The sequence below is a fragment of the Vanessa tameamea genome, chromosome 17 (assembly GCF_037043105.1).
Source record: "Vanessa tameamea isolate UH-Manoa-2023 chromosome 17, ilVanTame1 primary haplotype, whole genome shotgun sequence".
NCBI lineage: Eukaryota > Metazoa > Arthropoda > Insecta > Lepidoptera > Nymphalidae > Vanessa > Vanessa tameamea.
Genome location: NC_087325.1, coordinates 4,294,206 through 4,366,294, shown reverse-complemented (window position 1 = coordinate 4,366,294; position 72,089 = coordinate 4,294,206). Strand labels below are relative to the sequence as shown.

Below are 72,089 nucleotides of genomic sequence, written 5' to 3'. Positions count from 1 at the left end.
AACTACCACAAACTTTCAACATTGTACTCGTATCTACCTATTTATAGCATATAAGTACTTAGTAGTACCTTTTCCTACCCACATGGCCGGATTAACCATGTCGGGCCCCTAGGCATTGCACGTTTCGGGAACCCTTTGCCTTTTCTAGGATTCTAAAGCAGATGGTCCTACCACAACTCTATTTGTAATTGCTAGATATGTATGTTTTTTAATAAAAAAGCAAAGATATGCCATCACTCTTTGATTAATAGGAGCAAAATTTGGCTTCGACAGTTTCATTAACACTGATTTTTTTAAAGCCTTATTTCAGAATGTTTGATCTATCTAGGAGCCCTGTATCGGCTAGTGGTTTATTTCCAAATTTTTGGTCTATCTAAGGGACCCTAACAGATTCGAAGCCCCTAGGCAGTTGCCTACACAGTAAAATGCATCCATTTCGCCTCCGGCGTAAGCACATTTTACTCGGAAATAGCAGCCATCGTAGTTATTAGAAATAACAATATTCTCATTTTAAAACTTGACTATAAAATATTTGAAACGTACTATACCTATTCATTATGTTATATTCATATGAATTCCATCTCAATTAACTAGAATTGTTTGATTTATCTATATTTATTATTTATACTGAGGACTTAATCAATTATATGAATGATAAAAAAATACTCTTATAACTGTATAAAACTAAATCACTAAAAAAAAATAAAGGACTATGATTGTCTAAAAGAAATTCTTAATTAGCAATGAGGCTACTACACGATTCAATTATTAGTTACTAAGCACAATTCTGTTCTGTATTTCGATTTTTAGACTACAATTACCAGAAATAGAAATAGACTGGAGACTATACTTATTATTACTATAAGTATTGAAAACGGGATATTTACCATGTTTTATATTTTAACTTGGAGGAGCTAGATGTTTCGACATTATCTACGAATGTCTAGTTCACGAGACAATAATTTATATATAATCATAATCAGTCTCGTTATTAAACTAAACTGATTCGTATCTAATTTTAGAAACTTACTCGTTTTTTTTCCATAACTAATCGATGTGTTTAGATATGTATCTAAGATTATATTTACCGTAGCCAAAAAACTGGTTTTCTCACGAGTGTAGTGTTTCAAAGAAATCAATACCAATTTGTTTTCTACGTGTTTATGTGATTAGCCTTTTCATCGAAATAAGTTATTGGATACGTTAACTTAGACAAAACATTAATATTACGGTTTTAGGTCAACAATATTGCTTGCGTAATTTTATATTCATTGTACTTATAATTAATTGTTGTGAAAATTCTGAAAGTTGTACCTAACGTCACCTCGTGTACAGGAACATACCCGAGGAACTTTTTTTTTTAGTGTCTTAGTTCCATCGATCCACTGCGGTTAGAACCGCGCCACTTAATGAAATAGAAATTGGCGACCTCTCGAAGACAAACTCCTAACCCTCACCCGTCCCTCTCCCTCGAGGGGGAATGGTCCGCTCAAGAGCCGAGGGAAAGGGACAAAATATATTTATACAAAGTCAAAGACGACCGACGAGTGGGACAGCTGTATTCATTATGAATATAATGCGGTCGCGCCTGTGTCCGTGCGTCTGTACACCGCGGGTCTGTGTGCGTCGCCTTCTCAACGACGCCGTGAATCAATATTTCATCTTTGTGATGAAGGACGATGGCCAGTTTAGGGTCGACTTAGTATCTCTTATCCGCAACTTAAACCTCTACTGAATCCAAGCTACAAATACTCGCCACGAAATATTTATTAATGATAATAAATTTCAAACCTCGACTGCATTCTAGGATTGTACACTAGGGGACATCAACATACCATAAATGATGTAAATAGCCAACCGCGAGTCCTTATTTGAAAAATGAGCATCGGTGATGTATTAATCGATAACGAGAAGTGAACGTCTCGCGTTGTGGTTGGTTTGCGGTTAAATGGGCGTGGCTTGTGGTTATATTTACGATCCCCATTGGCCGATCACCTGACCTTTGCGGTTAGTCCTGTGGTTTCTAAGATTTTCACCCCGCGGAAAAATATATACCGGAAAATATACGCGGGGTGTGACGTGATTGGTCGGCGGTGATAATTTGCGGTTAACCGCGAAAGGCTATTCGTTAAGATGATAATGGGTGGTACAACACAATTGGAAGGATTTGTCATCGGTTTGTTTGGCACGCGTCGTACTTGCGCCGCTCGTTGCGGTCGGAGGTGTCGATTCTGATTCGTCCCGAGTGGCTCAGTGCCTGCTCTATAATTACCTAAACTGTATTACACCGTATTTACAAGAATGTTCTAAAATCAAGAAAATTTCAGTCTTATTATATTAGTATCTAGTAGTAGTAGTTTGTCAGATTAGAAACTACATAGATTTTATTAAAGTATTTCTTAATGTTGATCCAATATTTAAGTATAATAAAATATAATAATTTAGTTGCTTATTACTACGTACATTTTTTTTTTTAAATTAGAACCGCGCCCTCTTGCGAAAACGGACGGAACTTTGTAGTAACTATTTTTAACAAAACTCCTTCAAGTGCGAACCTTTTAGCTTTCTTCGCCTTCTTAAGAAAGCAAACGCCTTAAGAAAGTTCACGAATAAAACCCCTCATCACGCACACAACGGCATTACCCTCCACACAAAGCGAGAGGGTGCAAAAGCTGCGCAAAACAGAAAGGTTATAACGCCTTTTCCAAGCTGTATTTGTAGTACGCCTTTATTTCATTAAAATACATTCGTTATGAATTTTACTTTGGCATAGAACTTACGCCCTTTTGGGTTTTATTTTAAAATTTTACTTTTCATCAACATTATATTAAAATGTCTTATGTACTACACGTGCAGATTTTAAAATGTAAGCATTATTTTGTTTGATTAAGACTTACATTTGAGTGCACCTAGACTCCGAGTTTCGATAAAATTGTAGCGTTGTATTTTTGGCATCTTTTCTTGAGTTTGTCTGTGTGTGTCTTTATGAATAGGACCTAGAAAAGTGTGTGTACCGTGGCGCTAATGTGCTCAAAATGTAGAGAAGGTCCGTAAGATGGCAGTACTTGCAATCTTTGCGCTTAGATAAGGTAAAGTAGGAAGTTTACTTGTTTCGAATAAACATACTTATGTATAGTATAAAGTGTATTGTCATATCAGGCAGTGTTTATATGAACGAAGTAGTTGTGGAACATAATATTTTTATTAGTAATTTTAAAATTTATTAAATGTAGGAACCTAATATTTTTTAAATTTTAAACCTACTTAATATTTTATTTAAATCGTGTAACGTTATCGGCACATATAGGTAATAACATTTTTACATTACATTAGCAGCCTGTAAATTTCCCACTGCTGGACTAAGGCCTCCTCTCCCTTTGAGGAGAAGGTTTGGAGCATAGAACTTATCTATCTTTAACTTGGTTTTCACAATCAAGGATAAGTGCAATCTATCTTTAACCAATGACAGATTATTTTTTTCCTCTCACCTATCTGAACTTCTTCGAACGTTTCGTTTTACTATAACTACAAACCCAATTTTATGCTCAAAACATGTTTTACTTTTATTTCTTAACACGCTTTTAATTTAATTTATCATTATATACCTATAATACAGTAATGAATTGTTTTAAATTAAAATAAAGTATCAATACATACCTAAATAGGTTTCTTTCGTTTGATTTTCTTTCCTTTTTAAGGAAGTCAATAATGAAACAAAACGTTTTGACAGTTTGAACTTTGTTTTTCGGCAGCTTGTTTTGCCAAAGTATCTGATGAAGGGGATATACCATGACTTCTGAAAAAAGTTGAAATATTATTGAATTCTGATACTTATAAGTTACCTACACAAATGTAACGAAATTAGTATGACAAAACTTTTTAATTTGTTACACTCAAATAGGGTTGTATTAAATTTAAATTCGTTTAGCACTTTCTTTCAGTCTAGATCAATATGCAAATTCGGAATGATTTAATTTAGTCATAAAATTCGCAAGAGGCTTATACACTTTCTGTGACCGTACCATATCGGTATCCATATCACTGTCTGCATCATAATCTAATATTCGAAATAATCCTACATCACTGTTGTAATATTTCATAATTAATAGAAATTACACAGACTTTATTTTAGAAAAACTTATCGGAAAGTTATCGGCCAATTTTGACAGAAAAGCGAATGACGTTACTAGAGACAGCTTCGTCTATCCGAGAGTAACTTGAAAATGTTTTTGATTACTAGGAAGCACGATTCCTATCTCTGGTAAGCTATCCGTCCTCCCGATGACAGATGGCTAGTTTCGATGGGAAATGCTAACCGTCGAAAGGTTATTATTGAATAGAAAATACGTGCACAATTGCACAGTGCACAGATTTGGCTATCTTTAGTCACTGAAGTTAGGGATAGATAAGTTATTGAAAACGGCCGTTAATGACGTTTAATTTTTTTATTGAAACACTATTAGGTACCTGTCATCTACTAGGTAAACGTTATTGGTCGTATTTTGTTCCGTTTGTAGGAATACTGGTATAAGTAACGTCTAATCGACGGATAGACGTAGACGAACGATGGTCTCTTAAAAATAACAAAGCATAAAAAAAACGGAATTAAAGTTTTTTGTGTTCATATGTTTACTAAATATAAATATACCTATACGTTGTGAGTTTATCATCAAATAATTTAGCTAAGTTAATTTAAATAATTATATTTGAAAGATAAGCATCAAAACTGAGATTATAAAACCAAAGGCAAATGGAGCGTGCCGAAAATTATAGTGAAGCAACGAAAATGAATACAAAATCAAAAACGAAAGCGGAAATTCCCGGTACGAGAAGGCCTTAACAGGCAGAGGCCATTCCATATTAAGACACGGAACTTATTCCTTCACGCTGCTCGAGTAGCGGATATACCCACCTACCAGTGCTATAACTTAATCCGGACAGTTTTCGTCACGACATAATTATTACTTTTCTATCATTGACGAAAATAAGTAACTACTGACGTTTTTATCGGTTCTTTTAATAGAATCTACATTCCGACATCTTGGTAGTTTGATATGTAAAAAATCTTGTAAAATGATGATCAAAAATTGCTTGTAAGAGTTTAAATCAAATAATTATAATATTGACGATATGTGATAGGTACATGGCCAGATTCGACTTCGTGATCTTTGGTTACCTACTATAAACGTGTTCCATACGCCACTAGGCCACCTTATATAACCTAAATGAGGATCAAATTTATGCTCAATAGAAAAAAATATGAATGTTTAAAATAAAACTCTTAATAAAAATACATGTTCATCTAAGTGTCTATGGAGCTGATACCCATATATAAAGCTTGGCCATACAGAGACAAGCGTCTTGGTCTATAAATATTTCGAAGCAACCGAACTGATTAAAGTTGTTTAATTAAGCAATGTGAGCGCAGCGTTGCACCATGAATGGAAATATTTAATTATCGCCCTGCGCGTAAATTTCCCACGACTGCGATAAAGAATAAACATCGGCATTGTCTTGAACCCTCGTAAGAATTACAGCTTTTAGGGCTGCGACAAAGCAATCGTTAAACAAAATTATAATCCGATAAATACTTACTTTTTATTTTTATGTAATTTGTAATCTAAAACTCAATCATTTTACTTATCTACGAGTAAAACAATTGTAATACTCGTTTTTTTTTTAGGAATTATTATGGATATTTTATAAACGACTTTACTATTATTATAATCTACGCTATAATACGTGCATATATATATATATATTATATATATATATATATATATATAAAATATATATATGCATGAAAAAAAAATATTTTTTCTTTTTGTTTGTTCTTTAATCTAATAGTTCTATATAGGTCCTTGTTGTAGATACCTACCTACCTATGTTAAAATGAGACGAGATGCTAGTCTTCTATACATATAATAAAATTGGAGCGTCTGTTTGTAATATTAAAATAACCGCTTCTTACTAAATGCACGGTACATATACCAAAAAACATTTTTTCAATTTTTGTCTGTCTGTCTGTTTGTTCCGGCTAATCTCTGGAACGGCTGGACCGACTTTGACGGGACTTTCACTGGCAGATAGCTGATGTAATAAGGAGTAACTTAGTATAATAACAAAAATAACTTTTTTGTTAAATTCAAACGCGCACGAAGTCGCGGGCACAGCTAGTATATAATAAAAGGTATATGTAAGGCTAAGTGCTTATAGATTAGATTCCTATAAGTTTCAGTAGTATAATATTTAACTATAGTTTCCTCCTAACAACGTCGGTCAAGTTGGCATCAATTATACAACAACATATTACTCCAATGTTATCTGATGAGATGTAAATATTTTATATAAGGAACATGTGTAGTTTCTATAAACTAAGCGAACAAAATATGTGTCCAACACACAAACAGCGACATTTTTTTATACTATTTTAAGATAACCATATATTGATAGAGTGGGGTATGTTGATTTCTAATCATCTCTTTTTCTTCTTACGGAGTAATCTTATTTAGAATAGTTTTTATTTCCTACCAAATAGTGTACATTTATTATTATTGATTAAAAATATGCAAGATTTTTATTAGTGTTTTCCAATCGTTATGAGTTATCTCCGGCATTTCCATAAGTCACCATAACCTTTACTCACTGGAACTAAGGCAAGGCAATTAAATTAAAAACACTGTGCTTAACTAGAATCGATACGAATCTGTATCACAGACTAGGCATAGATAATTAAATTAATATGTGTAAAAGGAACAGTGTAGTTGCTGTAGCAAGACAGGTTGAAATATCAAATCTTTTTCTTTTATTTCGTCAATGAACTGGCAAAAGAGCCACCTGACAGTTAGAGGTCATCATTGTCCATGGAGATTGGTACTGTACGGAATATTAATCATTCCTCACATCACCAATGCACCACCAACCTTGGGAACTGTTTTTTTTTAAAGTAATAGCTAGGCGGACCGGCAAATGGGCCACCTGATTTTAAGTAGTCACCACCGCCTATAGACATTGGCGCTGTTAGATATATTTCATACCATCCCTTACTTCGCCAAAGCGCTACCAACCTTGGAAATTAAGATGGTATGTCTCTTGTGCCTGAAGTTACACTATCTCACTCGCCCTTTAAAACACAACCGGAAAACAGCAAGACTTTGCTGCTTGGCGGCTGAATATCTGATGAGCGGGTGGTAAATACCATCTAGTTGTTAGATTTTGAGAGCCGAGATGGCCCAGTGGTTAGAACGCGTGCATCTTAACCGATGATTTCGGGTTCAAGCCCAGGCAGGCACCACTGAATTTACATGTGCTTAATTTGTTTATAATTCATCTCGTGCTCGGCGGTGAAGGAAAACATCGTGAGGAAACCTGCATGTGTCTAATTTCAACGAAATTCTGCCACATGTGTATTCCACCAACCCGCATTGGAGCAGCGTGGTGGAATATGCTACATACCTTCTCAACGGGAGTGGAGGCCTTAGCCCAGCAGTGGGAAATTTACAGGCTGATTATGTTATATATGTTATTATGTTAGATTTAAAATTATCTTTGATCTTCGACCAAAAGATGAATGTATTTGATTTTTATTCGTAAAAAAAATTCGTAATAATTTCGATGAGGAAGTAGCAACCCTTGTAAGCAATGTCTCAAGTCGTCGCGGCCGTCCCAAAGGGGCCATTACGCGGTCACCGGCTGATTACCGCCCGCCTTGATTTCAACCCTTCGTGTACCACCACCGTACGCTTTTACGTTAACACTTTAATAACTACATAAGCATTAACGATATGTCATATTATTTTACTCTGAATTAACAAATTATGAAATATAGTTAGCATATCTGAATTATGCAAGTTTTATAATATTGATTTGTGTATCAGAATGGTACTGTTTAGTTTTTTCTTAGTTACTTGAAAGACTCTGGTTGTAGCTTCTTATTTAATATTATCTAGTAAAATGATGAAACAAGAGTGCTACTAAGAAGTTAATTTTGGATAATAATTACTTTTTTATGATGAATTTACTGTGTAATATTCGAATAACAAAAAAAATTACTACGCAATAAGTGAGTTACAAAATCAAGGAGTAGTACTTATTTTGTTCTGATATCTAAGCAAAGATTTAACTAAATAAAAGTCCTTTTCATAAACTTAACATAATATATTTTTTAAGCTATATCTAATAATAAACAGTGATTTTTAATAAAAATAATACTTTTTTTTTGTTTTAGTGATCAGCTTGTCCCATAGGATTTTTCCGGCTGTTTCCATTCATTTCTTTTCTTTGCGTGTTTTGACCAAATTCTCGCTCCAATCTTCTTAAAATCGTTTGTCCATCTTTTTACCTGTCTATATGTCTTTTTTTCTTATCACATGGTTGGTGTTAAACGCTCAGGATCTATAATATTCTTCCATAAAAGTCTTTGAATATACTCAACCACATAATATTATTTACTTCTTAAATAAAACCTTCAACATCAAATATTTAAAATTGGAACGTGTGTAGACATTTATGCTTGATTATTATAAATATGTTGAAAGCTGAATAATTATGTTCATTAAACAAAATTCGTTCCCTACAAAGTGGCGTCAGACGAGACAAACGAAGCGTACACGGTTATTGTAATAATTGGCGTTTTCATATAAACAAAAGTACAAAGACGGCTGTAATTAAGGGGTCCGTATGAAAGGTCTCGTAATTATGGATACACTTGTCTACAATTGTCAATACAAGAATTCGTAGACTTCGAATTATAATGGATTTAGATGCGAGTGTCTTGTCTCTGGAACTTAATTTTATTTTGAACGCTTGTTTAAAACAAATATGCACTGTTACGTAGTCAGAGTAAATGTTATATATAAAAAATAGTGTTGGTTGGTTGGTCATTTGACCGATTAACATGAGAGTTGGTGCATTATTATATATATTTAATAGGTAGTAAAGGTTTTTGTACGATCAGCTTTGCTGTTTCTCGTCACAAGATGGCATTGAAGTGTATAACTTATATATCGCTAAACGTATCTCCATGACAGTTGGTAAATGATTACATTTGACCACGGAGACTATTTTTGCGTATGTCGTGTAAGACAATAGTTTACAATGATCTTTAAAGGTAGATTGCATTTTTGGTGCCGAGCATTAGGTAGCTTTATGTAATTTCGTAACTCAGAACTAAGCCCAACATCTTATCTAGGTTAAGCTGTTAATGAACATGTAGGGTACTGTTATATCTTTAGGGTACAGGTTCTTTAGAAACATCTTAGTTCCTTTGATTGGTCATGCATTGATCTTGCATCGCTTATCAAATTTCTTTTTTTTAGGAGTTTTTTTTTTTGTAGATTGCGTTCTTTGTTTATTTCAAATTTTTTTGTCAGGATGTTTTTTTATAATTGTGCCATGTCCTAAATAAACTTTTATGTAATGGTCGTTTTGCGAATTGATCAATTTTTATTACAGAACCGATCTGGGTGGTGATTGCTGTTTTTATTATTAGATAAATGATTATAGAAATATTTTAGAAAAACACTTCCTATAATATTTCTATGATACGCAGCAATATAGACATAGAATGTCGCTTTCCACTTTACTAATTCTAGACCTTACTGAAAAGCCAGCGATTTAGCTTGTTTCTGTTGTTGCTGCTGTTGTTGAGTGTGATTTACATTTAAGTCGTATAAAATATTGTTGAAGTACTTTGATGTGTAGTCTTGTAATGAAATATAAGTATTTTTGTATCTTCACCATTATTTAGTGAATTTGCATATATCCTGTTTTAAATAAGAAAAGGCGGACAAAATAAAATACAATTTACTAAATGTTTAATAATAATATTAATAATGGTGTTTGTAATGAATGTGGCACACGTACCATTTTAACTTCAAGATTATATAAATTAAAATGTAGTTTTGAAGCAGAACATGTACAGTCTTACAGGTCTAGGTGTGCTTTACTTATTATTAGTAGGAGAAGTAAACGTTGTAGTAGCATAATCCTTTATAGTGTTTTGTTTCGATACGAAGTGTGACTGAACCAGTGTAATTAGAGACATACCATCCCACCATACCACATCGTATGAACGATGTAAGAAATACTTATAATGCCGTTGACCATTAACAATGGTCTCGACTGTGACTAGTATCTCCCTGCCTAAAGTAAAAAAAAAACAACCGGGCAAATCTGAGTCTGACTCGCGCACTGAAGGTTTCGTACCGCACACAATACCGAAATATTTACCGGTTTTCGAATTTTTTCTTCCTAGATTATCTCTTATTAGATTATATCGATACTTGTGCTACAAGATATTGCTTCGTGTTTTTTCATGATTCTAAGTGAACGGGAAGTAACCTAAAGTTTTGATTCGACAGAATGCGACATAAACGGTCATGTCTTTTGATTACAATGATTTTTCACAGCTCCCAGGGACTGCAGACCTTAGCATTTGGTATTAATTTCAACTTTATACTTCTACGCGTACCTGAGAGGAACAGATAGACAGACAGACAATGAAGTGAACCTTTTTCCTTTAGATGTACGGAACCCTAAAAATAGTTCTATAGTAATCACAATAAAAAGAGTTTCCGTATAGAAGTCAATGAGATCGATTTTATCGGTAGTGGCACACTTAAACAGGAATAGACCGCGGTTTAGAATATTGACTGCGACATCGTATCTACATGGCGTGCATTCATAGGCGACACGGCACAAACGAAGCGGCACAATTAAGGCGGGTACACACCGTAGGCACGGCGCATTTGCCGGTGTCACGTACCGACCGCCTCGCACTTAATTTCGCAAGGGGGCGCGCGGGGCGCGGTGCGGTTTTAAATTACGTTCTCTCCCCCATCGCATCGACAGCCTAGTTACGATAGATAGTTCGATGATTTAGTTTCGGAAGTGAATTTTGAATGGCTTTTTGATAGGTATCGAAGACTTTAATTTCATACGTGACTTTAATCTTATAGGTACCTATTTTAAATGCGCAAGTTTGAAAGTTTATGACACTATCATAGCCAAATAACTGCAATATAAGAAAACATGAAGTTATAATAGTTAAATTATAAGCGACGCGGATTACTTAATTCTGAACGAAGCGTTTCATTATAAACATTATCGATCATATTAACCTCGACTCGATCAAAAGCAAATCACAAACTATAAATTTGACCTAACTTTATTCATAATACTTATTGCAGTTCCAAATATGAAAATTTTAATATCATCGAAATAGTATAATAATTATTCAACGAAATTTCATCTCGTCTGCTGTATAAAGCTATTTAGACGCCATATATTACGAACGAGGCATAAATCTGTGCGGGCGAAGCCAAAATGTTCGTGTATTTAATGCTAAAAATCAATAATTAAGCGATATATGTAATTAATACGCCGTGCCCGCGGCGCACGCATGCATTATAGAGGAGTGGATACATGCATTATGAAAATGACGATGATAAGCCCCGTCATTCACGACCCTACTTATGTACTTTTATGTTTACTAATATACTGACGTTAAAAGGCTTTAGAGCGAGCTTTGGCTTTGGTATACAATATAAATTTTGCCATAGATTAAAAATATTTTTTACTTTATATCTACTATTGACATAAGCCCAACAGTGGGTAGTTTACCGGCTCATACTACTACTTTGTACTACTATTGGCATAATTACATTAGTTCGTACATATGTGATAGTGAAGCATAATAATTTATTTTTTGTATATTTTTTCTCTAATTATTATATATTTTCAAACGTTTTCAGTGACCAGCTTAAACATAAATAGTATTGGAAATAGAAGTTCATTAACATAAGAATTGATAACATTAAGTGCTTAAATATATACAAATATGAATTAAAAATAATTACTGTATAAATCTTGACCGCGTGGAATGGTGGCCAAAATGCTAGCAGCATTTCCCCGTTGAATCGCAACTCCGATCCTCTGGGCTAAAAACGAACCAGCTCTCCTGTCACCAGTGGAGGCAATAAGGCGAGGTGGAAATTAGCTCTGAAATTACCTTATATAAATACATATTAAAACATTTGATGAGATAAGACTTCGGAAAAAAAGGGCGTAATAATGATACAAAATGCACATTAAATGCGAGTTAATGCGCATTTATGAGTATAAAAGTGAATAGAGAGTGCACAAAAGTTCACTCTATTCACTCATTCTCATAAACCGATGGCAAATCCAACAAGACTGGCATGAGCTTAGGTGCGGGACCAACGGCTTCACGTGTTTCGGAGTCACGGGATTGTGCACACTTCCAACTTCCAGACCCAGAACTGTTACTGAGAATTTTTCGATAGAAATATCCAATAACTTTTTATCGGCCTGAGCAAATTCCTAAGACCAGACCCAGGCAAGCATCTCTGAATTTTCATTCGTTTAATTTGTGTTTATAATTCATCTCGTGCTCGGCGGTGAAGGATCGTGAGGAAACCTGCTTATGTCTAATTTCAACGAAATTCTGCCACATGTGAATTCATCAACCCGCACTGGAGTAGCGTGGTGGAATATGCTCTAACATTATCCTTAAAAGGGAAAGGAGACCTTAGCCCAGCAGTGGAAAATATATAGGCTGTACATGTTGTTATTGCTGTTGTGCACTCTCATGCCCGGAATAAATATACATATGTAAAATCATTTCTCCTGCGTCCGAATTCTTTGGTAGGTACTGTCGGTTTTTCTGTCCTAGCGGATTATGAGAATGAGAATAATCTTCTGAATTGTCACCGTGGCTGAAATCGGTAAGGAGGACATAATTAATATTATATTGTTTTTATTATATTCTATACGCAATAACTGCAAGAGTTTTCATCGATGAATCGTTGTTTTAGCAAAAACATCTCACTTCTATTAAATTTTTTTCGTAAACATGACATGGTTTACAATGTATGATTCAGTGGATAGAACTATTCTGAAATTCGCACAACTTTTATTAAACACAAAGTATATAATTGATGTCAAGCTCGACGATGGATATGTTCGCAAGAAACTGCAATTCTACAAAATGCGTGTATATCTTCCAACCCGCACTGGAGTACCTTAGAGGAATAAATTTGTCCAATTTTGGGATATTATTAGGAATATGGTTCGAAAAGTTACTTTTGCGTGTAAGGTAGCGGTGTATATCTAGTTTATAATAATTTAATATATAATGAGCATATACTTGAACAATGAATGTAGTTATGTGATGTCGTTATCTGCCCCGTACAGTGTATTGTAGTTTTCGCTCGACGGAGCGCGAAATTATTGATTGTTGTAATTAATTGCAAATACAACGATAAAATAAATCTACATTTAAAAATAATCAACATATCATTTGTATCGGGAATTTATAATGAGAAGTTTTCTACAACCACTATTGGAGTACGCGTTATATTTTATATTATATTTATTGTACCACAGTAGAATAAAAATATTTTATGCAAAGCAATTAAAAGCTATGCATCCTCCTTTCTCGGCGAATGCATAATACAATATTTTTTTATTAGGGCCTGTAAATATTTTGTACTTTGTGGTAGGGTTTTGTCTAAGCCCGTCTGGGAAGGTACCACCCACTCATAAAATATTCTACCAAACAGCAATGCTTTGAACTGTAGTATTCTGTTTGGGATTAAATGATGATATAAAAAAGAAATATTATCCATATTTCTCTATCATGAAAATTCATTGAAAATATACAGATTATATATTTTCATGTAGCTTGTTATTTTATGAAAATTCGGTCTTTGATAATAGATTTGTAACTTAAGCAGTTTAAATTCTACTCGTTGAATGTCATTCTTATATTAAATGATTGATTTTACATCACTACGAACTTCTTTTATATTTTGTGAGACAAAGAGCTAAATTGTTCAGCATGTATTTAAAAAAAAAAAACTTTTTTTCATATCAATAAAACGTATTTGGAAATAGTATGAATATATAAACATATATATTTCAAACATACGAACTGATATATTATTGGTTTAATTTGTAATTTTAATTATTATTATCGTCGAATTTCATTCACTGGTAACGAAAGGTTTAAATTCCAAAAAAACTTATCACTGCTGTAAATCGCTTAAATAATATAACTATAGATAATTTGAACTCGATAAAATGTACATTAAAATCGTATCGCTTGTACCGAGTTATACCTGCGGCGCATCCATCACTGCCAGTATCGCACTAATCCTCATTAATTACTTCGCAATTTTAAATCTCATTATTGTCGTCCAAATCGGCCTGCCATCGATTTTTCCCTCACAGATGCTCGGGTGGGCTCGCATATATTATCGTAGGTAATCAGGTGACATACTCTTGTTGCCATCGGTTTGGTAACAGAAAAGGACAAACAGATATACAATGTAATTAATCATAAAAAAATGGATGTTAAGATTAGATAATTTTGTTAATAAATTGCGCTGATTATTTCTGTTCTAATTAAATAAACTTCCTTACCGATTGCGATTTGCGATTTGCGAACATGGAGATAATACAGGTGCATTATTTGTTTCTTTCACAGTCTGATGGGGTGGCAATGCGAAACGTCCAGAGAGTGATTAGGTGGAGAACAGCTTTACGTGTTTTTAAAGGCAGGCAAATTCTTACACTTGAATTTCGAAACTGGTGCCTTCCGATCTGCAGCTGTGTGCAATCAGGCAAATCGAATAATTGAAACTTCTTATAAGAACTCTTTTTTACAAATTAAATGAATTATTTTATTTTCGTCAAAATTGTCGGTATAAATTAAAAAAATATGTTAGTTGTAATAGAGTGTAAAAGATTTTGATTAGATTGTCTCTATGTATATGAACAGCATGGTCCGCCTACACGCGTCCGTCTGTCCATTGTATCGCATTGGCGCAAATTAATGAGGGTGGGATATTTATTCCAGGGTTTCGTTTGCCGTCGCCCGACAAAATATCAATTCGCCGATTTGTATGTGTGCGTGACGTCAGGTGATATGCAAATGTTACGCTCCACGGCCGACTGCAGTAATGAGCTCATTAAAGTTGATATACCTATTGAAGTTGCGGCTCATAACGGCTCAACTATTTAACTGCTGTATTCCGGATCACGGTATCAAATTGTGAGCAGACGTACTATCAAGTGGTTTAGTGCACTCTGTTAAATTATAATTCATGAATTTCGATTTTCAGTCAGGATGTTTATGCAAAACGGTTTAGATCGCGGTTGTTATATTTATTATTTATCTGTGTTAATGTCAACAATATCAAGACACGTGTTTCTTTATATTTCTTATTTTAAATTGAAATAGTTTGTATAACTTTTTTTTTAATGTGATATGTTTATTTTGAGGGAAGTATTTTAATCAAACAATAAATATTCATTTAGAATTTATTTATACAAAATGAATACCGCTACTTGCAGTGAACATAACGTAACAACAAGCTGTTTCACAAATTAATTGCTACGCAAGATTTACAATTTTAAAAACAACTTTACAAAACATAATAAAGTCACTATAATTTTAGTACAATTTTATTATTGAAATTAATTAACAAAATTATTTATGTATTTAATTATTTAAATATATTGAAATAAACATGTAAAGTGTAAACTTGTTTACTTTTGGCTGATATTCGCTTTTTAAAACAACGAAAAATGTGTCACAACCATCAATTTTTCTGCTTAAAAATTCCAAAATCTTTTTTCCTAACCGTACATTAATGTTGCCATTTAAAAAATAAAATACATATCTTGTTGCAATTGAAAACAATTCAATTATTTTATTATATCCAAGAACGTATAGCTTAAACATAACGTAGCCAATTTTAAGATTAATAAAATAGTAAAAAATATAAATCTGAAACAATTAAAACCTGCTTTTTAAATAGAATCCTATGTTATTTTGATTATCTACAATGGACAGACTTCACATAATCAACAGATAATGTTCTTATACCTAATATTGTATACATCTACTCAACTTTTAATTGCACAACTATTGCACTTTACAAGATGCATTTACAACAAATTATTCACATTTTTATGTACAATCATTTTTATATTTGAAATTAAACATTAAAAAGCGAAAAATATCGTGTTAGCGTTAGTTGATAACCATGAGCAAATTTCTATTACGAATCGTTTGTAAATATGAAACTGCATATTCATATGATTCGCGGAAAGCAAAATGACTTTCTCCGTCGAAGTCATTCACATTATTTGACATCTCGTATCATTGGAGGACGGGAGCGTTTTATGTTGTATGATCGACATCGCCGAATCAATTTTTTTTTAAGCAATTTCCTATTTTTCCTTAAATAAATCCCAATAATTACAATACCTATTTCGTTGCAATAGATTAAATTATTCTAACAAATTCATATCTGTGACCATTTTGTTAAAATATACATATTTTTTTGTGTTGCCTACTATTTTCTTAGACTAGAACTCGAGGTCTTGATGTAATGAGCGTGTAAACGACACAAATTGTTTTCGGAGTACAACCTTTTTTTGTTAGAACCCTAATACGGTCGCCACACGGTGTTACTGTCTGGTTGTGGATTACCTCGTTGGCCGAGGCTATTAACCCTACCATCTTCCCCTCTCGCTGCCGCTGCGGCACACGAGTTCCCACCTCCTAATAACAAGTCCCCTTGTCCGTGACTCCCGTGCTGTCTGTGATTGTTAGTCGTTGACGATATTTGATCCATCATCGTCTGCAACTCGTTATGGTGATTCTGCGTCGAATGAATTGAATTCGAATGCAACGGATGAAAATTATGCGTTTGGTTAGCCGCCGTGTACAATTGACTATACAACAAACTTGCCGGCAGAACGGGATACAGGGAGTTGTTACAGTTACTGCTGCCGTATGACGCGTTCTGAGATCCCATTAGAGAAGGGAAGTTGGAACTGTTTGAATGATTATGTCCTATATTTGTATTCGAGTTAGAAGTGAGTAAGTCATCTTGAACCGGTGATTCTGGCTGAGAACTGTTGTCGCTTAGCGACCGAGGTCCCGTTGATAAACTGTAGTCAGTGTTGTTGTTGTAGCGTGGGAGGAGGCTGCCGTGATGGGACGGCGAGGACCCGACGAGACCCGACAGCTGCTGGTCCAGATCTACTCCCGTCGTATCCGGCAGAACTGCATAAATAAAGACAAACGTTTCTAATTCAGATGCAATATATTCATTTGAGATAGGACATAATGTTTACATTGTTTTAATATGGTTATATTTTTCGTGATGTGCGCGGGCACGCATCGGCAATAAATTCATCGGCTGGATCGGACGTGTCCGAGCTGCTGTAAATTATAATGAGAGCCGGTTTAATGTCCGCTGCGTCGGCGGGCAGGCGCGTCCACAACGTTGCACGTACAGTTTCAAGGAGGATGTCAGTCGTAAACCATGTTGGTACATTTAATTTCACCATTCTGGTTTGATGGTTTGTGTCCTATAATATACTAAAAAATAAGCTTCCGATAATGAAGCGGTCAAGTCTATACAGTACAGTACAGTTAGTTTTATTGACAAATTTTGCGATACATTTAATAATAATACTTCTTCTATATAATATTCATTAGAACTATTATTTAATAAAAAAAAATATAGATGTCCTAAATAATGGTTATTATGAAAGTAGTTTATTAGCAAGATTATAAACTGATATTCGGTTTATCTCGCTGTAATAACGAAAGTCAGTCGTGTAATAATAAAACCATTTATGAAAATAATCCGATAGATACAAAATGAGGTCTCCATGATAACTTAAAATGAGGCCGCCGGATTAAACTAGTGTTCTTTATTATTTAACCGTTTTATAAAACAATACAGACATTTTTGACACATTTTATAAATAACTTTATTGTATAATTTTTTTCTAACGTTTCATATGGAGATTAAATCAATTTAGTTGAACTTCATATTTCAAACTAAACACGTAGGTTGTGTCGCAAGAACATGAAAATGATAATTTACCTGTATTATTCGTAAAGTCTTGCGTAGGCGTCTGGTCCGGAACGGTGCCAGCGAATCCGAGAGCTGGTGGGTTAAACTGCGTAGCGGCTGGTGCGGCGCAAGATGGTAAATATGCGGGGTATGCGCCTGCGCCTCCATATCCCCAGTGTGAGTTACTCGAACTAAGACCAAACTGGCTCATATCTGTAAAAAAAAATATCATTAGGTCTCATCAAAGATAATTTATTGGAAAACCTCAAAAAGAGATAAAATCTTTCGTAAAAGGTTTTCGAGTTTGACTCATTATTATTGTCAAAGAATTTCCTTTTTAAAAACATTCGCTCATACATTACAAAAGACACAAATTTACCGTTCTCATCTTTCAAAAAACTTGACCGGTCAGCAAAAAATACAAATGCTAAATTTATACCGTGCATCGAATAGAAACGAAAATAATACGGGCACCACTTAAAAAGATATCGAGAGTGGACAAAACGCACGCTACAGCAAGGCAGCTCGCACGTTGCATCCACTTTATTTTTTCCGAAGTATTACAGGCTTTTATTTTTCGGTATCACGGTTCCGTTTTTGGCCGACGATCGGCGGACTCGGTTTTTATACGATACGCGCTCGCCGCGTCGATTTGTGAATGTTTTTTTCCAGTTTTGACTCGCTCGAGTTGTTTTGGGCCGGTCGTGGATTTTAGCGGACTCGATGCACGCTTGTTCGATTGGGTTCGCAGTCAGCTTTCATCTGGATTTTTTTTCGGCGACTGATTGAATCCGCGCTTTAGTGAACGTAGTTTAGCGTATCGCTGCGCGGTTTGGTGACCCATTCACTTTTGAGCTATTACGCGTTATAAGGTTTAAGTGCGGTTTCCGATTGAGATTCTATCATGCTATAAATGGAAAAACTTTTTTACGTTTTTGTCTTTAGTTTTGGAATCGTAGTTAAAATACCAACTAGGGACTTTTGTATGAATAAACAAGCAACTTTTTTATAGTAACTGGAGACTAAAGATAAAGTTTCTAACTTCGACGTAATTTTTAATATACTCTTTGTGAATATTCTCTGGTATAATATATATATATATATATACTGCAACCTATTGTACGTCCAACATGGGTTTTTTGCGATGTAATTTAACGTCCACCTGCTTACAACGTCCGGTATACGGACGCAAAAAGGGAGACAGCGTCTATTACCTCAGCCTTTGTCTCCTCGTTACAGAAATATGGAAATTGCAAAAAAAAAGTCATTTCAGTTCCAATTTGACTATACTAAATGTTTCCGTAGCTCCGCTGCAAAAAACTGCCAAACTGAGCGGCGCCACCAGCTTAATTTGTAACTTACACATCAAGCCGTATTGTGCGTGCATTTATGACAGAGATGCGATGCGACGTTGCCGCCTTTTCTTTTATATTAAAATTTACAACAATTCGTCTTTTGAGTATTCGTATTAGTGCAGTATATGCATGTCACTACGCTCAGTATATGTTTCGGCGTCCAACCGTATATAGATTCAAAAAATGGGATGGATGGGAAAGTAAGCACATTTTTTTTATTATTACGTTAGTCGGTCCAAATATAGTATGGTACAACATATAGTAGTATGTTAGGTAGTATCGAGTTGTACTGGTATAATCAATATTTTATTTTGTAAATAAGTAGGTGTACTACCACTTACTTTTGATTACTACATTAATAATAAATGTAATCTATATTATAAAGAGACAAACTTTGTTTGTTTGAACCCGCGAATCTAAGGAACTACTAATCTGATTTGATAATTTATTTGTGCATAAGATGGCAGAAGAGAATATTTATTTTTATACAATGATCTCATTTCAGTTAGTGGTATTGTTCTTAATCTAACTAACATTATTAAGAGAGAGACCGAACTATGTATGTGAGTTTGTTATGACTATTTTAAGTACTACTAATGTACATAATTATATAGGTAACTGCGACCTTTTGTTCTTGTGATAACTACACGAACCGTGCCGCGTAGGTACTGTAGGTATATGGATGCCTAATATTGTACAATCATTATCTACAAAATCAGGTGTCCGTACATATATTTTTTATAAAGATTTTAGGCTACTCGAAATGTCTGGTACATATTATCCATTATAAAGCGTACTATTTATGTGTAGTTGATTCTTCCCAAAAATATTATTTAAGTAAGTAGTTTAATCCTTAAACTACTTACTTAAATAACTATGATTATTTTTTTTATAAAACTGCATAGACGTTTAATTGACATTAACGATTTATACCTATTGCATAAAATTGGACGTCCGTATACATTTCTAAAGCTGATAGGGTCAATCCGCTCGTAAGGGATGTTATCTAATGAAAAGACTGAAACTTCCAAATATATCCTCATGTTAACAATTTCTAATTTTAATATTAAATACCTAAGTATTGGACAAAAATATACGGACGACAAATTAACATTTCCCATTCGCATTGTACAAAATTGGGCATCCGTATTTTATAAATTTTTCAGGTACTGAGTACAAAATGAACTATGAATGAAACATTACGCTAAAAATTACTAATATTTACAATTATTATTCTAAATAGGGTTAATTTTTGTTTTAGAAAATAATAAATAAACATTATATACGGTAGTCAGTTGAGCAAAATAAAATTAATATTAGTTAACATTGGACGTCCGTATATAAATTTGTAAAATTCATTGATGAATCTCACTTATACAAAAATGGTTTGATTTGATTGCCGTTTAAAAAATATATATTTAAGAACGTCGAATGAACATAAACCATTCACATTGTAAAAGATCAGACGTCCTTATATTCTATGAATGTACGGGTGTTTAATATCAATTATTATTAACTTACTGGCCCAAATAAGCAAAAACACATTCCATTTTTATCATAATATTATAAAAATATAATTTGTTCTAACTATCCATATTTATGATATGTCATTGTTGCTTAAACCCACTGGTGTGGGTCTCGATATTCCTCCATATAAATGGATATTGTTATGAAAGTTAATGTCCTGTTTTGTGTCAAATATTATGCTATAATTATGTTGAATAAATAACTGTTGATCTCGTTACTCTGATTAATTTTTATTTTTGGGAACTGTCTCATAGTAGGCTCAATTTAGAGGTTAATACTAGGTTATACACCTGTGCGAACTCAAGTACGTACATATAGTATAGTACGACGTACTATTATTATTTTATTTAACCTATTCTCAGTAAGACTGGCAACGTCGCATTTCAAAGGAAGTAGAATGGTGTGAAAAGTAAATGTGATTTAATTAGTATACACGGGAAGTCTGATGAGAAGGAACCTGGCGGGGAGTGTAAAGTGAAAGCGATGTGCAAACCCAGTATTCGTTGTAACAACTCGCTTAAAGCAACTAGAAGTGATGGACGTCACAATGATTTGAAGTAAATGGAAGTTACATTTGAAGCGGGATGTATATATATAAGCTATTTACTGTTTTGTTACAACACTTTATCATATTATTACTAGACTACCGTCGATCTGCTTTTGAGCTAATTATCATTTTGAGCTAATTATTATTGTTGTAAACCTACCTATATTCTGACTAATATTGAAATATATACAACCTATATTCGTTAAATTAACACAATTATCAGAGTTCTACGATAGAAGACACTGTAAAGTATAGCATTTATGATACTTACTTTGACATGTTGTGATAGGTGGCATCCGGAATCCTCCAAGCGGGTCAGGCGGGAAGGGGAATGGTCTCTGCCCAAACGCGAAGTGGAACTGCTGTTGCTGCCCTAGCAAAGACAACACTACATCAGTACGATACCGGCTGTTCTAGGTACCAAGTATTGAGAATATTATTTATATATACGTGATAATAACTATTTGATTCTAATTAAATATAATAGAGTAGAAGATTGATTAACAATAAACTCCTTGGTCTTTTACTGGCAAATAGAGTCGTTAGATAATTTAATTCATTACACACCTATATGCTAAATAAGTGTATCTATTTATTTAATAATAATGCTTCAAATTTTTTAAATGATATTAATTAATAAAACTAAACCTAAAAAAATATGCTTTTAAAGCAAGTAAAAAAAAAAACAATTATATAATAGAATAAAATGTGACATCCCTGAAAATAACATCGAATTTGTAGACAGTCAAGCAGAAACTAAATACAATTATATTCTATTTAGTTTTTGTTTGATAAAAGTTAAGTAACGTTCTGTATATATGCCACTGCTGGGCTTAAACCTCGTTTCCTTTTAAGGAGAAGGCTGGGTGTTTATTCCACCTCTCACATGTGACACATGCAGGCTTCCTACCGGTGTTTTCTTTCAACTTGAATTACACGTGAAAATTGCATAGTGGTGCTTGACTGAGTTTAAACACCTCAATAATCGGTTAAGATGCATGCGTTCTAACCACTGGGCGATCTCGGCTCTTGACTGAAAATATCTGCTTGACCTGATTGACTGAATATAATATATTTTTGCACTGAAACCGATGCTGTTGTGGAATAGATCGACGACATGTGACGACCTCCGTGGTCGAGTAGTGTGTACACCGGTTCGGTTTTCATGGGTACGCCACTCCGCGGTCTCGGGTTCAATTCCCGGCCGAGTCGATGTAGAAAAAGTTCATTAGTTTTCTATGTTGTCTTGGGTCTGGGTGTTTGTGGTACCGTCGTTACTTCTGATTTTCCATAACACAAGTGCTTTAGCTACTTACATTGGGGTCAGAGTAATGTATGTGATGTTGTCCAATATTTATTTATTTATTTATTTTAATAGATAACAGATCTTTTTGCGTATTTGTAATTTAAAATACCCTTAATCGTGTAGTGTACTATTTCTATTCATATTCAATATATGTACATAATTAGACTGACAATAAAAAATACCCGCTAAGTTTCTTTCGCCGGTTCTTCTCAGGTCAGGGTGTTTCCTTTGCCGAACCGGTGGTAAAGTTTAATTTGACTATCAATAAGTAAGTATAATGCTTCTATATTGAATAAAGGAATTTGAGTTTGAGTTTGAGTTACTGTTATTAGGTAGCTTGACATCAATTTGATAAACTATAATAAACCTACCTACAACCCAATACAATTACATTTTCATTTATATAAATAAAATGATTCACCTGATGGTAAGTGATTACGATCGCCATAGACATGGCGCCGATAGAAATATTAACCATTCCTTACATCAACACCAATGGACCCAATCTTGATGTCCCTTGTCTCTGTATACACTCACTCACTCTTCAAAACGGTACACAAAGTATTGATGTTTGGTGGTAAAATATGTGTCAACTGGGTGGTACCAGACGGGCCAGAAACTCTACCAATAATAAATTAATTAAATACTAGTAGATATAAAGTAGTGTACCAGCGAAGCGCTGTTTTTTGATGAAGTTACATTATACAGAAAGCACTTTGATCGGTTGCTTCACTAATAAACACACTTTATTTTGCATTTATAATATGAACAGGGATTTGTACCTGTTAATACTGTAAGGTAGAAGAGCGATGTTATATATTCAATTAACACTCAACACTCGAACCCTCCTGTTTATCAACCGACACTCCACAATTCATTGACACTTGTGTTATGTTCCCCGTCTCGCGTCCTCGTGTGAGGACGACTATTAATACTCTCGTAGGAATATTGTCCCGGAGGCTTTTTTTAATTTTTGCTCATTCATACACTATAGAAATATATTCTATGTGGTAAAAGACATTCACTCAATGAATGTAATAAATCTGAATTTCACAACAACATTCTTAAAAAAAAAACTAGAATACGGATCGTGAAAGACATAGACAGACAAACATATATATGCGTTTGTGTACAACCTTATTATTAACGAAATTAGTCACACGATTGCAAACGTTAAATATTTAAACTGTGAACTCGAATTCAACCTTGAAGCTATACCCTTAAAGCGCAAAGAAGTAATTGAATGGAGGTTCCATTAAATGGCCATAAAGTAAAAACAAACCAAGTCCCCAAACGTGCCTCGCATGCCATACCGAGTTTGTTCCTGATTCAGTATTTCCGAATTGCGTTACAAACCAATCGTCAACCCTAATCAACGCACATGTACTGACAAACGTAGATGACTAGCAATTACAATTTAAACTTACTTACTCTAACAGTAATATTTACTAAAGGATTATTTTAGGGACAAAAAGATAGGCTTTTTGTTTTATTTAATATTAAGGAATTGGGGGGGGGGCGTGACAGTTATTAGTTTATAACTTATGTATTAAGTCAGAGTTATCTTTATTTAAAATTTTATCGAATTTCGTCTAGCCGTTTTTGCGTGATTGAGTAACGAACATCCAAACATACAAACTTTCACTTTTATTATGTTAGTAGGATGATAGTCTTAAAAGGACAGAGATTAGAGTGTGTCTTTAAATATATTTTTAAGAGAGTATACCTTAAAAGAAATACCTATCCCATATAACTGTCAAAGAAGCAATTTAGTATTCAACCAATTTTGAAGATTAACCTTCAAACATTTCTTAATACAAAAATCTTTAGTAACAGGACAATTAAAGGCCTTCCCTACTAGTTTCGGCGAAAATTTCTAGCGATTCATTAATTCATTACGAAAATTATTTAATACCGATTAAAAATCCGACACACCGGCACTTTCACATAAGCGCATTTATTCACTACATTAAATTGACAAATGCACACATTCGAAAACAATTGGAAAGCACCCTTGCACACACGCATCTTATTACACACACATGCTCATTTCCCGCGTAAAAGATTCAATGTATAAATCAACGGCGCAACAATTACACACTTTCATGGCAAGTTGGAATTAGAAACTGTCATTTGCACCGTTCGAGGGTTGTGTGGGTGGAGGGGGTATGTTACAGATGGGAGGGAAAAATAGGGTGCCGGCAAGGGCTACCGTGGACCTGATTAAAGGATTACACTGGGGTGGCGTCCGGTCTAGTTAGATTTATTATGCCAAGTATTTCAACTAGTTAGTCTTGCTTTAGCATAAGTCCTGTGACCGATACGTAAGTATACTCTGAATAATAGGATGTTTTTAATAGTTTTCATTTAAATATATTGGTTACAAGTAGAATCGTATTATATTAACGTCCGGTCGTGATTTGGAGAATATTACTGTTTTGTTTACAAACTTTCTTTATTTTAACATATATTTTTTAGTTATCTGCATCTGAATAGCAGGATTTGACGAAGTAAATATATTTCTGGCACCATGTTCAGGTTTTGGAATAAAAAAAGCTTTGAAGTCGCTTAAACTACAATCAATTCCCTAAAAGTTTCCTTAATCCTCCTTGTCTTGACTTCTGCTATATATTTGTATGAATACATATTTTCGAATGAACAATTCATAAAATATTATAAGTTTAATTATATTTAAATTTAATTTATGGAGATATATAGGTAGCGCGTGGATATTTAGTTCAAGCAAGAGCCAGATCTATTGAGATTGTAAACTGTCGAATGATTGTAAACTTCGCTTACAATTAAAGTATTATTTTTCGATAGATAACGTCTCTATTGAAATAAATTTCAGTTAAATTATAAAAACTATAATCTAACCTAAAGATTATAAAGTTTCAAAATTTAATATGTTTTATTATAAGTTGAATCACCTTAAACAATCTTGTGACTTATAGTTTCATTATAATATGTAACGGTATTCATAGTTTTACAGTGTCATATACAGTTAACATACATCTTATTATGATGTTCTCTACGGAGGCTACCGACTGTGCTCAGGATTATATACACAACTGTGTGCACAGGAATAAAAGGTTTTAAGGTTTGGAAATTTCAAGATTAGGTATGATAGTGTATGGTTCAGCTGGAAAATAGAAAACCCGCCTATTTGTACAATGAAACCTTGTACACATAATTTTCATGGAAAATACTACAAGAGTCACCTAATCACTGTAACATCGATATCTTAAAAAAAGATAAATAACGCCTAGAATGTCTGTTAATGAAACATCAATCATTATGAAAATCGTTGCACTTAAGTCAAAGTTAAACTACTACATTAAATAGTTATAGTTGTTACAAAGATCTCTAGCTGAGCAAACAAATTGAGTGTGAATAAACAATAATGTAATCATTAAAAAAGTGTTGTACTTGAATGTTTGAAATGTTGATAAATATACATCATACGTGTGAAGTACGCAATGAAGTAGAAACGAGCTAAAGTTAACGATTCTTGTAAGCGCGGGTGGTCCGGCGCGTCGACGCATCAAAAATAGCTATGCCTTAAGAAAAACATTGTTTATAGTTTGCTCGATTATTAAATTGTAGGCGGCTACTGCGCGAAGCCGTAAACTGAACCACCCACCCAGATCTGGTAAAAATAAGATCGGGGGAAGAATACAGTCCTCTAACATTGTAAGTTTACATCTTAAAATTATCTTATAATTGGATAGTGTGTAAACAAATTCACTAACGGTTAAAATATTAAAAATTTTACATATTATATCGTGATACGATACGTTTTTAATTCCTTGATCGTTTTTTTTTTAATTAATTATACCGACGATGTATAAGTAATGATGACTGTTTCATTATTTTCTTTGGTAACAAAAACTATACATAACGTTGCTTCAATTTCAATACAACGGATTTTTATTATTAAATACGTCCTTTTTTGAAAGTAAGCTTTTCCACGACTAATTATTAGCAACTTTTTTACTATTTTTACTTTTTGCTGGTAATAATAATAAACTGTAAGTATTGCCCATATCATAAATCAATAATACGTATAGAAATTTAGTTCATTTAGTACTTATCGATATGTAATTAGTACCACCTGCATTTTAAAACATTAAACGTGTTATAAAAACCTATACGTTATAAATGTGGAATTCAATTAAAATGTAAGATTTTATATATAACAATCATGAATAGAATAATATGAATTGCTTTAAAGATACAACGCAACATTCTACATAACAAACGCATAACGTAATGGTATCTTTTAAGTCATTAATAATCTCACATCTTCATATGGATGTGTAACTCGTCGGAACTTAGAATTAAATAATTTATCGTCGTGGAGGCTGGCATAATAAATCAATATGCAGGGCATGCACACACGGGGAGGTTAGCCCGACCTCCCGACCCGGCCCTTTCTTGACTAATTAATTAAACAACCGATTCATTACAGCCTTCCTTTGTGCCCTCACATTCGTCTCGTGAAGGGGTACAGACAGCGGATCCTTTACATTTTTCATCGGAGATAGTTCGAATAGTACAATCGTGTCTGTTGAATTAAATAGTTGATTAGTTTCTGAACGGAAATACCTTGTATTGGGATGTTTAATTAACGGATACCTAATGTATTTTTAATGTAAAGCCTTTACAAGTCTTAGGATTATTTACAAATACATATGTTTTTATATAGATGTGTACTTTAAACTTCAGCAGAATTCATTAAGATGTATACTTGACTTCATTAAATATGTACGTTTTAAGAAAATATCTTTTTTTATTTTCTTCATTTTTTATGAATATACAGTTGGTAATTCGGTCCCTTCGTGGACTTCCATAATCATCAACACTTTGTTTACGGAAAGAGATAAATCCAAAGACACATCAGGCCGTTAACTGTTAAAGGAATAGGCTTCTCTTAATATCGATCTAATTTTTTAAATATAAGGTATATTTCTTGTCTTATGACATTATATTTATGTTTTATGACGTATATTTAATGTCTTAAAACATTAAAATGAACTATACGTTATATTAAGTATAATAATTATTCAATATCTTATAATGACAATGTTTTAAATATTTCTGTTTTCGAAATATGACGTATTTAGTCAATAGTAGAACATTATAACGAATCAATTTTTAGTGTATTATTTTGATCTTGATTTTATATTAAATATATAAATATCAACTGACAGCTCATCATCCTTATCTGTCTCCAAGTCTTTAAACGACGACTGTATTTGTACGTGTATATTTATATCAAAAATATAAACGTAATAGTTATATAATCACTAAGAAGATAATCTTGTGTTAAATTAACCGTCTAATGGTTTAGGTAATATTTAATTATTTTCATTTATTCCCACGATACAGATTGATTGAGCATTCTGCGAGATTCGGGACGGCTCTTGTCCCTCTATTCGTTACCGCTGTATCTACCAAATTATTTAAATTGCTCCACTGAACGTGTGTTGTATCTTGTATCTAATAATGTATTATATTTCATTTAGTTGATATTATGATAATGAAACTTTTCCCCAATTAACGTATAAAGAAAAACTAAATTCGCTACAAAGATATCTACTTTTATATTATATTTCTTTGCTAAATAAATTTTGCACCTTTGACTCTTCTTAATTTTTCGTTATCTGTGTTAGAGATATTACACGCAAATTCAGGTACACTCTCCATTCGATTACTCTCATAATCCTATGGGACGTCAATCCAAGCTAAGAGCTTCCTAACTAACTGAACCTCTAAATATAAGTCCTTAAATACTATTTAGAATTTATTGATTGAAAAATTCAATAACTAGGTATTAGTTTCATGGAATTTGAAATTTATATTTATATTTTTTATGAAAAAGTACCTGAATTATTCTTAATAATCTTTATCTAGTCGAATTGACTGCATAATAAAATATTATATAATATAATAAAGTAAAAGCCTGAAAATGTTCCCACTGCTGGGCTAAGGCCTCCTTTACCTTTGAGAAGATTTTTCGAGCTTATTCTACCACGTTTCTCCATTGCGAGTTGGTGGATTCAGATGTGGCAGAAATTAATTGAAAGTATAATATATTCATAATATAATGTTACTATAATAAAAATACTGTCTACTGAATGTCAGAACTAATGATCTCGAAATATAAACTACTAGCAATGACGATGCTAAATATACTGCAGAATGTCTTACAACATTCACAGTTTTTCAGTCATAAGACAATACAAACTACTATGTCCCTGCGTTTTAAATCTGTAATATCTTCGAAAATATTCATTTAAATTACATGTTGTAAAGGGCCATATTGATTTATATTAAATTCACAATATATTTAAGGTACTTAATTGGATAAGGATTAATGCTGTATTACTTAAAATCGCTTCGAAAATAAGCCATTATTTCTCGTAAAGTAAAGGATAAAAAATGGTTGTTGTGGGCTATCCGTAAGAAATAGAATTCTAAAATTCTTCCTCTTGAATCAATCTATATATTATAAAAAACTACATCAAAATCCGTTGTGGAATTTTAAAGATCTAAGCATACATAGCAACAGACAGCGGTAAACGACTTTGTATTATACTATGTAATGATTATAATGTATGAAACAATTTACAAAAGCTAATGTAAACTCAGTTGGTTGTAGTTTTTAGTCTGTGTAAGAATGCTAATCAGATATTCTATCAGCAAACATTAATAAACAATTTGTAGAGTTTGTTGTTATGTATTCTAGTGGAGGGAGTCATTGTAAATTCTAAGAGACGTATCATCTTAGTTGATATACTGGTTGTTTGATCATTGACGTTAAAATAAATTGTTAACATTTCTTAAGAAAGTGATCACGTACCATCAGGTGGTCTGTTCACCAGTCTATCTAACTTACCCTATATCTTAAACTAGCGCAAGGATGCGAAAATACGCTTGGCATAATTTTTTAAATGGGTATATTTATTTATTTATTAGATTATGTATTTCATATGAATAATAGCTGTCTCCGCGAATTTAATCAGTGAGTTGAGTAGTTTTTAAGTTTATTCATTACAAATATTTTCATAAACGATCAAATCTTCCTCTTTATATTATTAGTGTTGATGAAGATTAGATCAATTATTTCTGGAATAATCAATATGTGTAATTCTAATTCTATCATTTTATAGTACTAACTGGTCTTTGATCTTGGCTCCCTCGGTCCGTCGACGGTGACTTTGATGGCTTTGTTGTACGTTGTCACTTGTGGTGGCGTTGTTGATATCGTTATCGTTAACGTGAATGATTTTCCTGTAACAAATAATTGCGTTATATTAGAATAAAACCAACTGATTGATATTTTTATACATTTTAAAATTATACAAGTTTATTTACAAAGATCTGGTTCATTCGACTCGTTTTTTTGGGCGTAAATGATATTTCATATCTTCATCGGATTTAATAAAACGTATAAAAATAAAAATTACAATAAAAATGAAATGATCATATTTATTTACAATGAAATGCTTTCATTAATATGCGTGCTCAAGTTCGCGTTCAAGTTCACCAGAAGTCTATAAGGACAATACCTATTGTATAAAAGTATTATTATTTACAGTTACATAATTAATCAGGTGTTTTTGCTATAACAAAAAAAAAATATGATGAATCAAAACAGAAGAGGTTTTAGTTGGTAACATTCCACCCATGGAATAACCCTGAAGAATACGATTGGTTTGGAAGAATTGCCTTACATTAAAAATGAGTGATTGCGCCACATTACTTCAATTGTTTGTATTGAACCCGCCACATTTTTTAGCTTTAGATGCCCTAAATATTCGGCTAATATTAAGCTAATTTCAAAGTTTCTTAAACCAATTTGTTGTATCGTTAAGATTGTTATGAAGAGTTGGTTGCTCAATTTCAACATTCTCGAGATCATTATTATAAATAGCTGAAGCATATTTTGCGATTAGTTTGGAATTTTATTCATAAACAACGTGATTATTCTCGATTTACATCTTAAATAAACCATTTAATAAAATCGATGACTTCATTTAAATATCGAACTTTGTAAATGTATATAAAGTATAGCTTGTGAAATAGATAGAATCTGGCAAATTAATAAATTTTCAACCGCCGAGATAATTGGTAAAAATGTTCGGTTGTAATGGAACTATGAAATCGATCAAGCCGTGAAATATTTGTGCAAACTTTTTACTCTGAATGAGTGGAAGCAATAAATTCAATCTGTGGTCGCTACTCTTTTCGCGAGCACCCAATTTTTGTAGTTCGATTTTGATCGCTTGTTCGAAAAGTTAAAAATTTATTGCAGGTTCGCTTTCAATTTACCAGAATCGAATGGAATTCCAACTAAAAATATTATCACCAGTAGTACCTATAAAATTTAAAATACTATTTCATAAAATCATCAAATGAAACTTTTCGAATTGCAGCTCTCAGTCGAGAGTATGTGTAATAAATTAAATCAACCCTAAAGCAATGGCCATCCAAACCTCAAATAACTCGCCAACTATCAAAATACCGAACAAATAAGCACTTGAAGCGAAATGACGTTTCAAAGTGGAGAACATAAAAGAGCAACTCATCCACAACATATCAGAGCACGTCACAAACAACAGGCCGACCACTTCATCACAGCATAACGCCGGCAATAAAAAAAACATTTCCATCTGCGGAAAAACCACAGTTAATATTAAATGACCGTCCGTCAAAGCTGTATTGTAGAGCGCTTTGCCAGCCGCTCGCTGCGGGATGCAGCCAATACCGATTTTCAGATTTTTCCACCCCGTTGCGGGGTGGCGGGAGAGTGACATGTAAGCTTTAATGGGGCCTGAAGCGGCACGCCGCTGGCTACACGCGAAAAAACTGAAAAAAGCCTCATTCATACGTGATTTCATGTGTAGGCTACTTTCTGCGGGCACGGTGTGTGCTCGTTAAAAATGGAGGTCGTACACGAGCCGGCTTGTTGCGGCTATCGGAGTTTATTAATGCGGCTCGAGAGGCGCTCACGTCGTTAACACTTATGGGAATACTCGTGTTTTGTGTCATGATATTCGTTGTATGTACCAAGATTTATTTTATTGGGACTTTTAAATATCATCATATCATCTTAAATTGTATGAATTTATACTAAAACTGTTAAGTGTAAAACTGGACTTCCTATAATAGATATTATTTGTTAATCTTATTATTTTAAAATTTTCGATTTACTACAGACATTGGAATATCATAATATCCATCACAATAGTTTTCAAGGAAACAATGCTATGTATTACCTGAAAAAAGCTAAATGAATAAAATATAATCAAATATTCCCTCCAAATATTTACGTGAAACTGTTAGAAAGAACAATCTAGAAAGTAATAACATAAAAGATGTACCTTAAAGTATTCGTGTAAAAAAACATTGCGTTAAATAACATGAATGTATTGTGTATCAAACAACAGTTAAGGAAGAGTTATTAAAAAATCAAAACAAATAGCTCACAGCACCAGACAAGTGATGTGCCGGTGCCAGTCGCGGGATACCACGGAGCGCTACGAGAACAGTGCGCCTAAATAAATAACCCCTACTTAATGTACCGGCGCACGACACGGTTTACGAGTTCACAATTTCCTCACACACCCCCTTGTCACACGCTAAATGACGGACGTTTTATTTTTCGAGATTGATTTATGTGCGACTTGATTTTATTACACAAGCTTTGGTGTTAAACGAGAATTTAAGGATGCGAGACTGTTATATTTAATGGTGACTGTATTGTGTTCTGTTGATATTTTAATTGTTTAATTTGAATACTATACGCAACTATTTCTTCAGCAAAGATATTATCTAAATAATATTTAAATAAAATATGTCTGTTGCTAATAGTAATTAAAGTTTTACATCGATAAAACCTTTGATGAACCTTTTCCGATGAATAGAGCACATGAAGTCAGTACCAAAAAGATTTTAAGTTTTTATTTTGTGATAATTGTCTCCTAATAATTTAATCTTAATTGATGTCTCTATAATTGATAATATAATTTATTTTTAGTGTCTATTTTTTTTTTACAGAAATTAATACTTTTCGTACTTAATATTATTCAAATATGTATAATTATTTTTAAAATAACCCTAATAGCACATAAGAAAGTTTCAACAACGGAGTAATTAAAACACGGATATTAGGAATACTTATATGAATGTACTGTGTAGTATTGTGTCCTTGTGTTCAAGTCAATTGTACATTTAATTGTACAGCAAGCGGTACACATGACGCAATTAGTAACTAAACTGTACGAACAGCGCTTAGTGCCGCCACTCGCGACTACAACTCCAACTCGTAGGTTGCTCGAATGGACAAAGCTGGATAAGACAATACGTTTGGTATTAATACTTTACGAGTACTATATTAAATGTAATACTTTTAGTAATATTTTTGAAAATTATTACGTTTTATTTAAAATATTTTCCATTTTGTTTTATATTTGTATGTCAAACTAAAGTATTTTAATTGCGGGTAATGAAATGATTATGGGAAAGTTGGAACATTTTACTTTAAACGCCCAACATATTCGAGGGTCTTATTTAACACCTATTGGCTTATATTCGGAGCAGCTCGAATGACAAATTAAGATAAGTAAATTAAAAATAAGATGTTCTATTCTATATTTTTGTTCTTGTTGATTCCTAAGACATTCGTCGTCGAATTATTTATTTGCTTTTGTCATTTTGTTAATATTTTATAATAGGCAAATGATATTTATCTTATATTTATAGTGAAAGAATTTTATTTTTTAATCACACATTAAACATTTATCAATATTATTATGCCACATCCACACAACAACGTCGTTCTCTCCGTCGACGCACACGACATTTCCTAATAGCTGGATGCAATCCAATTTGACACCTGTCAAATACACTCCTTGCCGTGTCAGTCGCGGCGATTACGACGACGTCGGACGTAACGACGTGCTAATGCTTACGTGCGCGCTAATTGACTGAATTAATATGCTGATGTAAGCTGTGTGTTTCGTCTTTGTTCGATGTATCTTAATCACTATGTTTACAACCACGTTATATTTACCATTAAAAATTGTGTAATAGTTTTGCGTTGTTCGGTTCGTGTGAAACTATTCGTCTGAGCATTTGTTTTTTTAAATATTCTGGCCTTTACTCTTATACAATGATGTCGACTGTGAATCAGCGTGATACCACAATGCATAGTTACGTAACTTGTGGGCCGCGCTTAGTTAGCGCAACTACCCCAAAACCGAGAGGCAACCATAAATGAAATGGTAGTTTTCCGCGGCTAACCGGGCGCAGCCGGGTCGACCGGGCCGGTAAACCGGGCCGGCTGCGGCCGCGTTATGGTTGACAAGGGCCTGTTACGGGCGCCGACCGCGTGCGTGCCACAACCTACACGATGTTTGCGTGTTGGCCGCAACCGCTCAAGTTTGTTTTCTACTTTTTCTTATTTAAGACACTTAGACACGCTTTAGTAACTTTGTACAAGCAGTTTAAAGAATGTATTTTTTATAACCCGAAGCGCAAAATTAATATAAAATTAAGATGTTTATTTGAAAAGTTTCGTCGGTTGATAAGTAAGCAAGGAATTCGAGTCGTTCATAAAACGGGATGCAACAGTAATCAAAGCGAGGCCAACGCACCACAATATATTCGTATAAAGAATTTCTTCAAAGGAAAATTTTTATTCAAATGGCTATGTGACCGCAGGCGTGGCTCCGCCTCCGCGAAAGACGCTGCTTTTCCAACCTTTTCTATTGGTTCGCGCGCGGAAGGCGGGCTGTGTCTTCTTCTTCGAGACCAACTTTTCATTTGCACAACTCTGAAATATAGCCAGATTAAAACACTGCGCGAAACTTCTCAATGCGGTTTCTCGAATAGCTTTTTTTCTTCGGAAGATTTCTCATTACTTTCATTACCATAAATATCGAAGCTCCCCTATTCCCTCTCATATGTTATTACTTCATGTAAATTCTTCTTGTTGTTTCTTGCATTTTTCATTTCCATAGAAATTTTCGAATAATTCATTTTTAAATAAGAAAATATATTATTTAGAACGAACACAGAACATATAATGGTTATGATAATATACATATGTACCTAGGCCGTATTTTATTCACTTTGATCTTTACTTTATACTTTTTTGTACACCATATAGGGAAAATAAATAAATACAACATAGATCCAGCCCAATAATAGAGGCGTATAATTTACAATTGATCTTCATTTTAATCAAGACTAATTTTTCTTATCCCTTATCATTATAAGAAATCTTCGGTTTTTTAACATTCATTATAAATATTTCAAACTTATTTAATTTTTTGTCTGGTCTGGTTTTGCACTTACATCAACATCGGTGATTATAAAGCTATTTTATAAACGAGGTTACTATTTAGGAAAGCACATTCTAGAGGTAGATACTGTATATATTTTAAAAACAAATATGAAACATAACCTATATCACGAACACACACGAGCATCGTTTTTTTTTTTTAAAGATATTTGACATCTATTTTCGTATATTACAATAATTACACTTGAAATATATACATACAGTATAGTATATATATACTTACGTTAAGTTATTATTTATTTAATCGTTATAGAGATTTTAAGATTTAAAATTAACTTTGATGACATCCATTTTAATTTTTCAAGTTTGACAAAAATTTCGAAATGTAGACTCAGAAAACGTTTATATTTTTTCAGCCCTCTTAAAAAAGAGTAACCGTATTATATTCAATTTTATATATTTTTATATGTTCCTCGATGTTTCTTTGCTGACTGTCAACCGAACCTTATGGTCGCTTTTTTGTTGGATAGATTATACTTCGAGGGTAGAGTACCAATTTAATGAGAACATTCTACCCTCAAGAGGAAAATGATAGTGTAAAATTGGAGCGTACTAATGGTAATCCTCCTATTTTCATTGAGTAAATTATGCTTATTAATTATTATAGATTAATAATAAAGTTTTCTACAGAATGCATATTATCACTTATAACGAATTCTTGTTTTTGTTCCTAAGAACTATATAGGCCATTTTTAACTGATTTCTGACTGGCCGAGTTAGATTGATTATCGTAAACGATCACTTTGTAAATAAAAATGGAAAATGCTTTAAAAATCACTGTCTCATCTATACTACGTATACAAATTATAAAAAGGTAAAATTTGTTTTTTGTTTGTTAGGGGGATTCTTCAAACTCATAATTCAGTTCTAAAAATTTTCCACTGCTGCAAAGTTATATTATTCCTCATATGGTACACCCATAACAGAAACATTGCACCCGTGCAAAGCCGGGGCGAGTGGTTAGTAATTAAGAAGTTTAAAGTTTGTTTTGAATATAGAATTAGTAATTTGATTTTGCAAATCACTAAATGTTAATGGGGAGGTTAAGTTTATTGATGATACAAGGATAAAATCTTAATATTACTGGTATTTTTCATTACCTTCTTGTGTCCGATACATTAACTTATTTGTATATATTTTAACTGCGCCTCTTTAGTTTTTCAATTAAATAACAATTATAATTATATTCATTTCTTTTTATTAGTTTAAGTCATGAAGAAGAATACTACCTAGGATAACTTTATATTATTAATCCTTCAATTATAGGTATGTAGGCTATTAACGGAATGATTATAATAAAATACATATGACACAGAAAAAAATATGATTTCGTGTTTTTTTTTCAACAAAAACTAAAATTAGGTAGTTTATCTGTTTGTAACGTTTTCTTGGCTAAAAACTTGATAAATTTATATGTAGATAGTTTGAAGCGATTGGCATTTGGGCACGATATTGGTATTCATACGGTGTTATATATGTTATATATGCGATGTTGCCAATAACAATTTTTCCAAATATAATCCAAGTGATTTCTATAAAACATAAATATAAAACTCAATTCAAGGTTTTCCATAAATATGAAGTGGGTAGGTTAAGATATTCTTTGCTTGTTTCTCTTTATCAGTATATTTGTAAACATAAGTAATTTATATATCAGGACTCGCTCTAGTTGCTGCCATAATGATCAGTCCCGTGCTCTGTTTATCGCAATTTATGGATTTTTTACCGTCGGTTAGTAGTTCTTCGAACATACCTGCTCATTGCCGCTTCAGCAATCTAAGTTTTCAAGCCATATCGGTTATCTTCGTTTGTCGTCGGTTTTCATGTCGTATAGCAAAATAAAGAGCATTGCTCGCAAAGCTCGTCTTGAATCCGTGTAGCAACACTGTTAACACATAATGCTCAAATTCTTCAGACTGAATACTGACAGAATTTAGACGATAAAATTGAATTTATTTCCCTAACATTGCTCGGCCTCGACCTCTTCTCGAACTTGAACTTATCCTTCTGGATATTTTGTCCCAGTCACATATATTCACTGGAAAATTCTAAACCAATACCTATAATAACAGCCATAAGATGTAGGATATGAAAACCTTGTTCGTATTAGCAGACTCACCCTTATTGAAACAATATTCAGGCTTTCTAGCATGGCATTGAGGTCGTCCAGCGATTCCACCGAGATCATTGTCGGTACAATAAAGGTGTATTGATATTCACACTTCAATTAAACAGGATTTTTCCACTTCATCTGCTTAAAATTGCAGCGGTAAACAGTCTTGGGTAAATTCCATTTGCCCGAAACTTTTTTAAAATTGGATGAATTTAGTGCCTTTGTCGTGTACTTGGAGCAATATGATACATCCTTGGATATGAACTTCAATACTTCTTTCTACCTAAGTCCTCGCTACTGGGATTCCAGTACCGTCCAAGTCTCAATGGAATGGAATAATTTCTCATACTTCATAATTATAGGCAAAACATATATAGGTGCGTGGTTGAAATAGTTTTTTCTTCAAAAAGTGAAAAAAGTTTCCTAAAATGTGGAAAGGTATACGATAAAAAGTGGTTTCATTATTTAGTATGGCTAAAGGTAAATAATAAAAACACAGTAGTGTATTAAAACTAATATATGCAGTAAACGATGTTAAGTTCACCCATGTATACGCTTAATATATATATATTTTTTTAAATTGGAAAATGTAATAATCATTAGTCCACCCAAGGTTCACTAACGTGGCACCGGACATGAACATCGCTTTCAATTTAATTTTTAAAATTACTGGTGGTAGGTAGTTTCTGCTTGGTTAATTATCAGTCACTTCTACAACTTTCTACCGCCAAATATGAACACTTATCTACATATGTGACTTCTGGTGTTCCCCAAGGTTCTCACCTCGGACCACTGCTGTTTAATATGTTTATCAATGATATCGACGATATTATAAAACATTCTTCTTTTTTGTTATATGCAGACGATATGAAAATTTTTAGATCGGTCACGTCTTCACTTGACTGCTTATTGTTACAGGAAGATCTTGATCGGCTCTGTATATATTGCAAGGACAACTTTCTTAGTGTAAATGTGTCTAAATGTAGCATTATCACTTTTTCACGAAAATTAAATCCAATCACCTACAATTATTACTTTGATTGTAATTCTATGAATAGAGTGACTGAGTTGAGTGATCTGGGAATTTATTTAGACAATAAGCTTACTTATAGGTTACATTTAACCCAAATAACAGCTAAAGCCTATCGTATGCTAGGTTTTGTTCTGAGAGTCAGCAAAGATTTTAAGTGCAACTCAACGTTTGTTCTTTTATATAATACGTTGGTTCGATCTGTTTTGGAATATGGATCTATTATTTGGAATCCACACTACAATTTATATATTGAGATGTTAGAAAATATTCAAAGAAAATTTATAAAATACCTTAATGTTAAATGTCGTACAACAAATGAAACTTTTACAATTACTCCACTTGCTGATCGTCGAACACTTAGAGATCAATTATTTTTGTTTAAATTAATAAGGAATTACATAGATTCACCCTACCTTCTAAATTGCTTAAGATTCAGGTGTCCTAATATACGAACACGAAATAAGGCTTTGTTTAGTTTGCCCTTATTAAAGTCAAATTATGCACGAAATTATTTTATATATATATATATATAGTCTGTAATGAATATAACACTAAATTTTCCAGTATTGATATATTTACAGAATCAGTTGCTAACTTGTGGAAATTTGTGCTAGAACCATAAAGCCTAGATCTTTTATTTGTTTTTTCTCAAATTTGCCCTTTTTTCATAGGTTTGTTTTTTCTTATTATTATTATATTAAATATTATAATTAATTTTGTTCTGCTCTTATTATGTTTTTAGTTATAAGTGGAAACTTTACTGATATATGTGCTAATTTTTATGCTTTAGCTTTAAGAATGACTTGTACTGTTTGTTTCCCTAATAAAGTAAAAATAAAAAAAAATATGTATATACATATATAAAAGCGACATACCACTCACTGATTAATCTCGAAATCTCAGAAGCCATAGCACCCGAAACCTTGAAATTTGGCAGGTAGGTTTCTTATAGGGTGTAGACATCCGCTAAGAATTTTACGAAAACAAAATAGGATTTTACGAAACTTCATCCCTAAGGAGGTAAAACGGGGTAAAACACTAAGTTGTGTGTGTGTGTGTTAGGTGCAGCTAGTATTGTATAACTCTTGGAAGGGTTGAGTAAGCCAGTGTAATTACAGTCATAAGGGTCAACTACTTAGTTCCCAAGGTTGATGACGCATTGATGATGATGTAAAGGATGGTTAATACTCCTTGTAGCGCTAATGTCTATGGGTTTTGTTAACCACTCAAGATCAGACAGCTCACTTGTCAGTCTGCCTGCCTATTTTAAATTAAAATACTCTTTAGATCTCTTGTTTGGTATTGACGATTTTACGAATGGTGTAAAATTCTATCATTGCCACTAGCTATGACAAGAGGTGACAACTTATTAAGAGATCGAAAATCATCTAGTTTATCAAAGTAATTAAAAGGAGTGTATTTCCTGACAACTTAGGATTTAGCACGTTCTTTTTATGAATAAATAGAGCATTGTTTCCGTTTTTTTTTCATTAGAAATAAATAATATCTATGTATACGAGCCGAGATGGCCCAGTGGTTAGAACGCGTGCATCCTAACCAATGATTTCGGGTTCAAACTCAGGCAAGCACCACTGAATTTTCATGTGCTTAATTTGTGTTTATAATTCATCTCATGCTCGTCGCTAAAGGAAAACATCGTGAGGATACCACCACATGTGTATACCACCAACCCGCATTGGAGCAGCGTGGTGAAATATGCTCCAAACCTTCTCCTCAAAGGGAGAGGAGGCCTTAGCCCAGCAGTGGGAAATTTACAGGCTGCTAATGTAATGTAATGTAATATCTATGTATGTATTACGAAAATGACGAATGTGTTATGTGTATAAATCTTAAATTTCTATATCGTCTAGGCTAACAGTTATTGCGAAATAACTCTTCAGTTTTAATTACATTAATATTACGTAATCTATGGATAGATTATCTCATGCTATTCCGGGACGGACCGGCCGTTGACATCTTAAGCTGGGAGATATGCGCATATCCCAGTTACATTAACCTAGCTTACTCTATTACATATTTATCTATTAAACGAGACCTAGATAGCCTAATGCTAACCGAATGTCACGTGACAGTCCCTTTGTGCATTATCTAGTTATCCGCAAAACCACCTGGGTACAAACTAGACAATTAAACATTAATATATAGGAGTTAATAGGTTCCGTATATAACAGCAAGCGAAACCCTGTGCGAGTGTTTATGTAAATTCGATGATAAATTAATTATGATTTATTTTCACTAATGAATATATCGAAAATCCTTACATCTTTTTTTAGTAGTTTAATCAGCACAGACTAAACGCACAGACTAAGCGCGTTGACCGAATTGTTTTATAGGCAAGCGTATGTACAAGTTATCAATGTGCGAGTTACGAATTTTAGTTTACGTATGTGTTTTAATTTATCTATCTTTTAAAAGGTTTGGGGCAATTATTGCAACTGAATTTTATACCAGTTTTACCTAACAAATTGAACTGAATACATTTTTAGTGATCATTTTAGTTTAGATATATTAATTTATTTCTAAAAAATAACTTTATATTTACTAATAGCAACCCGCTTGGTTTCGCACGGGTGCTATTTATTAATAAAGAAAATTATATGATTTGAATATTTTATATATAAGTAAAATGCATAAATTATGAAATTTAAAAAAAATTAAAATAGTATTTTGTTTGGTTTATAAAAAATGACTTCCTTGTGTATTCGGTATCTTACAAGATACCGAATACACAATACAATACAATCTATAATTGCATCCTCTCAGGGGTTTAAAGAACGAAAACAGAATGTCTCGGCAACTTTGAGACACGATGCTAAACGAAAAAGCCATAACCCAAAGCTATTTTTAGGGTTTTTAATGTTCTATTTATAAATTAGCATATTTCAAAGTACAATATATGAATATCTAAGTATATGAGGTACAATCAAAAATGATGTAGTCAAATAAAATCAGACACACAGACAAATATTTTTAAAAGAATATTTAATGTATGAAAATATACTTTATTCAAGTACGCTCTTTTAAGCACTTCGACGCGTCCTTTTACAATGCTAATTTTTATTTTAATAATAAACGACCACCGGTTTGGAAGGTCAATTCTATCGAGAATAACTGGCAAGAAACTCAGTAGTTAATATTTTACTATAAAAAAAATGTAAATATAATTATTAAATACAATTATGAATATCAGAGAGTATGTTTTTTTTTTTTTATTGAACTCTAGACAAATGTAAAACGCTCTGCGGTCTTTGATGGTAAAATCGAATAATCTACCCCGAGAAGGATGTACAAACTGTGTGAAGTCGAAAGCTTGCAGTTGAAAATTTATCTTTACTTCTTGTACTTGTACAAGGGACAATTAATATCTCATATTAGTTGCGCATGTGTTGACAATATCACAAATTTAAAAAAAAAAATAGAAAAATAGATCTAATTAACGAAAAGTAACTCAATTGGGATAAATATATTTTTTTAATCTAATTAATTAAGTCGTTTTTAGTACAAATATAATTAAATTATTTTTGAAGTATTTTTTAATATATATTTCCACTTCTTTTGTAATATTATAGTGATTATTTAGGACAGCTTGCTAGGTCTGTTTTTTAAAATCTAAAACATTATTTGTACTTATAAACAAGAATTAATTAGAAGGTTATTATATACATATATGAATAATTAATAGGATCAATATATTTTAAAATAATCAATCAGCATTAGCGTGACATGTGACGGCAGATGTGATCTGTCGCGAATAGAAAATGTAGTAAGCGTCAAAGCAAGCAATTAACCAAATTTACCAAAAAAAACGATCATATCGGCCCTAAATCATGTATAAATATAAATAATTATCCAGGTTATAATTCAATACTTTAGATTCAACAATTCGAATATAAATTAAAAAAAAAAAGACCTTGCGTCATTGGGTATCAAAATATTTATTTTTTATTTTACGCATGTTTTTATCAGTCTTGAAATTATAAATAATTTTAATGCTACGAATGTTCTTAATTTAAGTTAAAATACTTTATAAAACAAAAAATTGCTCAATGCCCAATATTTTATGAATATGTATAAATAACCAACATCGGTACACAGCATAAATATCAACATCGGTAGTCACTTATCTTAACAAATAAAAATAAATGTCATTGTATGTATGTCCGTTACGCCTTCCTAAGCCTGATTGTGATAAAACTTTGTTGAGGTGAATTTTGCGTACAAACATTGTTATTATTCTGCGTAACATTGTATTCATCATTCAATATCAACATTTTATTTAGACCCTTATTCACGTACAAAGACGGGACTGGTAGCTAGTAAAGATATTATCAAAATCTATTAAATAGTTCATCGATGAGTGATGGAAGTCTGATAATCATGGTTTTACCGATTTTCTGTAAAATTTTTCGTTATACGTCAAATAAAAATTGATCCATCATAAAAACCTTTTTTAATAGAAAGATTAAATCATCAAAATCTGTCTAGCCGTTTCCGAATAGATTCGAACATGAATATTTTTTTAATTCGATTTTTAAATCGTATGAAGTACATTCTAATTATTATTATTACATAATTAATTTTAAATGATTATATTTTTCCTCTGTAATTTGTGTTATTTTTGAATACAAAGACTGTGTAGCAGTTGCTTTGTCATCGTGCATACAACGCGACAACGATACATTAAAACATATGCGGGCTTCAAATTGTGCAATACGTTTGTATTTATACAAAATTTTAGTACGATAAAGGCTAATTATTCGCTCTTTGCACAAATATTAAGGTATAGTAAGAGATTCCTAGTTATTTTGTTTTATTATTATCTGTATTTTCCTCGATTTAATAATATATTTATATTCATAAATTATAATACAAGACGAGAATATGAAATTCACGCTTGTCATATCAATAGTCTGAATTACAAACGAAGCTTACATTAAATAAACATAATGTATACCTACTAAATATTAGTATAAGTGTTACGTAAATATATTGGTTTAGGGGTTTATACGATTATGTTTAAAAAAAAAAACTTAATGCGACCTATTTGCTAATAATTAATTTACGCTACGCTATCATTTAAATTTTAGCATAATGTTATGTTATTTATAGAATAACATAACATTATGTTTATAAGTTATTTATTTTTGTCAAGCCGTCGAAATCGTTTCTTTTTTTATAATACCTATATACGTACAATATTGTGAAAGGCCTGACATGGGTTTTTAAGCGATTTTGTTTTGTTTTATTTTCTTGTATTTGGCTGTTTTGTACAAGTTTACAATTATAAATTATCACTTTAGCTACATACAAAATTGCATAATATTGACGGAAGTATAAATAAATAATTTATATAGCAGTTAAAACAGACAGATTTGTATTTATGGAGTGTTATAAGAGTGAAAGGGTCAGTAATTTAATAGTCGTTTAATGCAAATTTCTCGATTAGCTTTACTTAACCCGTTATATATATATTTAGTTATCCATTTATCTATATGCTATATAAAAATATAAAAAGGGGGAGGGGCTTTTCGAAATAAACACCAAATGTTGTATTATTTATGTGTTTGTCTGTACACGTGCATTATAAAGTTAAACCGCTCCAGAGATTTTATCATTTTAATGAAATTGTTATGGTGCTTATATTCAGGATCAGTATAACACTTTTTTTCTGGAAATAGCGCTCTTATGATATATAAGGCTGTAGGTATTATCGTATCACAACAAATTATCGTAAAAGTTGTCACAGGTTGTTATTGTTATTTATTGCAATTGTTTTTTTTTTCTAGTTCTAGGGTAAGTTATTAAAAATATTAAAGGTTTCAGATATAATTCATCAATTTAAGACATAATGAAGCACTTGCGTGTGGAAATTGCTTAACTATAAGTCATTTCAATTAGCTTAGTAAATTACTATTAGATAAGTTTTTTTGTTGACTTATTTTTTGGTGTAGTATTTACTCATCCAAGAAACTATTTTATATTATAAGTGATTTTTTTTTGTCTTAATTATTTAATAATAGTATAACTCAATATCTTTGTTAATATTTGTTATGTACAGACATCAATTATGTTAGTTAATATACAAATAAATGTTATAGAATATGTATTGAAAATTAATAAATTTCTTTCGACTGATTAACAAATAATTTTTTAAAATCATATACCTTTGAAATGGAACAATTTAAATAGTCATACGGAATGTGTTTTTATAAGACACACACATACGATTGACAAAGAAACAGAGTATTTTTTACTGTTATGTCTGCATACGTGTAGTGCAAATTATATAAAAATAAAATGTCTGCTCTGGTCCGTCAAAAGCAGAAGCTATCTATCTATCTTTCTATATATTAGAGTGAGAGAATTTATTTAAAAGAACAGGCAAGTTTATTGCTAATATCATGTGAGAAATTCAACTATCGTAGCTCCGTTGTTTAATTTAATATTTGTTTTTAAGGCAAAGTTCACGACAGAAAAGATGAGTAGAAACGACTATTATTAACTAACTATTTATATACTTTGAAACGTATAGTAAATACATTAAAAAAATTAAATTTCGCGCACAGTTATTACCTCGTGGCAAATACAATATTTTTTAAATAAAATATTCAAAGTACTTATGTACTTTCAATTTAAAACAAATTACTTAAATTGAATACTTTCGATTTGAAATTGCATTGATTTATCTTATTTAGTAGGTGTTATTTTTAAACAACTAAATTTATTAATTTCAGTGTATAATTACGTTGAAGTAACATACATTATTATAAAATAAGCAAACTTCCAACAATGTTTTTAAGTCAAGTCAATTTTACTCTCGTGAAAATCTTAAGGGCGGAGCAGGGCGGTTATGCCGGCCATCCCGCCCTATTTGACATTCACGAACTTTCTTAAGTATCCCGGAAAAAGTTTTGATCTCTTCCGTTGTCGCTGAGTTTACCCTACTTTGCAACTTGGCCAAAACATTTGAATGTCATATTTACTTTTATGCTAATCTTCGTGGGAAGTTTAACTTTTAATGCACTTGATTATTATTTGCTTAATTTTATAGTAAATTTTTGATCGTTTAAATGTTTTTTGGGTACAAGATTTCGAATATTTTAATGTGGAAATTCCTTGTAATAGAATTAAATTATAAGTCTGCGTGTTACTGAATAATGAAAAGTGTTTTTAAACACATCATATTTGTAACAAAAATACTGTAGGGTCGTTTATGTACTTTGCTTATTTTGATTTATGAGATATATCTTTTAAATGAGTATATCATTGTGTAACAATAACTGCACCTTCAGCACTCACCGCGACCACTACGGCCGACGAATCTTAAGTCGTTGAACTTCGCTACTTGGTTTTTCATCACAGCAGAGCTGTTTCGCAGCTCCGCACAGCAATTTTCGTCATTGCCGGCCCGTACTGTCACAAGTGTACCGTCTCCGATGTCACCCAGCGCCACTACCTTGAACGCCACGGGTAGCGTTTTATTTGAACGCCAATGTGGAGGTAGTACCGTACAAACGAAATGCGGACTGCCGGTCCTCACTAATTCGCCTGGATGTTCTGATAAGAAGTCTCCTAGCGTCCTCTCCGCGAGTATGTCCGAAGTCATCTTCGTGTACGTTTCGTGGAGCAGAGTGGAGCTGGTGTCGGGTGACACGGCACCACTCGACGCCCCCGTAAGGTGCATCCTCGACACCCTCGCGCGCTGCGTGCTGCACATAGAGTCCACTGTGTCCGCACCTACATCGCACTTCCCACTCCACACTGGTCACATCCACTGGAATGAGCTAACGTCACTCGTCGTCAACATTGCACACCCGCGAAGTTGCACTGTTGCGGAAGGACCTATGGTAAGATGCTTCACGTTGCTAGGGAACGAGCGCGTGGCCACTAGATGCGGTGACGTCACACGGCCTTGCCACACTTTTTTCCCGGTGAATGAAAGGTTCGGCGGCGGGCGGAAGTGGGACACGAGGGGCCGATTTTTTCCGGTACAGAGGGGTGTCTCCCCCGCGCGCGGCGAAAAAACTTTTCACTAGTTTCAATGACGGCGGCACTTTTTGCGCTCCGTATTTACGATCGCACGCACGTGCCTTTCGCTTTCAACGCGATCTGTTAACTTTTTTCACTTTAAAAAATTACGCTCAATTTCGGTTTCAGTTTACGTTTGGTATAGTCGTGTCGTACATGAGGGTGCGTGCGTAGTGGCGCGCGGTCGTAATGCGACTCAGCGGATGTATGGAGCCGCCTCTGATCGCTCGGTTGTGGTGTCCGCTCGCGGTGGCTATTAATACGCGGCGTACGTCCGCGCCCGTCGACTTCGGACAAAGTTTCGCGGGTGAGTCGGTGCGGCTCCGCGGCAGCGGTGGCGGCGAGCGAGAGGCGGCGACGACGCGGGCGCGGCGGGCGGCGGAGCGCACTTTGCGGTCGGGGTGGGTTGGGTTTAAAGCCGCCGAAGGATAAAACATACAAATAAACACGTGTTCGCGCCGGCGCGAGCGAGAGGTGCGTCGATTGCACTGGAGTAAGTGGGATGGAGGCCGCTCTTGCGGCATTTAGCAGCCGTTCTGCTTGCCGGCACCCGCCTGCCGCCCGTCCGCAGTTGCCGTTGCTGCCGTCATCAACGTTGCTATAACACCAAGTCTTGGACCGTTACTATTATCTGATGTTCGAACAAAGTGTGAAAAGTGTCGTGACAACGCTTCTTTTTTCAACTCTAGTGACTTCTATACATATATATTTAAATTAAAACAAACATTTAACCCGATTACGGAAACAGCTTTAAATTTGTATTCGTTATATATTAATACTTATACAAATAATGTTATCGACATATACGAAACCATAATTTTTTCAATAATTAAATTGAAATTCTTATTATCTGTCATGATAAATTGTGTTAATTGTGACACCATCTAGATTATTTTTTAAATTATAAACATTACTGAAGTATACTGTAAATATTTTTTAATAATGATAAAACACTTATGTTTTCTTAAATAATATACGTAGTAATGTATGTCATTTACTGTATAAGCGAAACTCTATTAAAATGTATGTATTAAGCTACTAAAATTCTAACGAAACATTATACATGGAATCAATTTACCTGAAAACAGCGATTATAAAAATATTCATTAATAAAATATTTGACTAAATTGAAAGTTATTTGATTTTTAAATGCCAACAATGACTTTAAACACTACTACCGATTCAAAAACGTATCTTATTTTTAATGTCTGGTGTGGTTGAAAATATTTTAACCTATAAAACAGTACTAAAAGTATGTATTACTTTTATATTTTGTTACACGGTATGTATCGTAGTTAAATTAATTATATGTAGGTCACAAAAAATAGTTTAAGGATGTTTTATTTATTTTAGAATTGACAGGGTAACATTTAAAAGTAAATGCAGCCTTTATTTAATTAATTTTGAAATGTTAAATTAGTTGTATATTTAAAGTTTTATACAAAATATATATAAGTGTTTAAATGCCTACATTGCTTAAAGAGTTAATATTTTACTTTATATTTATAAATTCCAACAAAATAGTCATTCTTTGCAAACATTTAAACAGTCGACATTATAAGGTTTCTTTATTTATAACCATGATCGTGATTATGATCAAAATGTATCCTTAAAAATATTTTTTATAGTTTACAAATCCTAAATAACGCTCCTAAATGAATGATAGTGTCGTTATGTGTTATTATTACGTAATTTAAGCTAGTGTCTTATGTAGCAGGTCGTGACTTGACGGATATGGAAAGGGACACGAGGACTCGACTTAATAGAGCTCGTTCAAAACCGAGACATCGTCGTTATCGTATATTCGATTATAGTTCAGTCTTGGATAAATCTTTTTATAAATATCATGAATGGTTAGATATAAATGAATTTAATATTTAATTAAATTTACCTTAACATTTTAAAAGCGCTTAATGTTAACGAGGTGGTATTTAGTAAGCAGTAACAGTTTGTTAATGTTCCTTCTTTAGAGAAGGCGCTTATCCACCACACTAATCCAATGCGGGTTGATGGATACATGTGCGGAAGATTTTCATTTGATACATGCAGGTTGTCTCATGATGTTTTCCTCTACCGCCGAAGAGAAAATGAATTATAAAAATATATAATATTCAGATAATTAGATAACATATTTCTTTTTATTGATCTCTATTGTCTTTTCAATACAAAATAATATTTTTAAATATACTGAGGATGTATTTAAATCAAACTCTTATAATTCTTAAGCTTAAAAAAAACATTTGGTCCAAAGTAAAACTTCATATTTTTTTACTGTAAAATTATAATTATAGTTTTAAAAAGATTTAACGCAACTAAGTACAACAACAAAATTTCCTATATAATTGTCAAATACAATTATAATTATTTCACCATCTAAACGACGTTCATAAATATCAAATTTCGTGAGGATTCACACGAACCTCACGGCGGTGAAGCAGTCCATTTTCGACCCCTTCTCTATCGCCTTACACTGCTAAGCATTAGCTGGACCAGTTTCAGTAAAACAGTCCTTATACCCATAATTATAAGGTTTCTAATTTTGTTTTTCTTTGACATATCTCACCCATTTCATTTCGCGTCATGTAGCTGCTGATAGCCATTAGTGCCGTTCACTGCAGCTGTCACTTTCACAAGCGCCCTGACTCAGATTTCACTATTTGATACAAGATCTAGAGAGAGTGAAATTGAATGAAAAGTATTGAATAAAATTATTAGGTCTGGGATTTGTAGCTATTTCTCTCTGATAGTAAAATAACTATTTATTTAGTGCGAAAGCCTCTTTTGATCTTTGAAAATGGTTCGGATTCTTACCCAGTGGACCTTCTATGAATGTGAAACTGACTTTAAATTTTCTGCAATTTTATTACATTGAACATTTGTAATGAAAGATAAGTTATTCCTACTGTTTTTTTTTAATAAATACAGTTCGTTTAAGATTACTTAGAGACCTGTGGTAGATTTTTTACTATCAAGTGTAACGCTTCTATTTTGAATAAAGTTTTTTGACTTTGATTTTAACTTGACTTTGAGATAATATAAAATTCTACAATTCAGTACAAGCAGTCGGAGTTACCTACTTATGTTCAGATTAATAAATAATCACATTAAACAACTCAATATTTTAAATTAAAATTGTAAAACATATAGTATCACGATTTGGAGTTCGATAAATATACTGGTTTTTTGATACGTAGAGAAAAAGTCAGAAACACAGTCCAAAACGGTCACTATTTTGTGAAAAATATATAACATTACATAATAAACATTAATAAGTTACATATGTATATGTAGAAAGTTTCGTCACATTTGATTCTCACTATGTATCTAAAAGAAGAACTAATGAAACATTCATCAAAAGAATGACGTGAGTTTTAAATCAGAGACAACCTCAAAGCTACTAATGTATAATAAAGGTATGCAGATCAGTCGGTCCGCTCAGCAAATATTGGAGCGCCCTTACAACACAAAATCAAACCTTTTATTTAAGTCCGTGCACACAGAGGGCACATTGTTTGCGAGGGTCGAGGGAGATAGTTCAACAACCCTTTCGCTGACCAGAGCGTAAGCAGATTCTCTGAGCCATTAGAAATTGTATTATCCTCTCACCAGACGGTTGAAATCGTTGAAATATTATAAAACGGCTGTTACACTTTTATGTTTATCTATATAATATGCGTTGTTACTTTTATAGTAAATATTTACCTTAAATATATTTTAAATAAAAAACTAATATATTATTATTAATGGATGATTGGTTAATATCATACAAAGGAGGTTTCGTAGCACGGCTACATCGTCTTCTATTCTAAAATTGAAACATAAATATTTTCCATTACATTCTCTTTTGGAAAACAAAGTAAAGTAATATTAACTTATATTTATAATCTCAATAAATATTTAATTTTAGTATAGTTTGTTTCACCTATAAACGTGAAAAAACTTATCGAAAAGAGTTATCAGTCGAACTTTAGTTTGACGCTTTTAAACACTCGTTGGGCTTCTGAATTAATAAAAACACAACTAAACATATTTTTGTTTATCAGTAACAACGTATCCATATCCATTATAAAATACTTAGTCAGTACACCACGTTATTTTTACTATAGTATATATTTTTACGCAACGCTTAGTTAACATAGATTGTACGGTTATTTGTTTAAAATAAATTTACGAAATAGTTTTCCATCTAATCAAACAAGATTCCAGTTAATATTCGGGGGCTAAAATCCAGCATAACAAAAGGGCAGTGTAAACCGGCTAAGCAGCAGTTAGCCGCCAGATTGCAATAAACATAGCCCAGTGGACGCGTAGCCCAATGCTACGCCGGACATATCATGGCGCAGCGAACTGTATGGAGTTGTTAGTATTGGACTTTATATCCTTTTCAAGTGTCCACATCGGTTTTTATAAATATTTTCTATGTATCTTGTAAAAGAAAGCCATCGTGTGGATTTAGATTTAGAGTGTTTACGATTATATGAATTCATAATTTACCCACTAATATAAAAACATGTTGAGCAGACGGCTCTTTTTCTCTCGAGGAGTAGGTTTGGTGCTTAATCAATCTAACTGCTCTCAATCAGGTTTGGAACGTGTCAAAATTGCGTCTTCATAATGAAAACTCAAAAGTTGTTTAGTATATCTACTACTGAAATCTAATTATCCACACAAATTAGGAAAACTATGAAAAATTCTGAAAACGAATTAGCAGTTACAACTCGGTAGTGAATTATACTAGGATTAATATATATGCCTGCCATCTTATGAATACATACTATCCAACACGTCCCTACGGCGTCGCAAATAATAAATTTGGTTTTATATTTAAAAATCTACTTGTATTTTGATGTCCTGCAGCAGTTCTTCAACTAATTTGTATATATTTTTTTTATGTTTATAGTTTAAGTTACCACATGATTTTCAAATTGAATCCATTATATATTTATCGCCCTTGTATAAATAATTATTTAAATCATAAAAAAATATATATTATTGCTTATTTCAAGTGATTGATTTTAATTAATATATATTTTTTCCATTATCAATTAAATATATATTTTTAAGAAATATTTATTTTCTTTAATCAAATGATTGATAATAAATTATTTTTATTATAACCGTCAAAATAGGTATTTAAAAATATAATTAAGACATATTTCTAAAACAATGAATTAAAGAAATTGAATTCAAAGACGACTCCACACTTACAGAAATGCAAGGTCCCAGTCGGTCAGGCCGTCCGTCGCCCTCGTTAGAGGAGCTCAAATTAATGCAGGCTATTCTCCGCCTGACGCCCAGTTGTTCTTAAATCTAATTGCCAGCTACCACTACGCAAGGACTGATTAATCGGACTACCCTGTATAATGTTGACTATATACGGCAACCATTTACATCGGCTAAGGTGTGTGGCGTGGAATACAATGTGATCTCAAAAGTGAAGAAAGCGCAACTATTTTGTTGATTTTTTTCCGTTAAGTACGACTGTATTTAGATACGTTTACTCCGTGCCTTGATATTATCGAGACGTATTTAACTGTTAGTTAAATGCAAAATTTAAAATTAACACCTAACATTATTAAAAAGAAAAATAATTATAACACATTTTAGAAAACTGTAATAAGTAATAATATTAATAATCGATTAATAAAGGCAAAATCGATATCATGATATGCTTTATTAAAGTCTCATAAACGTCATTTTATAAGTTTAATTGAATGTGCTGAAGAAAAGTATTGGTATTGAAAATAACACTATATTAAAAACATAAACACTATATTAAAAAAAATAAAATAATTATGAGCACGGACATTTTGTCTGTGGAGATCAAATAAAAGTAAAATCTCTTTTATAACTAAATACATCTAAATTAAATCTGAAAAAAAAAAACTGAATACCAAAATATAATTGAAATTTTCGTTTTAGCATGATATGTTTATTTAATATACTTCTGGTCCTTAATTATATATGTACTATATTTTACCCGGCTCCGCTCGGTAAAATACATAAAACTAAACATATACGGTTTATCCTTTACTTTTCATATAGGTAACATACAACTATTTCATACACGTTGATCTATAAAATTTATTGTGGAAAAGTTTCCATCGAGCACGAAATTATTATTTGGAACACACTTTCTGAACGCACATGTAAACGTCAAACATGACCGGCCGTTGAACTTCATGTGATTGAATTTTATGGATTTGTATCGAAATATCTCGATTATACGAATTTTGGGGATATATGTTGTCGACTAAAAATCATTATTTTTAACGATCTATAATTGTGGATAGGTTTCGACCGGGTCTATCGTAGACCTGCACGAAATTATTACTATATATTATTATTATTATTGATTATTAACCAATGAAAGTGAGAATATACTTCAGATGTCACGAAAGTTGTCGTCAATCGATATTACCCTGTTAAATAATGTAGGACACCTAAATTCAACTGTTCCTTACCATACTGATAAGACAATACATTTGTTATAATTAGACCGAGTTGTGTTGCGCAGAAACTTTCCGACCCTTAGTAACAAAACTATTATCAAATGTCTTTTAAATAATATGCATGATATAACATGGACTGTGAACATCACTATGCAAATATCAGTACATACATATAACAATTATTTTCTCTGTCAAATCTTAATAACTTTTACTTATGCTACTGTGGTTGCACCACTTCTGCACAATGTGGTCCAATTTCACATAACGCTTCAAGTATTCTCATAGATAGGTATTCCTTTTTTACATACATATACATTTTTACTTGTTCTTTTTCTCTGTAAAATTCTAAGAAGCTAAAAGGCTTTGATAAAAAACAGAAGCGGGCAAAGTATCAATACTTATTTTAAATTTATGCGTAATATTCTTTTTAAATTTATCTGAAATTATCGCATTAGCTAATTAAACTGTTTAGAACATCAATAAGATCATAATACAATAAGCCTGTACCCTGCTGTTTGAGGTTTTATAACTCACTCGACATTGACCTTATTTTTTAATTTAGGGAAAAATCTTTGAATTAACCTGAACCCTGCAAGTTTTTTATCACTAACCTGTTAAGATTGGTCATCATTGATACATATTGGTCATCACATACATGTTAACTGCTCCTCCATGGCTCTAATTGTAGCTCGGCTTGGTATCCATAGAAGATCAAAACGACGTCTCCCTTTTCTAGTAGTTACCGTTCCTCTATCCTTTTTTGGTCCATGACAACCATTTTTCCGATCAGGAAAACTAGTGCTCTTCTCCAGAAACCGTGCAGTGAAACGCAATTATTTCAGGTAACTGGTAGGTAATATGGGCGCTTCAATGGACAATCGCACACCTGCGAGATGGACAGTTTCCTGCTCCTAGGTAGTTTTAGAAAACAGTTAACGCATCAATTTGTTACGTTTTACTTGTGAGTAAATTTTTGCAACTTAACTTTAAACCATTTCCACTTAATAAGAAATTAAATAAACTAGTGTACTAAATTGTATTGAATTTCGTAATTATGTCGCATAAAAGTATTTTTATCATCAACTTATAGTCTAAATATTAATCGTTTATTGTATATGTCATTCCAATTAAAGCATTAAACGAAGTTGAGGGAATAAAGTGAAACAGATCGCCGTTTTAAAGTCCCGCCCGAACTTTTTGAACTTCCACAAACATGTGAGGACGCCGCTAAAATAGAAGTTGTAGGCGAGTTTAGAATTGTTTCAACGAAAAAAGGAACTTTAATTTTCTACGTTTTAAAACAAAAGTCGGTCTCACTCGGGAGATAATGGCAATAACGTGTTCACCCTTCACGGTATATTATGTGTACTGTATGTATGTAATGCACATTTAATGAAACAGATATATTCTTATGTTTCACAATATTATATTAACGAGTATACGGAACCAATGGTAGCTTCACTTAATATAGTTTGTTAAATGACGATTCGAAAGTGCTTGTAAAAGCCTACTTAAATAAAGTATATTTTGATTTCGAATGCAATCATTTTCATTGTTTTTTTTTTTTAATAAATACAACAAAAATAACTATTTATTTATTTTTAAAAATATTTATTAAAATTTTAAGTCCTACATCATTAGTCCCTATATATACATATATTTTCAATTTAAAAATCACCACCAAGAACTCTATTAGATATTAACTCAATTAAACACAAAAACTTTGAACCCATGATCTTAGGCTAGTCTTTCGTCTTTTAAACACTTTGCCATCATAATTTTTAGCCATGTTAAGAGACATCTTAACATGGCTAAAAATGCACGTTTAAAATATTCAAAATACAAATATAATAATTAGTTTATATTATATTTATTTTATTATATAAAGTTTCTTATATTAATTTTATTTAAAAAAAACCATGTTATACGTTGCTATTGTTACATAAGCCTTTTTAGTATATTTTAATAAATACAATTATTTTAAGGCATTTTATACAAAAATATCTAATTAAAATTTTGCTCATAAATATTTTTATTTTAATAATAAAACAAAATCAGCGACAAAATTCACAACATGACCAAATATCTTTAGGAAAATAACTTACAGGTAACGTAATCTCATTTTGTAATTCATAAGGATGGATGTACATAGCGGAGCGTAGCAGATGCCTCGCGTGGTTTCTTGGCGGAATGTAGCCAGTGCAGGCAAAAAGTGCCTCTCGTTCGCTTCAAACGAAAGGGTCACTGGACTCACCCTCGCCTCTCGTTAACACGACCAGTAGCTTTCAAAGTTTACTTAATTAATATTAATTTCGTTTTTTTTTCTTTCGTTTTGTCTACATATTATTTTGCTATGAGTAAAACAATTTCAAGTCTAATATTACGTATTTGATTTAAAGTAATGATATATATATATATATTTAAATCTAATAAAAAATTAAACAGTATTAGAGCAGATTTAGAAAATATATAAAATTATAGAACATTTGTTTATTCGTTTAAAGCATTATTATCGACGAAGATGCTAATAATAAAATATTTTCATATGCTATCTAGATTACTTTCTACTTATGTAATATTACGCGATAATTCATAATTCGTAAAAAAACTAATAACGGAAACTACATTTTTATGTGCCCCATTATAACGTCTATGAATATTGAATGCGATAGGTATACAAAAAACGCCGAAGTTTGAGAAGCACTCCGATTTGCATGCTATATAAATCTATGTATAATTTTGCCGCTTAGTTGCCTAATGAAAATGAGCCCTTTCTTCCGCGCACCGACGGTCAGGCTCCGGACATCTCGCGTCTGAGGAGCCCTAATGTGTTCGTGTGTTTTAAATGGGAATCGCACTTGCAATTTATGTGAAAGGGTTTAGAAAATCGTTCCCTGTCGTGTTTATGCGTGTTCTCGGGCTAATTTTGTCCGATTCGGGCGTTATAGGACAAGTGCTGTTGTTACCAGCTGCGAATCGTTATTAATGTTTTTACTTTTGTTTATTTTAAATATTCTTGTGTACATTCAATTGAAATTACCTCTGAGTATATTTATATAAAATGAAAAAAATATCTGATACGGTGATCACAATCCAACATAAAAATCTGTTGGTTCTCGCTTTGATTTCGGTGATATTATATACATAAATGGTCATACAATAATGATTCCTATTTGTGGTTTTTTGTTTCCTTGAGGTTTCTTTACTCATTGTTTTGCAATTCCAATTGTTTTTAATATTACAATATTTGACAATAGTTGTTACAAATTGATAGAACTACTTATTACATTTACATGATTGGGAATTGATGCGGACTAGCGAACTGCTCAGGGAACGTTACAGAGTATAAGGGTGCACACAATAATGAGAGTTCTCTTTATAACCTCACTCTCATAATCAGATTGGACGGGAATTCCGACGCGACCGGAAATAATTCGCAGTGGTCAATGTCGGCGGAGAGTGTTGAAACTGCCAACTTCTAGACTTCAAAATCCAATACCATTGTATTGGCGCGAACCCGGTTTGAACGTAGGACCTTGGTGTCGGTGACGTTATAATCAAGCCACTAACAACAAGGCAGATAAAAAAAGTTTATTTTAACAATTATTAACTTGTCATGCGTAAGGTTTTCGGGAACAAAATAACATTGAAATTATACCTATTTGGAAATAGTTTTATAAGGGTTATGCTAGTATAAATCCTAATACTATTGGATACATTTTTTTTATATAGATATGTAGACTGTCAAATAGGAGACGTAATGATGAATGGTCACCACCGCTTTTACACACTTAGAAATATAAATAATTTCATTCGCCATCTTGGGAACTAATATGTCTCGTGTGCTTGTACAATGGCTTACTCACCATTCAAATCGGAATTCAGCAATAAGTATTGCTGTTTGGCAGAAGATTTTTTGATTAGTAATCTCAACCACCAAGAATTTTGAATAATACTACTGTACTATATTGACAAAAAAATCTAAATATCATATTAAACTAAATATTACCGTATTTCGGATAACTATTCATTTGTTTACTGGATTCTAGTAACCGAATTACATTTTCCAATAGTATAAACGTTCGCCGAATTGTTTGTAAATGATATTGATTATTCAACGTAATAATTCTAAACTTGCACGCAATATTGTCACCATAATCCACAGAATGTATTTCAAATGTGATTTATTACTCTTCGCATTATCACAATGAATCTTAATAAGTAGTGATAATTATTGATTATTCGAACATTTATATAATCATACATGCCACGAAATATCAATGCAGTAATTTTTTTCGGTGATATAGTAAAGAATATTGGACAACATATTGGAACATATCACATACATTACTCTGATCCCAATGTAAGTAGCTAAAGCACTTGTGTTAAGGAAAATCAGAAGTAACGACGGTACCACAAACACCCGGATCCAAGATAACACAGAAAACTAATGAACTCTTTCTAGATCGACTCGGCCGGGAATCGAAACCGGGACCTCGGAGTGGTGGTCCCATGAAAACCGGGGTAAACAAATAAGGGTAATTTAAATTACTCTTAAAATGTTGTTTGACAAACGGAGTCAGTTTAGTATAACTGAATCAATACATCACTGTTTTTCAACAGGTTCCTTTAGTTTCAGTACAATATATATGTACGTATTGCATACCCGCACATACAATTAAAATAAAATAATTCTCTCCAATCAACATGTAGCAAATAAAATCAAACGCGTGACAATATGTGTAATGTTTGGTTAATATTTACTTATATTGGACTTGTATTGATATTATTTTTATTTACTCGTATCGAATATCGATTTCAAAGTAATTAGTGAATATTTGTTAGTCGACCAAAACTATTAAATCGATTATCGTTACTGTTGCTGCGAAAGGTTGTAAGATTATTTTTTTTAAAAGGAAGGACGAATTGTGTTGTCACATAAAAGTAAGTAGTCACCTACAATCGTAGGCACTAACTCTACAAGAAGTAAATCATCAAACAAAACAAAGCGCTACGAAGTTTTGATGTTGTCGTATTATTGAAATGATTATTTCAGGATACTTTTAATTAGCGTTTTTAATATGTCTTATTTCTCTCATATTTTACTGGAAACTAAAATAAAAGTTCAATTATAAAAGTAAATCCAAAAAAGTATAGTTAGTAGATGTTCTTGCAGTCTAACCTTTTGTAGTAATTGTAGCGATAAGTGCTGATAAATTATTAACCTGTCACTCACCCATATGTTATCGTGTCATTTGTGAATTACATAATAATTATGTATGTCATGCAAATGGCCCCTCGATGTTATATTTGTCCTTAAATACTGACACTGAAGTATAAATCACTTATCACGGCGTCAGTGCGCCATCAACCTAATGTCGGTATAGAAATACAGTAACTCTTTAAACTTCAACAAAGCGATGTATAACCTATTCCAATCGAAGTAGGAATAAAGATAAACAAACGTTAGATTTACGTATTTCATGGCATTTACTAGTAACTCAGTTATATTTTGCACAACTAAGAGTTTTTGATTAATATATCTTTGTTTATAATACAACACTATTACACTTAACTACTTATTACTAACTTTAATTTTACTTCCAAAATTCCGATAACAGTTTCGTCGACGTTCAAAACGCCATTTTTTGCAAATCCACGGTGAATATCATAGAACTCTCGCGTCTTTTTTTCTGTCAAATGTTGTTTATTTGAATTTTCTCTTCTAGTGTTTGGAATAGAGTATATATATACCTTTACTAATTGGCGGTATAATAATTGCTAACTAAGGAGCTTAGCACCCAGATGCGGCTTTCCATTTAATACAGGTTACATTAATAAAACCGATTTGTATAACTTTAATAATAGCTTAACACTTCCCAATAAAGATGGGTACTAAACGTATTATACACGATAACCTATACACCTATAACCGAACTTTGAACAAAATGCGCTCCCCATTGAAAACTAATTAGCCGCGTTCAGCTTTAGAAGTGAAATTAGAAATTCCAATTAGATATTTGGCGATGTTTCCTTTCAAATTCCGAGTGAAACAATAATTGTTATCGGTGGCCACCCAAGCAGATACTTTGATTCGAAAATTATTTCGTAACGGACCCTTCGTCGGCCGGAGAAATGGATATCTTTTTGATGTAACCACTTCCTATCTCGTTAAATGTTGATACTCTTGCAGATAGAGGTTTGTGTAAAATAAACACATAATAATTTAATTATCATTCTATAAACTTTGACTTTACGAATAGTTTTCATCGTGATATTAAATATTTTTAACGTTCCATTGCGTCATTAGGTTTTGATAAATAAAACTTTGATTAATAATATTAAAATATTTCCATATTAGTTTATTAATGCAGAATTCTTTGTTAAAAAAAAAACCAGTTACTATAATATTAAATATTAGTTCAGTGGTAAACAAGTAATCTAGATATGGAAAAATATGGTAGGCTCAGGTTCAACTCCGATCCCTAACTCTGTATATTAGACAGAGGATATTAGTGGAATTAAAAAACAGTTTAAAAATACATTTAAGTCCAAAATTAATTTTTGTATTCTTTTTTTTAATCAAAATATTAAAATATTTTTTAATTATTATAACAGGAAGGAGAATTAAATTATGAAACTAATAGGATCGTATTAGACGGCTTCGTATGCTAGAACATTTAACCGAGTTCAACGGTCGAGTGATTTGCAACATTATACATATTTATAACTTGTTTATACGCTTAAATATTATTACGAATCATACGAGGATTCCTCATAAAATGTTGTATTAACATACAACATTTCGTATAGTTGTAATTTTAAACTTAACGCATAACGCAAGTGATGTAAATTTGTACATTACAAGAAAACCTATAAAAGTATTTACTCTTGAGCATATTTTTAAAAAATTATAAAGCTCATCTTCCATCTATGAATTTCCCTCTCTCTTTGAGGACAGGGTTTGGAGCTTATTCCGCGACACTGCTCCAATGAGGCAGAATTTCATTGAAATTAGACACATGCACGTTTTTTCACGATATTTTCCTTCACCGCCGAACACGAGATGAATTATAAACACAAATTAAGCACATGGATATTCAATGGTGTTTATTCGAGTTTGAACCTGCAATCTCAATCGAAATCATATAAGATAAACACCTACTAACCATTGAACCATCTCATCTCAGCTACCTACCTAATCCACCTTAATATACATAGTACGGCTGCTAGTTATAAAACTACACACATAATATATTATAACTATCGTTAATGTAAGTCTAATTACTTTTACTGAGGCTTTAGCAAATGAAAACCTCGTAGATCAATTAAATTGCATTTCACATTTGAAATTCGATCTTTAATATCTAATAAGAATGTATCATTTCTAGTGTAAATTCTTTAAGTTTTCTCAAATTCCATTTACTAAGTGATTCAAGCTTGATAGTGCAAGAAAATGTTGGCTCTTAATAGTGTATGAATATCCAAGGACTCAACAAAACATAAGTTTCCATATCGTAGTCTTCGAGCCAATTGAGCAACCATTAGCATTACAACATTATAAAACGTCATATAAAACATTCAAAATCAATCAAAATTAGATCCTAGTAGCATTTGACTAATGGTTATTTTTCTATAACAGTTAAATGTTTGTACGTAAACATTTCCCAAGATTAAATTTGAGAATTTGCATAAGACGCTGTCAGTTTCTCAGAAGGGTTAAAATCTCGAGGGCTTTCCTCGTTGATCCGGGCGGCTTATCCTGATAATTATTTCAATTGTTTATGCCTGTCGACGGTGCATTTAGATGGCGTATTATAGTTTGTAGAGTGTTGTCTTCATTAAGAGAGCGTAGCTGTCGAAGTGATGTACATCTTGGGTTACTTTGGATTATTTGAGACGCAGCGGAGACCGTTTTCAGTGTCAGTGACGTATTTATGTTGACTAAACAACTAATAAAGTCGTTGATAAAATTTGTTTCAAAGTTTATCAATAAATCAAAAATACGTTGAAGTTTTCATGGCTATAAATATTAGAATGTAGGTATTATTTGTTCGTAACATTGCAAATGCTTCGTCAAAATCTAAGACGATTGATATTTCGAAAGATTTTTTTTATGCTATATGTTGGCGGACGAGCATATGGCCCACCTGATGGTAAGTGGTCACCACTGCCCATAGACAATGGCCCTTTAAGAAATATTAACCATTCCTTATATTGCCATTGCATCACCAACCTTGGGCACTAAGATGTTCTGTCCTTTGTGCCTGTAGTTACTGGCTCATCCTTCAAACCGGAATAGGTACAACAATACTGAAAACTGTTGTTTGACGGTAGAGTATCTGATGGTACCTACCCAGACAAAGTCCTACCACCAAGAAATTAATATTACTAACATATTAAAATACTAGTATACCTACGTGTCACAAAAAAACTGTGACAATTTTTTTTAAGTATTAAAAATAATATCACTCAAATTATATTTTATTTACTGTATAAACTTAAATTTCACTCTTGATGACATATGTTTTTTGAGACTGCAATTACATGCATAACTTAAATTAACTACTACCGGTTCATCACTCACCTGATCACTCACCATATAAACTGCCATCGTTTAGTGTTAAAAGCGGTAGAGGTAGACTGCAGAGGATCTCTATCAGCCAGTAAATTAAGTTTTCCGGGAGAAGCAAATTTAATTTAAATAATTTATATTTTTTCAATTCAAATAAAGTTAAATACCATTAAACAAAATACACTTCAATACATTTTCAGTACTCTCAGTATGCATATATGTTTATTTATGTATATATGTTTGTTATGTATACAATAGATTAACATACATATAGATTAAATTAATCAAGCGCCTGATTGATTTGAACACATGACTGTTTACCCTGTGATTCTATTCTATTTACTGGGCCATAAGTTACTCGTTCGTTAAATGAGATTTTCATATGATTTAATCTTTAGAAATTCGTACGTTCATACACATTCCCATAACAAATTGTTTCCCCTCGTTTCATTAGAGCGAGGTAGTCAATTCTTCAAACGTTAAATATGACAAGCTTCCTTAATAATGTCTCATTATTGTTAAGAATTATTAAATTTAATACGTCTTCATATGCGAGGGAGGAGCTAATATGAATATTTACGAATATATAGATATACAGTACTTAAGTTCATGCGCTAACGAAAAATTATTACTCTAAGATGTTTTATAAAAAATCTGCAAAAATAGAGTTAAATACGTTTGTTTTATTTTTATCGAATTAAGTTAAACTCGTAACTGATCTCTCATTCTGCCATCATTGATATTCGAAAGAAGAACACACGAATTTGCTAAACTGAAGACCCTTAACCGACATTTATTTCTAAATCCGTTACGTTAATATCCTCATTTTAACCCGTAAATATTGGAAGTCAACTAAAGGATTCTGGTAATAAGCGTACGTCATCAACACAATTATTACTCGGACAATATATCGTATGGGAGAACTAAACCAATCCACCAGTAAAAGTATTCCTAAGGAGTACTGGCGTCAGACGGGCGGCAGCCGTAAAAACTGCCAAATTCTAAACCACACTGTGCCGATTCCAAGGAAATGGGTAAAGAGATGAAATTATGACATTAAGTACGTTTTCTAAAATAAAAGTTTTAATGATTTTGTGGAAGTTTGGGATGTTGAGAATTTTGAATGTTGAGGAAAATTATTCACAACAAACTCAATTTATCACTAGTGTTGTATAGATAGATAACGAGAACAAGATTTATACTAAAAATGATTATAATTTTATACCTCTGATTGTTTTACTTGTTTTTTTTTTTTTGTTTAATTCCTTTGCTTATAGCAACAATCATCAATTGGCATCCAATCTTAGCCCAAATTAATCAACGAATTCCAATATTTTTTTCTTTTATTATTGATTATAATTAATATCAGACATTGTTATTAGCCATCGACTTAATATTCTATAGGCAACAGTACCTATAGGTCTTATGTTAGTACGTCGAATCCAAACGCGAAATAATACTTATATATCTGTAGTAACTACATATACGTATGTATATTCTGTACGAATATTTGTTTTGGGTATAAATAAACACAGATATTATTTTGTAAGTATATTAATAATATTATAGGTTGATTACGTTTTAAAAGTGATACGAATCACTGTCTTAACTATAGTTCGTTAAATATTTAGTTATCTATTTATCAAAGGTAGTAGAAATATCTAGAAAGATTTGTCACACAATAGTTTCTTATAAAATATCAAAAAGTATTTATTCATAACATAAATTCTCTTTATTAAAAAAATAAACCATTCGAATTATGAATATGCGTATGCGATACGATCAAATCTCATCCCTTGACTCAAGAACGGCTTAATTAACGTAATAAACACACTCCATTTCATTACACGCATACGTCAAATATCACAGACGCAATTTCCTAAGAACAAGGACTTCTGGAACAGTCCGGTAATTAAGTTATTGATTTAGAATAAATACTTCAAAGCAGATAAATATACTTTTAAATATACAATCGAATGCATAAAGATGGTAATAATTATTTCAGGTCCAATTTAAATAAATGTTTTGTGTAAAGCATACAACGTACACTAACTTAGTAAGGATAATTAGTAAGCATAAAGGTTATTAATGAATCGCTATAAATGAGTCACGCTTGCAGTTGAGTACTTATCGTGTATATTTAGGAGTAAACAGCCGAATGACAATACAGTATGAAGTCCACAACAGCGCGGTTTTTAAGACATTTACTGCCTCGCACAACCACTCTGTGGAACCAGCTTTCGCCGGCGGTTTTTCCGAACCGATACGACTTGGGAACCTTCAAGAAAAGAGCGTACTTATTCTTCAAAGGGCGGCAACGCACCTGCAACCCCCTAGTGTTGCAGATGTTCATGGGCGATGGTAATCACTTTCCATCAGGTGAGCCCCCCGCTCGTTTTCCCCCTATAACATAAAAAAAAAGTTCGTGACGTCATACGCTCCGGTCAGCTTTGATGCAAGTAAAAATTACGTTTATTCATTTTAGATTTTTCATTATACGTAATACTGTTAATTGATTAGCAGTGAAAATAACTTTGCACTACGTTGTAAAAGCTCCGCCGGCCCGTATGTGGCGGGTTATTATTATTTTAAAACATTTTTTCATTTCTAATTACTATGCATTTTGAAAGATGAATCGGTCCCTACTACTATGTAAATATATATCCCTGGAATTATTTAAGGAGTCAAAAAAATAAAACAAATACTTAAATAAATTGCATGAATCAGTTTGATTAATATTGTCATCCTTGTGTCGTAGAATATTTAAATATGGAATGACTTTAATTTATAACATTTTGTGTAGATACTTCTTCTGGTAGGTTTTCATTGTTCCGTGACTATATAATGATGGCATCTATTTATGATCGCTTAATAACGAGATACCCATATCGTATGCGAAGGGATGTATTTAATACCGGATGTTGAAGCAAGCTTTATTTATATTTTTTGATTTATTGTTTTTAATAAACACACGGGAAAACATATTAGTAATTTATTATATTAAATGTTGTATATATTTATAATTTTTATTTTCATATTAAATGTAAATGAGCTAATATAAAACGGTTCAACACTGTTCTCTCAACCGATTTTCTTTTTTATTTGGCTACTCTCTTGATAATCTTTAGTGCGATGAAAAAAAAAATCCGAAACATAAAAAAATATGTTTTAATAAGTTATATCGTTGTAATCGATTCTTACTCGTAACTTTTGAAATATTATTATTTAAAATTTGCATTGATATTATTGACGTTAATCGAAGGATAATCGCATTTTACGCCATCTTTTATTAGAATACGTCCTGCCATATCGGTACGGTTTCTAAACGGTCAGTCCGTTTTAAAAGTATACTTTTAATGAAAATAATTATGATTTTTTTTTTCATAAATCATTATTCATTTATTAAAGAAGGTAATTTAATACGAAAATCCTTAAATACTATGAGAAAATCAACGAAATATTCATTTTAATAAAATGTGTCTTCTGTCTCTTTCATAACATATCGCTATTGAAAGAGCAAGATAATAATAATTACACTATTAATAGAATACTAAACCACAATTCTAACAAATCTTTTTTTAAGACAAATTTGTAACTATACTATAACTAACATATTTAAGATTTTTTTAATAATATCAGGCATTTTAAATATTTCTAACGAACACTTTAATTTTAACATATTATTTACTCATATCTTAAATTTTAGGAACGTTGGCATACATAGTGTATCTTTCTTTAAATTAGAACAATGTCATGAAAAAAAAAATTAAGCCACAAGATTCACGATCAAATCAGGCTAAATTTTGCACAGAAACCAACCTTGATCACTGTTTTCATATGATTTTTGATTTGCAAACTACGCAATGATCACTATATTTGTTTGTTTTGGATTTTGTTTTCGAATTTTTTTTTACTGCAGCCAATACGACAGAATCAGAAAATAAGAGTGATCATGTAGTACTAAATTAGAATAGTAATATTCTTGAATAAATGATTTTCTTTTAAGGTTTATTTGGGTTTCTTTCCATTAGCGTCTTTATTTTCAATTTTTTTTTTCAGATAATGTTTTTTATTATCGTATCGTAGTTTGTCTTGTTCCACTCAAGTAAAATGTCTTATCATTTCTAAAATGCAATATCTGAAGGTAAACTATTTAGTTTATTATATATATGAAAAGAGCATAATTATCATTATTTTATTTACAAAATTCAAATTGCAGGATTATGAAAGAGCCGGTTATGAAAGAGCCAGCTCTTTCAAGGCCTAATCATCCGGCTCTTTAATAACTTAGGCTTTAAAAAAATATAACCCTTAAAATAACAACAATATCAAAACTTTTGCGGCTTAGTTTTTACACATCTCCAAGGCCAAACATATGCTCAAAGTCAATCTATAATCCATTTACCTATAGCTGCTTACAATAAAATACCAAAACACAAATTAAATGAAGTAAAATACTTTCTTTTTAGTACCAAAAACTTTGACTCGATGTGTAGGCGTTCGTTGGTTTCCGCGGACTATCAAATGTTTGTTGGTGAAAGAAAAACAGTATTGCCACTTAAAAATTAAATTACTAACCAAATCCGTTGATAAACTCTTTCATGCCACTTCACCCCTACATATATAGTAATACTAATATATAAATCTGAGTAAAATATATTGATTAATGTTTCCTGGATTTCGTGCAGAAATTACGCCTATATTTATAATTTTTTTTACAGCCTGTAAATTTCCCACTGCTGCGCTAAGGCCTCCTCTCCCTTTGAAGAGAAGGTTTGGAGCATATTCCACCACGCTGCTCCAATGCGGGTTGGTGGAATACACATGTGGCAGAATTTCGTTGAAATTAGACACATGCAGGTTTCCTCACGATGTTTTCCTTCACCGCCGAGCACGAGATGAATTGTAAACACAAATTAAGCACATGAAAATTCAGTGGTGCTTGCCTGGGTTTGAACCCGAAATCATCGGTTAAGATGCATGCGTTCTAACCACTGAGCCATCTCGGCGCCTCTATATTTATATAATATGGCCAAATTTGTATTTTATGGTTTTTTTCTTTATAAAGAAGTAATTACTGAAATTTTTTAGGTTGTTTTCAGTCTTAATCGCATTTAAAAACGGTTGTAACGCTAAACATTTTTCAAAAACTCTATTTCAAACAAAATTTACATATAGAATTTATTTCTTTATTTTAATCACAAATAATACCTATACTAGACTACGTATCATAGGTTCGTCTGTGTTATGAAAGCCCGTCTGGACAAGTACCATTCACTCATCATATATGCTATTCTAGCATTGCCAATGTTTTTAGTGTAGGTGACCACTTACCATCACGAAAAAAAAATATAAAAAGAGCAGCATCTTCATATTTATTGTATTGTTGGCGTGATGCACGCACAGACACAAATAATTCTTTTTTTAGTTTTAGATTAGATTATTTTAAGTAACTTAAAGTACTTTTTCCAAAAATAAGATTTAATAAACTCTTATTAATTATTTAAACGTTAAAAAGAAATCTATAGATACCTAATGTTTATTCTCGATTTGTCCATCGACATGCCTTATCCAAAAAAAGTTTGGAAACCCGAAGCCAACAAAAAGCAACTTCGAGGCAGACGGCTTGGCACCAATTTTTTTGGTATCCAAAAACAAATACCGTGGAGATGTCGACCGCTGACATGTGATCGATAAATCTATACGTCGGAAATGGTCACACGAAAGTGGCGAATGATGACAGTAGATTTTTTTGTTGGACTTTTTTGGGGTGAGTTTAGTGACGTCACAAAAGGTTATTGTGTCCGAAATCGATGGTACTTGTAATATGCAATGTACAAATGCTTATACATTGAATAATAATTGTATATTCATATATGTAATATTATATATACTCTGATGGCACAGTGGCTAAAGTAAGTCAATTTTAATAAAAATTACGAGTTAAAAAACGGGTAAGCGCAGAAGATTTTATGTGCTTAACTTATCTTTATATTAATATCGTCATCAGCGTAGAACGAAAAAAAATTGTAAGGAATTCCGCCACACATTTATTCCACGAGCTTTATTGTTGCTCCAACATTGTGTAATATACTTTAAATCTTCTTCTCTTAAAATCTATAATTAAATATTTTACAAGTCTGTAAAATAACTTCCTATGCAGGCTTCCGTTACAGTTACATTAAATGTCTACTCATACTATATCACGTGAGTAATATACTTAAACACCCAAAATCCCGTTTGAAACGATACCAAAGGGAGCGGTCCGTTAAATAAAACGATTACAGTCAGTCTAACACTTCAAAACCGGAATTACCCGCGGGTAAACAGTATCATTGTAACACGTGTAATTTCGAGTTCGCCGTGACTCCAGGGTCCTGGTGAATAATTGAGCAGCGTGGAACGGGAAAATATGAAATGATTGTGTCCGGACATTTGACCCGACGTGTCCGCGCCCGGTGACCGACCCCGACAAATGAACCACTTCTAAATTGTAGGATTTATGAACACCGCGATCCTAACCCGGTTATTTGTCTATGTAAATCATGAAACTTCCACCTTCGTGATTCTGAAACACGGTGGATGGACCGCGAAACGGAAATAATGAATAAAGGAGATAATACGAGCGAAAGTAATACTAAATGGAATAGTTTTATTTGTCTATATATTACAGTGATAGCATCCTTATTATTCAATGAGTGGAAAATAGATTAAAAGGTATAATTTTAAGTTTAATCTGCCGTGATGATCCAATAGGTTAGCGGCTTAATTAGTCCATAGCTTTTAGAAAAAACTCAAGACCCACTGCAAGTTCGTCTTCACCGTAGCTCTAGACATGAATTAGAGCACTTAAAAAGTCCTGACAGATTAATTTGTATAATAACATGCGATCACTTAAATATATTTGGTATTCAATGAACAATGAACTCTTTGTTGTACATTGGTTACGAGTCACCAAAAAATATCACTTACAGTACTTTCAATATAATACGCTAAAGGTGGGCCACCTACAAAATACAATCAATTTAGGATGACTGAACAAACATCGTAAACAGCTAATCCACGTGCGATATAAAAACTTAGATAAACCCAAGCGCGCGCTCTCCGCGTGGTCCGACCGGGAAGCGAACCTGACACCGACCGCGGCCCACCAGCGAGCTTCCTTAACTAGTTTTTGTTGGCTCGATTTATAGTTCCGGCCACCCTGAGCACGTGAGTAAATATAGAAGAGATTAATATGTGAAGTAGGAATCATATTAGTACATATTATGATGGTGAAAAAAAAGTCAAAGGTCTGTTGATGAGTTTTGTATTGTTGGACTAATTAACAAAATCTAACATTTTATAAGCTAAGCTGCCATATTAGTTGATCTTAATCGAAGATCACGGCTTCAAATCCGGGCAAGTTTTGAAAAAAAAACTGATATTTTTTTTCTGCGAAATTACGTCAACCTACGGTGGAGCTGTGGTGGAATCAATATTAAAACCTTTTTTTAAGGAGAAGCATTACTACAATGCGACCAATTAAAGCATAATAATGTATCTAGACGAATTTCCATTCATTTGGCCAAAGCGGAAATCATTTAATTTTGTGGTTGGACATATACATATATACTGTGAACACTCTATTTCCTCACTTTAAAGGCGGTAACGCACGTGCAAGTCCCTGAGAGTTCCAGATGTCCATGAGCGATGATAGTCACTCTCCATCAGATGAGTCTCGTGCTCGTTTACCACATATGCCATTAAAAAATATCACATATTCCGATGGGACGGTAATCGTTAAAACATTACCACCAGAGAGATCAGACGCAAGATCAAGTTTACGCACCGTCCAAGGAACGGGAATGTAAGAACTGCCAATTCTCTAAAACTGGGCTGCAGCTGAGAGCTCCTTATCAGAAACACACTATCAAAGAGCTGAAGACTTATAAGTGTTTGGATGAGTCAACAGATTATTAATCTATTAAGTTTACCGCCTGGACCCGGGATTCAAACCCAAGACCGTCTGCAGTTTAAAAGCTAAATACAAGATTATCGATTGATGAATATTATTTTACAATCGATACGAAGTTTATTTACCTATGTAAAATTATATTTGAGAAATGTATTGTAAAATTTTATTTATTTACAATAACGTTTGTTTTTGTTTATCCTTTTTATATAGACTATAAATATTGACTGTTTTACAAATCCTGAAGTATCACATGTTTACTATTCAAATGATCGATATCAATTCTATAATGATTATGAAGAAATAACATTAAAAACACAAACAGGTGCACACAAAGATCGCGACACTATCATTTTCAGAGACTAATTTGTCTATTCACAAAATTTTATTTCATAAAATTTTATATACTAAAACTGCTAGCTCTAAAACGTAAGCCTAAACTCAAACTCCTTTACACTGCAATATTTTACCTGTGCACTTTGTATGTTTTCGTTGCTAATGTTAGTTCTAACGTACACGTTAAATAATAAATAATAATATACGTAAGGGGATGAATAGAAATAAATGATTTATCTATTAAATGAGAAAGGAGAATCAGATTTTGAAAAAGTTTTCATATTCGGTAAAAGTTATTTGCCAAATCGTAATTATAACCAAAATAGCCGTACAAATATAGTTACGTAGTTGTGAAGCCAGAAGATACTGCCTGTGTTGTTATTTGAAAATGTTCAATGTGTTTTCGTGATAATAAAATAAAAACGCTATCCTAGCTCCCTCTTTGAATGTGAAAAATATCAAGGAACTAACGAGTAAGCTTGTGTTAAAAGTTGGAAGTTACAGGATTATACGCTAGATGGCGCTGTTTCCTAATTTTAATACATTTTTTTCTGTAAAACATTTGGAAGCAGTAGTAAGTTACGTTAGATTTTTTATAGAAAAAATATATATATTTCTTTACTTTATGTTAATTTCAGAGTAATAATTTAATCCATCGATATTTTCAAAACCTATTAATATTCATTAAATGATACAAATTTAGGATAACATATTTTACATTTAAAAGTAAATGCGTCCATTGTTATAAGTTACGATTAGTTTATAATTTATTATAAATAGATATTGTTAATTTTTATATATGTCTTAATATAGTTATTAATAGTTATTAATATATGTCTATGTACCTATTATAATTTAAGAAAAAAAATATATCTATTTTTTTTTTCTTAAATTATAATAGGTAACCAAACCTCAAATTTACGTATTGCCTTATATTTCCTTGCGATTTTCTAATAACTCAGCTATGTTTACATTTATTCGTTATTATATTACTCAGTTATATTTATTTATTATTACAGTTGTTGATTAATATAGTATCTTTATTTATAATGCAACACTGTTTATCCGCTTTAATTTTATCCTCAAAGTTTTGTTAATAGCTACGTCGCCGTTCAAAAAGCCATTTTTTCGCGAAGCCATTATAAATATCATAGATTATTCAAGCTCGACCAATGATAACACGTTAATTTGATGTCAAATGTTGACATATTTTACTCTCCTGTGCCTGGAATAAGCTATAACTTAGTGTTAAAGAATAAGCAAATAGTTATTTAGGTACGCATATTTATTACTGAACTTATTTATTATAAAAACATTTAATTCTTTGCTATAGTAGTCTCTACTTAAATACTAGCCTAAAATTTAAATTACACTGCCCGGTAATAAAAAAAGACATACAGGCACATTCGAATAACACAATACCAATTATAAATAACATTGAACAAATTCAAATACTTCTGTGGAGATACAATAATAATATAAAACAATATTAAAATAAAACCGAAAACTTTTAAATTCTCCTAATAGATGACATAAAAAAGATTTTCCTTCATAACAGTAAATAATTTTGTCTTATTATTTCTCAGTGATGTAAAGATTTTAACATTAAATCATTAGTTCCGGAGATGACTCTCTACATACAAATAAATAATTTTGACCTCTTTATAATATTAATATAGATGTATGCATAAGGCACACCTTAAAAGAGCACCAAAATATGTTATTTTCTCATAAAATGAATAGCTCTCTGAAAAGTGTCGGATTACTTTTCGACTTCACCGGTGACATACAATCACAAAGCACTGTACGTACTGTATATATATTATGTACAACATGAAGAGATAATATATAGCTGGTAATTAAATGGAAAATATGTAGATAAAGTAATCATTAGCCATACCAGTTTTATATTTTATTCGTTGGTGGACGCGCTAAAAAGCGTCCATGCATAATTACCTCCCGTGAGGATCGGTGGCCGACGCGTGGATATAGTCATACAAGGAGTCGACGAAACACTTAAAAAATCCATTATTTTTTACTATTTTTTATGTTTGTTTGAATTTCTTTTCTTGCCTTGTCTTTCAATATATATATAACCTAAACTTTTCACTCATATTTGAACTTTGACTTAGATTTTATTTGTGGTAATTCATTTTGGATTCAATGTTTAAAGATAACTTTCGCGTTAAAGTATGATCTTTGTAAAAAATATATGGTTAGATTATTATGTATGAATAACAGAGTCTGGTATAACGGGGCTAGCTTATAAACATATTTAAACACGTTATTTAAAGTCAAGCAATTTAAGTGCTGTTTTTTATACATTTTATGCCAGATCAAGGTCATCAATAGATACCACAGATTTACATTTAAGCTGATTATCTAAACATAATTTCTTGTCTCACGAAACATAAATTTATAAGCTTAACATTGGAACAGTATGGAAATGTTATCCTTAAGTTATAGTATAACACAAAGTTACCCACGAATAAAAAAACACTGTGTGACAAATAACAAAATATTACAAAGGTCTCAACGTTTTTATTTTCTTCACAATGACAACATT

The 72,089-nt window shown here is 32.4% G+C and overlaps 1 protein-coding gene across 1 annotated transcript; it reads right to left on the bottom strand.

Moving 5' to 3' along the window:
• Positions 1-15,648: 15,648 nt before the first annotated feature.
• Runxa (Runt related A) lies at positions 15,649-46,451 on the bottom strand. The gene is made up of 5 exons (XM_064217483.1): positions 45,478-46,451; positions 29,821-29,934; positions 21,604-21,720; positions 17,934-18,116; positions 15,649-17,101 (listed from the first exon to the last, which is right to left on the bottom strand). The coding sequence occupies exons 1-5, from the start codon at positions 45,893-45,895 to the stop codon at positions 16,479-16,481; spliced, it is 1,455 nt and encodes a 484-aa protein (XP_064073553.1). The 5' UTR covers positions 45,896-46,451; the 3' UTR covers positions 15,649-16,478.
• Positions 46,452-72,089: the final 25,638 nt, after the last annotated feature.

What these genes read in the sequence shown, in the direction of transcription:
- Runxa (XM_064217483.1), bottom strand. Translation starts at nt 45,895, where the DNA reads ATGTGCAGCACGCAGCGCGCGAGGGTGTCGAGGATGCACCTTACGGGG. An exon ending in GGAGCCAAGATCAAAGACCA is followed by an intron (nt 21,721 to 29,820) that starts GTTAGTACTATA and finishes GTACTGATGTAG; the next exon opens with TGTTGTCTTTGCTAGGGCAG. An exon ending in ACCTATCACAACATGTCAAA is followed by an intron (nt 18,117 to 21,603) that starts GTAAGTATCATA and finishes TTTTTTTTACAG; the next exon opens with ATATGAGCCAGTTTGGTCTT.